This window comes from Schistocerca serialis, chromosome 6 (assembly GCF_023864345.2).
Source record: "Schistocerca serialis cubense isolate TAMUIC-IGC-003099 chromosome 6, iqSchSeri2.2, whole genome shotgun sequence".
Lineage (NCBI taxonomy): Eukaryota > Metazoa > Arthropoda > Insecta > Orthoptera > Acrididae > Schistocerca > Schistocerca serialis.
In genome coordinates this window covers 743533018-743605106 of record NC_064643.1, presented here as the reverse complement: position 1 = coordinate 743605106, position 72089 = coordinate 743533018, and the positions used below count along the sequence as shown (strand labels likewise).

At 44.4% G+C, this 72089-nt stretch overlaps 1 protein-coding gene across 1 annotated transcript; it reads left to right on the top strand.

The window, feature by feature from the left end:
- The first annotated feature begins 16633 nt into the window (after positions 1–16633).
- On the top strand, positions 16634–66003 carry LOC126483892 (odorant receptor Or2-like). Its single transcript, XM_050107159.1, has 5 exons — positions 16634–16809; positions 33411–33513; positions 39837–39938; positions 51960–52115; positions 65889–66003. The coding sequence occupies exons 1-5, from the start codon at positions 16661–16663 to the stop codon at positions 65943–65945; spliced, it is 567 nt and encodes a 188-aa protein (XP_049963116.1). The 5' UTR covers positions 16634–16660; the 3' UTR covers positions 65946–66003.
- The last annotated feature ends 6086 nt before the right edge of the window (positions 66004–72089 follow it).

Sequence of the window (72089 nt, the reverse complement as noted above, 5' to 3'; positions counted from 1 at the left end):
GCAAACACAACCTGTATGAAGCGAAAATGAGCGTAAGGAGAGCAACGCATGATTAGTTCAATGAGTTATTATGTACAATTTTGCCACTTGATTCGACCAGCAGAAAGTAACTCCTCTTGAGAAGTACAATTTCTTAAAATAAAATGAGGTTAAAACAAAATATAGAAAAAACGAAAAATATACAGACGATAAATCTAAAAATGGTTAATTTAGATGTAAGGATTACTATTTTGTATGGGACAGATGTGGTGTCGATTATTAGCTGCATGGTACTTCTATAGGCTACCCGAGCCGTAAGATGAGATTTGGAAGCTGTATGGCTAACTCGTGATAGGCGGTCTTTAGGGGATAGCATCAAAAGTAGGAAAAATGCAACATAAATGCGTAGCAGATTTAGAAAGTTATAGATGAGAATTTGGAAGGTTCTGTTCGGAGAATTGGAGTAATGGGAGAAATCAGGCTATGCTTGCAATTAAGGTTGCAGTAGGATTAGATAAGCTTCACGTAGTAGGGTTGGAGCAGGAGCAGACAAGGATATCTAGGCGGGAGAATGTGAAATGTGAGTGGTTTTGGTAGTATGTTTCTGTGAAATTTGGGTGGAACATGCAACGTGGAGGCAGTGTAAAATTTAGGGGGTAGTGCGAAGGGATGAATGTCCTCGAGGACACTTTCGATAAGTTATATGTTCCTTATGGGAGTGGGAGCTGGAAGACGCTAGGACGTTTGGAGTTTTTAGGTCGAGGGATGTCTTTGGGGAAAATTAGGGCAGTCATTTCAGGTTTTAGTACGAGAGATTAAGCATTGCAAGATAATATGTTTTGCCAGCCCTAAGACATATAGACATTTAACATAATTTGCAGTAAAAAACCTAGGAAATGTAGATGTTATATACTTTTATCGTCGAACGCAGTAATAACTTACTATAACAGATGATAAGTTCAAAAATAAAATGAAAACGGATTGCAATCGATATGGAGTTTGAGATATACAATATAATAACAGCTCAGCGAAACTTTTAGAACTGGAAACAACCAAGGATGGTGTGGTCAATATCGTAAAATGAAACAGGATGCACGTCAACTAACATAGGAACAGAAAAGTATCATCAAAGACATAAAAATTCATGTATATGAAAGAACCACAAACGTGATCAAAGACATGGTGTGGTCATACCAAAACAACCTTAGGGTTGAAGGCAGCCTTCCACCACTGTTCACTCCCTGGCACCTTCTTCTGTGGCCTTGCAGCAGTACGGGCGGCAGCTGGAGGCCGAGAAGCGGGCGGTGTTCGCGGCCTGCGCGCGCCGCGGGCTGCGCGTCTCCGGCGCCCGCCTCGCCCTGGCCGCCGTCTTCTACGTGAGCTGGGTGGCGCAGCCAGCGCTCAGGGCCCGCGCGTGCGAGACCGCCGCCTGCCGCAAGCAGGGCGGCTTCCCGGCGCTCATCTGGCTGCCCTTCGACTACGCCGAGCAGCCGGCCTACGAGGTAGGCGCTACTCGCGGTAAATCTGGAGTGCTTCGTGCCGACAAAACCTACACTACTGGCTATTAAAACTGCTACACCGAGAAGAGATGCAGATGATAAACCTGTATTCATTGGACAACTATATTATACTAGAACTGACATTTGATTACGTTTTCACGCAATTTGGGTGCAGAGATCCTGAGAAATCAGTACCCAGAACAACCTCCTCTGGCCGTAATAACGGCCTTGATACGCCTGGGCATCGAGTCAAACAGAGCTTGGATGGCGTGTATAGGTACAGCTGCCCATGCAACTTCAACACGACAACACAGTTCATCAAGAGTAGTGACGCGTATTGTGACGAGCTAGTGGCTCCGCCACCATTGACCACACGTTTTCAATTGGTGAGACATCTGGAGAATGTGCTGGCCAGGGCAGCAGTCGAACATTTTCTATATCCAGAAAGGCCTGTACAGGACCTGCAACATGCGGTCGTGCATTATCCTGCTCAAGTGTAGGGTTTCGCAGGGATCGAATAATGGGTAGAGCCACGGGTCGTAACACATCTGAAATGTAACGTCCACTGTTCAAAGTGCAGTCAATGCGAACAAGAGGTGACCGAGACGTGTAATCAGTGGCACCACATACCATCACGCCGGCTGATACGCCAGTATGCCGATGACGAATACCCGCTTCCAATGTGCGTTCACCGCGATGTCGCCAAACACGTATGCGACCGTCATTATCCTGTAAACAGAGCCGGGATTCATCCGAAAAAATGACGTTTTGCCAATGCTGCATCCAGGTTCGTCGTTGAGTACACCATTGCAGGCGCCCTTGTCTGTGATGCAGCGTCAAGGGTAACCGCAGCCACGGTGTCCGAGCTGATAGTTCATGCTGCTGCAAACGTCGTCGAACTGTTCGTGCAGATGGTTGTTGTCTTGCAAACGTCCCCATCTGTTGACTCAGGCATCGAGACGTGGCTGCACGATCCGTTACCGCCATACGGACTACATGCCTGTCATCTCGACTGCTAGTGATACGAGGCCGTTGGGATCCTCCACGGCGTTCCATATTACCCTCCTGAATCCACCGATTCCATATTCTGCTAACAGTCGTTGGATCTCGACCAACGTGAGCAGCAATGTCGCGATACGATAAACCGCGATGGGCTACAATCCGACCTTTATCAAAGTCGGAAACATGATGGTACGCATTTCTCCTCCTTACACGAGGCATCACAACAACGTTTCACCAGGCAACGCCGGTCAACTGCTGTTTGTGTATGAGAAATCGATTGGAAACTTTTATGTCAGCACGTTGTAGGTGTCGCCACCGGCGCCAACCTTGTGTGAATGCTCTGAAAAGATAATCATTTGCGTATCACAGCATCTTCTTCCTGTCGGTTTAATTTCACGTCTGTAGCACATCATCTTCGTGGCGTAGCAATTTTAATGGCCAGTAGTGTACATGTACACTATCCGACCAATGGTATTCGGAAACCTTTTGGTGGACATTAATACAAGGTCTGATTCACAAGTTTCAAGACTGATTCATTTCTGAGTAGGCGAGCGCACGCTGACCGGTCCCGCCGGGTGGAGAAAGTAGTGGGGGTCTCAGGGAATGAACTGACGATGCGGCACGTGCCTCCGAAACCATGGAGAGCGCGCATTGCTTGCAGCGTGAGTGCGTCTCATTGACCTTGGTCGAAAAGTGGGGGAGGCGAAAATGGAGCAGCGTTGTGTGATTAAGTTTTGCGTGCGACTGAAGAAAACCGCCACGGAGACTCTCGGTGTGATTCAAGAGGCCTTTAAGGAAGAAGCCATGCCCCTTCCAATGGTTTTCATGTTGCATTAACGTTTCAAAGATGGCCACAGGCATGTTGAAGACAACGACTGCTCTGGGAGGCCATCATCAAGCCGAACGGATCAAAATGTGTAGGGAGAGCAGGATCTTCTAAACACTCAGAGTATGGTGTGGAGGATTGTGACAGATAATTTGATGATGTGAAAAGTGTGTGCCAAACTGGTGCCAAAAGTTTTGTCCGTGGATCAGAAGAAACGGCCCATGATTGTTTCCCACGAAATGATCCAGTGGTAGAATGTTGATCCGAACCTTCTGGAGAAAGTGGTTTCTGGTGATGAGACCTGGGTCTACAAGTACGATCCTGAGTCGAAGCGTCAAAGCTCAGAATGTGTATGTGAAATCTTATGGGGACTTAATTCCTAAGGTCATCAGTCCCTAAGCTTACACACTACTTAACCTAAATTATCCTGAGGACAAACACACACCCATACCCGAGGGAGGACTCGAACCTCCGCCGGGACCAGCCGCACAGTCCATGACTGCAACGCCTCAGACCGCTAGGCTAGTCCCGCGCTGCAAAGCTCAGAATGGCACACTGCTTCGTCGCCGAAGCCCAAGAAAGCCCGCATGAGCAGGTCATGTGTGAAGTGTAGGCTGATTGTTTTTTTATGGTAAAGGAGTGATACACAAGGTGTTTGTTGCTCGTGGTCAGGCTGTCACAGGTGACTTTTACCCTGGAGTGCTCCGCAGCTTGAGGAATCGAGTTTGCCGCGTCCGCCCGGCGATCAAGGGCGATTGGATTTTCCACCACGACAATGCGCCCGTTCACACGTCCCGCACCGGCGCCGAAGTTTTGCTCAAGTTCAAGGTGACAACACTGCCGCAGCCAGCCGATAGCCCCGACTTGGCTCTAAGTGAATTTTTCCTCTTCCCCCGAATCAAGACAGACCAAAAAGGGCAGCAATTCGACTCCATCGACGGCATCCATCAGGCTTAGACGAGAGCCCTTGACAGCACGACGCCCGAGGCCTTCCAGAAGGGCTACAAACAGTGGAAGACGTGCTGGCAGCGCTGTGTTGATGTTCAAGGATCATATTTTGAAGAATTTTAGTCCACTGTACTTAAATGTTCAATAAGTTTCTAGTTCTCACTTAAGTCTTGAAACTTTTGAACCACACCCTGTGTGGGGTGTCTCGACCCTTTGCCTTTACGATGGCTTCAATTCTGGTGGGGACACTTTCAATGAGATGTCTCATTGTCTGTGGGGAAATGACAAGTCAGCCCATTCTTCCTCAAGAGGGTAGAGATGTAAGACGCTGGGTATAGAACTAAATCAACGTTCTAACTCATCCCAGAGTAGTTCCATTGAGTTGAAATCGGCACTGCAGTCAGACGAGTTCATTTCAGCCATGTTCTTGCCCATAAACCATTCTTTCGCTGATGCTGCTTTATGGCAGGGTGCATTATTATGCTGCTACAATCATCGCCTCTGATGCTTTCATATTCTTCAGTATTCGGCATTTTTTAAGCGCAATGAGGGGACCACGCACTAACCAAGTAAAACTCTTCTATACTGTAACACCAGCTCCTCCGTACTTCACGTTTGACAAAGAAATAAACAAATAACACGATGTTTTGCATCAAGGCGGACTCAATTTGTGATATTACTGTTTCACGTTTGACACTATACAGGGCTGTCCATTGACAGTGACTGGGCCAAATATCTCATGAAATAAGCTTCAAACGAAAAAACTACAAAGAACGAAACTCGTCTAGCTTGAAGGGGAAAACCAGATGGCGCTATGATTGGCCCGCTAGATGGCGCTGCCATAGATCAAACGGATATCAACTGCGTTTTTTGAAATAGGAACCTCCATTTTTATTATATGTTCGTGTAGTACGTAAAGAAAGATGAATGTTTTAGTTGGACTACTTTTTTTGCTTTGTGATAGATGGCACTGTAATAATCACAAACGTATACGTACGTGGTATGACGTAACATTCCGCCAGAGCGGACGGTATTTGCTTCGTGATACATTCCCGTGTTAAAATGGACCGTTTACCAATTGTGGAAAAGGTCGATATCGTGTTGATGTATGGCTATTGTGATCAAAATGCCCAACGGGCCTGTGCTATGTATGCTGCTCGGTATCCTGGACGACATCATCCAAGTGTCCGGACCGTTTGCCGGATAGTTACGTTATTTTAGGAAACAGGAAGTGTTCAGCCACATGTGAAACGTCAACCACGACCTGCGACAAATGATGATGCCCAAGTAAGTGTTTTAGCTGCTGTCGCGGCTAATCCGCACATCAGTAGCAGACAAATTGTGCGAGAATCGAGAATCTCAAAAACGGCGTTGAGAATGCTACATCAACATCGATTGCACCCGTACCATATTTCTATGCACCAGGAATTGCATGGCGACGACTTTGAACGTCGTGTACAGTTCTGCCACTGGGCACAAGAGAAATTACGGGACGATGACAGATTTTTTGCACGCGTTCAATTTAGCGACGAAGCGTCATTCACCAACAGCGGTAACGTAAACCGGCATAATATGCACCATTGGGCAACGGAAAATCCACGATGACTGCGACAAGTGGAACATCAGCGACCTTGGCGGGTTAATGTATGGTGCGGCATTATGGGAGGAAGGATAATTGGCCCCCATTTTATCGATGGTAATCTAAATGGTGCAATGTATGCTGATTTCCTACGTAATTTTCTACCGATGTTACTACAAGATGTTTCACTGCATGACAGAATGGCGATGTACTTCCAACAAGATAGATGTCCGGCACACAGCTCGCGTGCGGTTGAAGTGGTATTGAATAGCATATTTCATGACAGGTGGATTGGTCGTCGAAGGACCATACCATGGCCTGCACGTTCACCGGATCTGACGTCCCCCGATTTCTTTTTGTGGGGAAAGTTGAAGGATATCTGCTATCGTGATCCATCGACAACGCATGACAACAGGCGTCAGCGCATTGTCAATGCATGTGCGAAGATTAAGGAAGGCGAACTACTCGCTGTTGAGAGGAATGTCGTTACACGTATTGCCAAATGCATTGAGGGTGACGGACATCATTTATTGCATTAATATGGTATTTGCAGGTAATCACGCTGTAACAGCACGCTTTCTCAGAAATGATAAGTTCACAAAGGTACATGTATCACATTGGAACAACCGAAATAAAATGTTCGAACGTACCTACGTTCTGTATTTTAATTTAAAAAGCCTACCTGTTACCAATTGTTAGTCTAAAATTGTGAGCCATATGTTTGTGACATTACAGCGCCATCTATCACAAAGCGAAAGAAGTGGTCCAACCAAAACATTCACTTTTCTTTACGTACTACACGAATATGTAATAAAAATGGAGGTTCTTATTTAAAAACAACTAGGATTTTTTATTTATTCATTCTTTTAATATTTCTGCTTCTGAATGTAAACTAGCTTCCTATTCGGCAAATAGTCCGTTTTCGAACAAATGGCAGACGGAATAACGTATCGAGATCACTAGAAACGCCGCGACTTCTCTCGTAGGTATGTGTTAGCTATCTATGGGTCGCTGTGTTGTCCTCAGCTGATAAGCGTCACTGGATGCGGATATGGAGGGGCGTGTGGTCAGCACACCGCTCTCCCGACCGTTGTCAGTTTTCTTGACCGGACGCGCTACTTCTCAGGCAAGTAGCTCCTCAATTGACCTCACAAGGGCTGAGTGCACCATGCCGAAATGTGGTTGGATAAATGATATGGGCATGTAGTTCCATGCTCCTTCAAACCTACGCTAGAGGCCATCAATCGTAGTGGCCAGGGAGCAGAGGTATGCCCATCTCTCGGCCACCTACAGGGTGAGTCACTAACTATTTCCACGAAGAATAACTCCGAAAGTATGATGGTAACTGTTGTGACTGACAAATCGCAGTTTTTCACAACACAACTTTTATTTATGTAAGTTTACAAGGTTGATGACTGAACAACAAAAGAAAGATAACAATAACGATGCCAGAAAAGTCTCCTTACTGCGGGAAACAAAAGTTCACTTCTAATTTTCCACAAAGGTTCGTGGTAACACACACACACACACACCAGTAAAAGTCCAATTCAGAGACGAAGACGTAATCTTCAGCGGTCGAAGTCCACGAAGTCGGCATCCGGAGTGAAATGAACTTCAGGGCCGGTTCTAGCCCCTAAATAGCTGAGTCCGGCCAGTCAGGTTTTGGCGAAGTGATACTTCCTGCAGGCTGTGGCTCGAGCTCCTACTGCAGGAAGTAGTACTCGGAATGTCTGTTTGCTTTATCTTGTATGTAAATAGCTGGTGTTTACCATGGTGCCTTTAGTACGCCTTGGACACAGACAATCCGTCCCCTGTGGTGTAATATGGGTTATCGGCTCTCAGGCGCTACCTTGGGTCCGGCAAGCGCCAAACTTTGTGGGACCAAAGTTGCATGGGACAACGGGGGCCATAATATGACATTGGATTTTTGTTGATAGGGGGGTCGCTTCAGAGATATGAAGGTCAACATCGTTTTTTTTTTAATGGAATGCTATAGTTTAGTACTTATTTTCTGATAGCGGCCATCGAGACGAATCCAATGATGTCTAACAGAAAGGTCTTTGAACGTCAACGAAGGTCATACAGATGGCATGAACGTCCATTTACAGAAGGTGTTCGAAGGTATCAATGCAGTGCTCCAATCTTCTTATCAGAGGCTGAGTGGTATTCCTTATTACATCGGCACTTATCGAAGCACATGCTCTGACAATTCTCTCTCGCATATCTTCAGGTGTAGTTGGAACGTCTTCATATATATATATATTAGGAATCCAGACAAGAAAAAATCCAGAGGCGTCAAGTCTGGCGAACGAGCCGGCCACGACACGTCTCCTCCGCGTCCAATCCAACGATCTGGGAATTGTCTCTGCAACTCGTTTCTAGCCACCAGTGAAAAATGTGTCGGACACCCATCTTGTTCATAAATCGTTCTGTTCCTTGCTCCTAAAGGTATTTCTTCCAATAACAGACCTAATGTTTCTTGCAGGAATGTGGTGTACTTCCTACCATTAAGATTTCCCTCGATGAAATAGGGGCCTATAATTCTGTCCTCCAGAATCCAACACCGTACATTCACTGACCACGGTTATTGGAGTGCAACTTGGCGCAGCCAAAAAAGGATTTTCAGTTGCCCAGTAATGGATGTTACGCAAATTAACATTTCCAGGATTCGTCAATGTAGCCTCGTCAGTAAATAAAATCAAATTAATAAATGTGTCATCCCTTGAATCTGAAGTTGAGCCCATCGGCAGAATTCAGTGCGACGCATACAATCCGCACCAGTTATTTCTTGGTGGAGACTGATATGGTAAGGATGATGTTTATGGCGATGCAGAACACGAACAACACTACTTTGGTTCATGCCAGATTCCCTTGCAATTTGACGCGAACTAACACAAGGATCTCGAACCAAAATGGCAAGAGTACCAATTTCCGTTTCCTCGTTAGTAACTGTCCTTTGTCGGGTATGTTTTCGATGCGTTAAAGATCAAGTTGTTCTCAATTTATCATACGCATATTTAAATGTACGACGTGTAGGGTGAGTGCGTTGAAAATATCTTTCAGCTCTCACTGAATTTTATTGGCATTCTCCGTAAATGAGAAGCATATCGACTTGATCTTCGAAGAATACATCATTCACATTCGCTTGATTCGGCGATACTACTCTCTCCGTTCCTATTAGTGTCGCATTGCGAAACCGTCGAATGTTGTTTACATGTCAGTGGCACGTTAGATGGATACGCCATATTCGACGAATATTTACTATTTGCACGATGTACGACAGAGAATTGTTAGAGCACGTGCTTCGATAAGTACCGCAGTGATAAGGAATACCACTCAGTCCATGATAAGAAGATTACAGCACTGCATTGATACCAATGGTCATCACTTCGAACACCTTCTGTGAATGGACGTTCGTGCCACCCTTGTGACCTTCGTTGACCTTCAAAGACCTTACTGTTACACATCACTGGATACGTCTCGATAGCCGCTGTCAGAAAATAAGTACCAAACTATAGCATCCAATTAAAAAAAAAGTTTATCTTCATATCTCTGACGCGACCCCACCCAGCAGCAAAAAACTAACGTCGCATTATGGCCCCTGTTGTCCCATGCAACATTTGTCCCACAAACGTTTCAGCTACTATCACGCTTTCGGAATTATTCTAGGCGGCAATAGTTAGTGACTCACCCTGTATAACCAGGTGTTTTCAATGGGTGAGAGAGCTCGAGAACCTTCTGTCCATGTCACACGGCTATGCGAACCAGAAGTGATCTTGTTGTATACTCAATAGCACTGCATACTACCACGCCAGATACTTGGCTTTATGACGATTTCGAATGCGATATGGAACTGTTCGTTCTTCTCGGAGCCTCCACATACGGATACACAAATCGTGATGCTGTGTGCAGATCCGAAAATTGACAACACATTGTTGTCGTTGAGCGCACGCTATGGTCTCTCCTCTCTTTGCTGCCGTCTCAAGGGAAGTTACAAGAGTGGTCGCCATGTTGGCGTTGAGTATGGCCCTGCTGAAGTCACAGATTCCGTATTCGATTGGCAGTCGTCGGATCGCGACCAATGCGAGCAGAGATATCGCAAAACGATAAACCGCAGTCTCGACAGTCCACGTCCTGACGCTGTCGAATTTCGACACGTGCCGACGAACGTTCCTCCTTCTTACAAGGGCATAACACGATCTTCTCACAAACAATACTCAAATGAGATTTCTTAATCAGATACCCGCTGCGTAATTTTTCCTTATACACACAACAAACACAGCGTTAACCCCCCTACAGGAGATGGACAAACATATGGAAACACCAGCAGAAATGCATGCTTGAACTTAAACGCAGAAGCAAGCCAAACCTGCAGGTTGCGCTGTTGCACTTGACCACGGACGACGCCTGTGCAGTGTCCTCAATACGTTGCAAGTGTCAGTCGCTGTCAGAACAGTGTTCTGTGAAGTTGGGAGTGCGTTATGTCGGAGCTAAGTGAAATCGAACGCGGGCAGATTGATACTCCTCGTATGACGGGTGCCTCTGTAACTGAGGTCGCCAAAGTGTTCGTGTGTTGAGTACCCGTGACAGAGAGTCGCTGAAGAGGGCTGCGAAGAAAAAAAAAGAAGGACGACAGCTGCTAAAGTCACTGCAGAGCTGAACGCCACGTTCCCGAACCATGTCAGCATCAAAAAAACACGAAAGGAACTGCATAAGTAGGTAATTTCTGGGTAAGTGGAATTCCAAAATCACTCATCAGTGATCCAAATGGCCGTAACAGGGAAACGAGGCACCGAAGTCACAGAACCTGATTTATGGAGAAATAGGAGACAGTCATCTGGTCCCATCAGTCTTGTGTCACTCTGTTTCAAACTTCTGGAGGAGTTTTACGTCACAAGAGTGAAACACGGCAGCGGTTCGTTGATTATTTGGGCAGCCGCATCGTAGTGTTCCACGAGTCCCATGATTAGTGTAGAACCTCGCATTATTGGCAAGGGTTGTGTGACCATTTTGACAGCTCAGCTCCATCACGGGGAACAATGTCTGTTACGCAATGACGATGCTGTGTTCCAAAACGACAGGGGTCCTGCTCACGCAACTCGCATCGTCCAGGACTGATTTTGTCAGCACGGGAATGAAATGTCGCATCTGCTCTGACCACCAGGCACCAGATCTCACTACTACTGAAACTTTGTGATGTACTTTGGAGAGAACGGTCCGCGAATTCTGTCCACCTCCTTCATCGTTACCGGAATTTGCCATTGTTTGCAGCAAGAATCTGCATCTACATGGATACTCTCCAAATCAAATTCAAGTGCCTGGTAGAGGGTTCATCGAACCACCTTCACAATTCTCTGTTATTCCAATGTCGTATAGCGCATGGAAAGAAGGAACACCTATACCTTTGCGTACGAGCTCTGATTTCCCTTATTTTATCGTGGTGATGGTTTCTCCTATGCACATTGGTGTCAAAAAAATATTTTCGCATTCGGAGGAGAAAGTTGGTGATTGAAATTTCGTGAGAAGATTCGGTCGCAACGAAAAACGCCTTTCTTTTAATGATGTTCTGCCCAAATCCTGTATCATTTCAGTGACACTCTCTCCCATATTTCGCGATAATACAAAACATGTTGCCCTGCTTCGTAGGTTTTCGATGTACCCCGCCAGTCCCATCTGATAAGGATCCCACACCGCACAGCAGCATTCTAAAAGAGGACGGACAAGCGTAGTGTAGACAGTCTCCTTAGTAGATCTGTTACATTTTCCAAGTGTCCTGCCAATAAAACGCAGTCTTTGGTTAGCCTTCCCCACAACATTTTCTATGTGTTCCAATTTAACTTGTTCCTAATTGTAATACCTAGGTATTTAGTTGAATCTACGACCTTTATATTTGATTGATTTATCGTGTAACCGAAGTTTAACGGATTCCTTTTAGCACTCATGTGGATGACCTCACACTTTTCGTTTTTTAAGGTTAACTGCCAATTTTCGCCGGTCGAGGTGGCCGAGCGGTTCTAGGCGCCACCATCTAGAACCGCGCGACCGCTACGGTCGCAGGTTCGAATCCTGCCTCTGGCATGGATGTGTGTGATGTCCTTAGGTTAGTTAGGTTTAAGTAGTTCCAAGTTCTAGGGGACTGATGACCTCAGAAGTTAAGTCCCATAGTGCTCAGAGCCATTTGAACCATTTGCCAATTTTAGCACCATTCAGATATCTTTTCTAAATCGTTTTGCAGTTTGTTTTGATCTTCTGATGACTTTATTAGTCGATAAGTGACATCTGCAAACAACCTAAGAAGGCTGCTCAGATTGTCTCCCAGATCGTCTATATAGATAAGGAACAGGAAAGGGCCTATAACACTACCTTGGGTAACGCCAGAAATCACTTCTGTTTTACTGGATGACTTTCGGTCAGTTACAACGAACTGTGAACTCTGACAGGAAGCCACAAATCCAGTCACATAACTGAGACGATTTTTCCCGCAATTTCACTATAAGCCGCTTTAGAGGTGCAGAGTGAAAAGCCTTCTGGAAATCCAGTCATATGGAATATATCTGAAATCACTTGTCAATAGCACTCAACACTTCATGTGAATAACTAGCTAGTTGTGTTTCACAAGAATGATGTTTTCTAAACACCCGTTGACTGTGTGTCAATAGATAGTTTTCTTCGAGGTTATTCATAATGTTCGAACACAATATATGTTCCAGAATCCTGCTGCAAATCGACGTGAATGATATGGGCCTTTAATTAAGTGGATTACTCCTACTACCTCTCTTGAGTATTGGCGTGACATGTGCAACTTTCCAGTCTTTGGGTACGGATCTTACAGCGAACGGTTGTATATGATTGTCAAGTATGGAGCTAATGCATCAGCATACTCTGAAAAAGAATGGTATAAGATTCTCCTGGAAACCGTACACGAACTGTGTTTATCCATTCCGAAACGACAGGAAGCTGTTTTGAAGGCCAAAGGTTTTCCTACACCTTCTACGCACCTGCAACATCTTTGATGTTAGGGATGATATTTCTTACGATGAGAGAGGATGCATATTATTCGATATTACTGGTGAATAATTATTCTGATATATAGCAAACTATAGCTATTGAACACGCATATTCATACATTCCGTTGATCATTATGAATTTTCTAAGTTAACAGTGTTGGGCTAAATTATTGAAGACATCCGGCGTGTCATTCAGAATCTCATGTTTGCGCTTTTGGCCATGGATTATTACTTCCATTTCCTCTAATATGTCCTTTCTCCAGCTTTTTTGTGAAGCATGTACTACTTGAAGATCGTAATGCGTTATAACACTGACCTGTATCCTTGAAGAGTTTAGCTATAGCAGATTTGTTGCACTTGTGAAGTCCAGTCAACGTGCTCTTGAAAACGGGCTTTTAAATTTTTCGCCCTTTTGGCCTGTGTAGTAGTTCTTCCACTGAGTGCACATCACGTTGCACATGCATGATTTGCTAATTTTCTGAGTTAATTGGGAGAAGTCATGCGCTAGGAGACAGTTCATGTGTGTATTTATTGATCAGCTTTCATTGTCCAATAAGGCAGAGCAGGACGGACGAACAAAAGTTCAAGATGGTGATACGAAGGCGATGTTGACGTTCTGGAGCCTTTTTCGGAGCCTCCACGCGGTGATACAAGCTAGAGAGAAAGATACTGTATAATTTCTCTGCGAAGACACTCTTAGGAAGGACGAAGCCACCCTGTGGCCAGAAATAGTAAAACCTATCTCGTTTTGTGGTCGCAGGATGTCTTGGAAGATTAATTCTTGCTCAACTGGATCAGATGGCTCTGAGCACTATGGGACTTAACATCTGAGGTCATCAGTCCCCTAGAACTTACAACTACTTAAACCTAAGGACGTCACACACATCTATGCCCGAGGCAGGATTCGAATCTGCGACCGTAGCAGTCACGCGGTTCCGGACTGAAGCACCTTGAACCGCTAGGCCACAGCGGCCGGCTCTTACTCAACTAAGAGCAGATTTTGGACATCAAAATAGTAAACATCGTATTCCAATCCCTTCCTTATGCCACCCATGGATGGTTGAGGGGAAAACACAACGCCAACCGAGCAAAGTTGTGGATGAGCCACACCTCACCAGTGAAACACGCCATTCAAACCTGGCATCGTGTCTCTGTTCGCTGCTCATCTCGAGATTCCAGTAACTGGCGTCTTTTGGAAACTTCATCTCTCAACAGACTCAAGCGACCAGTGGTTGCGTTTGCCAAAAGGGATCCGGCATATCCCCCACATTTCTCAACTCTTCATAATTAATTTTTGTATAAACTGGCGTTTGTACGAGGAAAAGAACCTTACCAGATGACATACTGGGCTGGCCGCAGTGGCCGTGCGGCTCTAGGCGCTTCAGTCTGGAACCGCGAGACCGCTACGGTCGCAGGTTCGAATCGTGCCTCGCGCATGGATATGTGTGATGTCCTTAGGTTAGTTAGGTTTAAATAGTTCTCGGTTCTAGGGGACTCATGACCTCAGAAGTTGAGTCCCATAGTGCTCAGAGCCATTTGAACCATTTTTTTGACATACTGGAACAAGGCCTCTCGTTACGTAGCTTCAGTGAAGTTAACTGACCATTTTATGGTAAAGAGAATATCTACAATTCAAGTGCCGGCCAGAGATTGTTCCATTTGTATGGAGGCGGCAAGGGAGGGCAGGCTCTGATACCAGTCGTTGTGGCTGACTCTGCAGGATTTGGGTGCCTTAACGGCTGAGGCACTTACGTCTCCAAGTCCCTTCTGAGGCCAGCTTTCACGTGACCAGGCAAGCGCCGGCGGCGAGTTTTCCCTCCCAAGACGTGACTCGGCTATTTCTCTTCACTAAACGGGCATTTAACATTCAAACCTACCTCTACTTCTGCGTACCGACTTGACAGAAAATCCTAGGAAGTTCTGGTCTTACGTTAAGTCAGTAAGTCGCTCGAAACAGCATATCCAGACACTCCGGGATGATAATGGCAGTGAAACAAAGGATGACACGCGTAAAGCTGAAATACTAAACACCTTTTTCCAAAGCTGTTTCACAGAGGAAGACCGCACTGCAGTTCCTTCTCTAAATCTTCGCACAAACGAAAAAATGGCTGACATCGAAATAAGTGTCCAAGCAATAGAAAAGCAACTGAAATCACTCAACAGAGGAAAGTCCACTGGACCTGACTGGATACCGATTCGATTGTACACAGAGTACGCGAAAGAACTTGCCCCCCTTCTAACAGCCGTGTACCGCAAGTCTCTAGAGGAACGGAAGGTTCCAAATGATTGGAAAAGAGCACAGGTAATCCCAGTCTTCAAGAAGAGTCGTCGAGCAGATGCGCAAAACTATAGACCTATATCTCTGACATCGATCTGTTTTAGAATTTTAGAACATGTTTTCTGCTCGCGTATCATGTCATTTCTGGAAACCCAGAATCTACTCTGTAGGAATCTACATGGATTCCGGAAACAGCGATCGTGTGAGACCCAACTCGCTTTATTTGATCATGAGACCCAGAAAATATTAGATGCAGGATTCCAGGTAGATGCCATTTACCTTGACTTCCGGAAGGCGTTCGATACAATTCCGCACTGTCGCCTGATAAACAAAGTAAGAGCCTACGGAATATCAGACCAGCTGTGTGGCTGGATTCAAGAGTTATTAGCAAACAGAACACAGCATGTTGTTATCAATGGAGAGACGGCTACAGACGTTTAAGTAACCTCTGGCGTTCCACAGGGGAGTGTTATGGGACCATTGCTTTTCACAATATATATAAATGACCGAGTGGATAGTGTCGGAAGGTCCATGCGGCTTTTCGCGGATGATGCTGTATTATACAGAGAAATTGCAGCATTAGAAAATTGCAGCGAAATGCAGGAAGATCTGCGACGGATAGGCACGTGGTGCAGGGAGTGGCAACTGACCCTTAACATAGACAAATGTAATGTATTGCGGATACATAGAAAGAAGGATCCTTTATTGTATGATTATATGATAGCGGAACAAACACTGGTAGCAGTTACTTCTGTAAAATATCTGGGAGTATGCGTGCGGAACGATTTGAAGTGGAATGATCATATAAAATTAATTGTTGGTAAGGCGGGTACCAGGTTGAGATTCATTGGGAGAGAAAATGTACTCCATTAACAAGGGAGGTGGCTCACAAAACACTCGTTCGATCTATACTTGAGCATTGCTCATCAGTGTGGGATCCGTACTAGGTCGGGTTGATAGAGGAGATAGAGAAGATCCAAAGAAGAGCGGCGCGTTTCGTCACAGGGTTCTTGGTAAGCGTGATAGCGTTACGGAGATGTTTAGCAAACTCAAGTGGCAGAATCTGCAAGAGAGGCACTCTGCATCGCGGTGTAGCTTGCTCGCCAGGTTTCGAGAGGGTGCGTTTCTGGATGAGGTATCGAATATATTGCTTCCCCATGCTTATACCTCCCGAGGAGATCACGAATGTAAAATTAGAGAGATTCTAGCGCGCACGGAGGCTTTCCGGCAGTCGTTCTTCCCGCGAACCATACGCGACTGGAACAGGAAAGGGAGATAATGACAGTGGCACGTAAAGTGCCCTCCGCCACACACCGTTGTGTGGCTTGCGGAGTATAAATGTAGATGTAGATGTACTGAGTTGCCAACAGTGCCACACTGATCTTCTCAACGCCTGAGTGTGCGACTGACTGAAATATCTTCCAGATGGTGTACACGGTGCTCTCGCTGGGGCTGTTCTACGGCAGCCACGTGTCCACCGGCCTGGACGGATTCTTCTGCACGCTCATCATCTACTTGGCGGGTCACCTGCGCTTCCTCAACATGATGCTCGCAAACACTTGCTCAGGCGTCGTTCGAGAGGATGAGGTCAGCGGCTACAAGCGGAAGAAGGCGGAAGCGTCGCCAGACCCGGACAACCTGATGAGGTCCCGCCTTCGAGAGTGCATCCGCTACCACAACGACATCGACAGGTTCGGAACTGCGAGGCCGTCTCGTGCATGAGACACAAGCCTACATCTGCATCTACTGCTTGTCTACCGTAACCTTTTCAGGGGGCATGACGGATGCTTCCGTCTATGTTCTGCTCGTTCTCGGTGGATCCGACAGATGTTTCCGTACGTAGCCTTCTGTGGCTTGCAGCTAATGGGATGACTAATTTTAGGCCACCAGGTGTTACAGTACTTTTACTTAATGCTTTGTGCACTAGATGCTAGATCTTGTCACTCAATACAATGTATTCTCAGCCAGTTATGTTTTCATTATGCTAGTAAAGACACAAATTATGGCATTCGTTATTCTCATTACCACAGCCTAGTAATACTGCTTCGGTCCAAATATCTCTCCAGACAGTTCAAGATTCGACTGTACAAAATCCTGATGCAGCCTGTTGTTCTATATGGCTGTGAGACGTGGAGTATCCGGAAACAGGACTTCCATGAGCTCCTTGTTTTTGAGAGAAAAGTGCTGCGGAAGATCTTCGGTCCGGTTCTGGATGCAGATACAGGGGAATTGAGGATCAGATACAACCGAGAGCTTGAGGAACTATACCAGCAGCCCAACATAGAAGGAACTGTCAAAACCAAACGAATGCAGTGGGCCGGCCATGTGGCCCGGATGGAGGATCACAGATGGCCTCGGAAGCTCCTGGATTTCACACCTACAGGGAAAATCTCAGGGAGACCCAAGAAGCGTTGGAGGGATGGACTCCATGAAGATTTAAACCAAGTGTCAATAGATGTGAACGGATGGCGGGTAGCATCAATGGACAGAATACAGTGGAGGAGGAAACTTGTAGATGCGTGCGGTCCACTGGGCCTGATCACCTAGTAGTAGTAGTAGTAGTAGTAGTAGTAGTAGTAGTATCTATCTTGTCAACTGATACTCTAGTCCAACCAATTAGTAAGAACACCAACGTTGTCGGCACTGTGCAGCAAAACAGATAAGAATTCTCTGACCTCACGAAATATTACAAACAGAAAAAGCACGAATACGTAAAGGCGTACAGAAACAAGTAGACGTTGAGAGTATGAAAGGACAAGGGAGACACTTTGATGGACAGCGCGTCCTATTACCACACACTTGAGGAAGTAATGACGTCGTGCAAAAGCAAGTGTTCTTATTGATTACAACAAGAATAAAGCAGGAGTGGATATGGGCGATTCCAAGTTGCAAAGCTACCAAACGTCCACCAGCAGAGATTTACACTATTTATTGGACGTTGCATTCTTCAGTGCTTACGTTCTGTACAAAAAACTTGCCGGCGAAGAAAAAAAGGTTGGAATTGATGGTTAGGCTCGGGGAAAATTGGCAGCATCCTCTCTACAACAGGGGTCATTATTCGGACGCCGATGTCGAACACCGAAAGCGACTCGCCTTATAGCTACGTATTTTCCAGAATTTCTGCAAAGCACAACCAACAAATGGCCATCAAGGAAGTGTTGAGTATGCAAGTGAAGAGGCCTCTGCAAAGAGACATCTTATTGGTATGTGGAGCGTGAATTTCCTTTCTGTGCAGCGCCATACTTTAAAGCATTACACAAAGAAAACGACCAGCAATTATATGAAAATAAAATTACATTCTCTTCTTTAATACGTTCTGATCGATCTTAATTAACTATCGTTTGCTCCGCAAAGTAAAGTTACCAAAGTTTAAATGAGTGAGCGAGGCAAGTGGCGCCATTGTGCCAACCAACGCTCGGAGGAGTATTTGCACTGAAAAACTGGTCAAAATTATTTCACGCATTTTTTCGCATTGGGGTAAAGTGATATTATTTGAACTTAATTATGTATTTATTTAACAAATATACGAACTTGACATGCAAACTACCACAAATATCTTTATTAAGTGTGAAACTGTTGGCCATCGTCCTCTTAGTAACCTTTGCCTTCCTCTATAGTTTCGTTCCTACCATTTTCATCTAGAGGTAAAGACGGTGCGCTTGCGACCATTAGGCTGATTGCCTCTTGCGAAAAAAAGATACTTTTCTTATGACACTCTTGTCTGGGTCTGAACTTAGTAACAATCTGCGTACTACATCTATGTTACAACGCACACGTAAAAATTTACTAGCAAAATTTATTCTGTATTGCCACATGTGCTTGTTTGGGCCTCAGCTGCTTCCTCTGACAATTGGCCTATAGGTAAAATTGATGTAGATGTAACTTCAGTACCATGCATTAAAATTTTGTGAACAGTTGGTCACACACAAATCTGTGTACGCATCAAATTTCTCAGCACCAGTGCAGTTGCCACCCGAAATCACTCCCAGGATTACTTTGAATCGTTGGATTAAATGCTCACTGAGGCCAGTGATCCGAGCATTCTGAGTCGGCAAATGATCTTCTGGGTGTGTCATCTCAACGAACAGCTACAGTCGTACATCTATTTTTCGACGCTTGCTGCGTCACTTAATTCTTGGGATGCTTTCGGAGGTCGTCAATGATTTCGTGCATGTTCCGCAGACCAGTAACGTAGTTCCATCGAAGAATTAAGACATTGTTCATTTATCTGCACGAGACGCTCATATTTGCAATATGCAATATGGCAATCTGTACAAAATAGTTTTTTGCCACTGAAAGTCTCGTCTGCAGAGAAAAAAAGGTGGATAGTGCTTCCACACCGGCAACATCAGTGATATGGGGGTAAATTCTGTAAGAGCCAATCAGAATGCTCCATTCATTCACAAGACATCCTTTGTGCTGGGGCATAGGAGCCTCTATATAACGGTGAACACGTATGTGTTTCGGAGATGTTTGTTGAAAGCAGGACTTAATGATTTCCAGGAAGGGTAACACGTGATGGACGGGATGTCTCATTGGGACCATCATGAAGAAGGCAATCGTTATTCTGGGCTATTTTCATGCGCCACGTGAACATTTCGCAGTGATGTGTCAGCCAAATTAGGGAGGTAAACAGGTGCACGGCTAGATAGTTAGGTTAGGTTAGTGTTGTTTAACGTCCCGTCGACAACGAGGTCATTAGAGACGGAGCGCAAGCTCGGGTTAGGGAAGGATGGGGAAGGAATTCGGCCGTGCCCTTTCAAAGGAACCATCCCGGCATTTGCCTGAAACGATTTAGGGAAATCACAGAAAACCTAAATCAGGATGGCCGGAGACGGGATTGAACCGTCGTCCTCCCGAATGCGTGTCCAGTGTGCTTAACCACTGCGCCACCTCGCTCGGTTGCACGGCTAGATGCAGCTCACATGTCCCATTAGGGTCACTAGGAACGTTGCACCCTGTGCTATTCTGGGAAGCATTGGAATGGATTTCTACAGCGCGACCTGTGACGTCAGTATCCATAGGTAGAGAGGTATCGCGCCAGCAATGGTAACACGTCCGTGCGACCCAGAGGTGTCACGCATATGGGAGCGGTGCGAACGCACCGCCTGGTGGGCGCATCCAGAGGGTGACTTAGCTCTTATTTACATAGACACATGTGATGCCAGTATAACACTCGAACTGTATACCCGAAAATAGACACAGCTTTCACCTGCTGGCTGTGTGCTGCAAAGCACCTGTGCGGTGTCAGTGGCGTTGATATATGTGCACGTTGGAAAAGTTCCCTGATACGTCGTGGTTGACACTAGTTCAAAAGCGTTTTTTACCTGCATTGAGTGTTTGTGCACAGCATTATTTCCTTCTGTTTAAGAATTGTGAGTGTTTTTGCAGATCCTTTTACTTACACTATTTTGACAATTTACCAGTTTTTTGCGTGTCTGCTGCATTATTTTGCCAGCAGTTTTGTAAGCTGTGCTATACATTATTTCAGTAATTTACAGTCCGCAGCTCGTGGTCGTGCGGTAGCGTTCTCGTTTCCCGCGCCCGGGTTCCTGGGTTCGATTCCCGGCGGAGTCAGGGATTTTCTCTGCCTCGTATTGACTGGGTGCCGTGTGATGTCCTTAGGTTAGTTAGGTTTAAGTAGTTCTAAGTTCTAGGGGACTGATGACCGTAGATGTTAAGTCCCATAGTGCTCAGAGCCATTTGAGCCATTTGAATCAGAAATTTACAAGTTGTTTGCGTGTCTGTACATCATTGTACTGCGTTATTTAAACAGTTTATAATTAGTGATCGTGTCTTCAGAGCGTTTTCCATGTAGTATTTTGACAATTTACGAGTTGTTTCCATGTTTGCACTTCAGTGTACTCCATTATTTCGGTAATTTACGAGTTGTTTGTGTGTCTCTATGCTGTGTATAGTGACCCCCAAGCACATCAGGGCGAGTGTTTTGTATCAGTGTAACAAATATACTATGGCAAATGATCCCTAATAAATTGCTCGAAAATAAATAAAATACACTCCTTCCTCTCTCTAGGAGCTCATCACAAGCTGACTCATTTTCCCGCCATTTTTCCCCGAGACCGCCATGAAATGAAATTGCACTCTGGTGGCAGTACTGTGTGCTAGGTCAGTTGGACTCCGGACCTCATGGAGGACACAGTAGATGGAGCTACTGTCTCAAATAGTTTAAATAAAGTCTGCCTGCAAAATAGAGACTTACATCCATCCTATCCAGCAACCCAGCACAGGTTGAGTCCTTTTCCTACTATTTTTCCCCCCAGATAGCCTACTTCGATTACATCATGGGATGGATGAAGGCAGTACTGTGGCAGTACTGTGTACTAGGTCAGTTGAACTTTGGACCTCAAGGTGAACACACTGGATCGAGGTACTGTCTCTAATTGTTTGAATAAAGACTGCCTGAAAAATAAAGACTTATGTCCATCCTATCCAGCACAGGCTGAGTCCTTTTCCCGCCAGTTCCTAGGAAGAGGTGGCAGTCAGATGACTTGGATTAGTGGAGGTAGCCATGGTGTGTTGCCTTGTCCTGCTGGACTTCGAAATTCTCATCATTTTCTGGGGAAGGGGATGGGAGAGGATGAGGGGAGGGTGTTAGGTTAGTGGAGGTAGCCCGGTTGACCAACTTTCCCCCCCAGAATTTGATGGCGACGTTGCCATATCTACCGCCGCCATATTGGATCCTCCATCTTGAATAAATTTGGCAGCAATGGAGAGTGGGGTGGCGCCGCCCTTTTTCTACTGCTCCTGAGTACAAATGACAGCCCCGCCAATGCATTGCACTCTTGTATCTTGACTGAATGAGGTAGTGCTGTGGTTAGCACACGGGACTTGAATTCAGGAGGACGACTGTTGAATCCCACGTCCGGCCATCCTGATTCAGGTTTTCTGGGGCAAATGCAGAGATGGTTTCTTTGAAAGGGTATGTCCGAATTCTTCCCTAATGTGATGACCTTCTGTTTGCTCTACTCCTCCAAACAACCCAACCCCTCTTATATCTAGGGTATGCGATACTACCACCATTCGTATATGTGCTTATTACTACCCCATGACTTTTGTTATCTCAGTCTACAACTCCATGATAACTTTCGGAATAAGTCATTCGCACATGCCACCTAGCGGAAAGCTCAGGCACTAACTGTGTTAGGTGGGCATAAAATTTGAAGATATACTGCATTCAGTGCTGTACCAAACATTTGTGCAAGTTATTTACCCTTTCACAACTAAAGGTTACTTTTGTACAGCTAATTTATTAACACCCTGTATTTAATTTCGAAGGCTGTAGGTTCTTCTTCATCTCCAAGTACCTAATGCAACCTACATCCTTCTGAACCTGCTTAGTGTATTCATCTCTTGGTCTCCCTCTACGGTTTTTTCCTTCCATGCTGCCCTCCAATACTAAATTGGTGATCCCTTGATGCCTCAGAACATGTCCTACCAACCGATCCCTTCTTCTAGTCAAGTTGTCCCACAAACTCCACTTCTCCCCAGTTCTATTCAACACCTTCTCATTAGTTATGTGATCTACACATCTAATCTTCAGCATTCTTCTGTAGCACCACATTTCGAAAGCTTCTATTCTCTTCTTGTCCACACTATTTATCGTCCATGTTTCACTTCCATATATGGCTACACTCCATACAAATACTTTCAGAAACGACTTCCTGACACTTAAATCTATACTCGATGTTAACGAATTTCTATTCTTCAGAAACGCTTTCCTTGCCATTGCCAGTCTACATTTTATATCCTCTCTACTGCGACCATCATCAGTTATTTTGCTCCCCAAATAGCAAAACTCCTTTACTACTTTAAGTGTCTCATTTCTTAATATAATTCCATCAACACCCGCCCCAATTTAATTCGACTGCATTCCATTATCCTCGTTTTGCTTTTGTTGATGTTCATCTTGTATACTCCTTTCAAGACACTGTCCATTGCATTCAACTGCTCTTCCAAGTCCTTTGCTGTCTCTGACAGAATTACAATGTCATCAGCGAATCTCAAAGTTTTTATTTCTTCTCCATGGATTTTAATACCTACTCCGAATTTTTCTTTTGTTTCCTTTAATGCTTGGTCAATATACAGATTGAACAACATCGGGGAGAGGCTACAACCCTGTCTCACTCCCTGGCCAACCACTGCTTCCCTTTCATGTGCCTCGACTCTTATAACTGCCATCTGCTTTCTGTACAAATTGTAAATAGCCTTTACCCCTGCCACCTTCAGAATTTGAAAGAGAGTATTCCAGTCAACATTGTCAAAAGCTTTCTCTAAGTCTACAAATGCTAGAAACGTAGGTTTGCCTTTCCTTAATCTTTCTTCTAAGGTAAGTCGTAAGGTCAGTATTGCCTCACGTGTTCCAACATTTCTACGGAATCCAAACTGATCTTCCCCATGGTCGGCTTCTACCAGTTTTTCCATTCGTCTGTAAAGAATTCGCGTTAGTATTTTGCAGCTGTGACTTATTAAACTGATAGTTCGGTAATTTGAAATCTGTCAACACCTGCTTTCTTTGGGATTGGAATTATTATATTCTTCTTGAAGTCTGAGGGTATTTCGCCTGTCTCATACATCTTGCTCACCAGATGGTAGAGTTTTGTCAGGACTGGCTCTCCCAAGGCTGTCAGTAGTTCTAAAGGAGTGTTGTCTACTCCTGGGGTCTTATTTCGACTTAGGTCTTTCAGTGCTCTGTCAAACTCTTCACGCAGTATCATATCTCCCATTTCATCTTCATCTACATCCTCTTCCATTTCCATAATACTGTCCTCAAGTACATCGCTCATGTATAGACCCTCTGTATACTACTTTGACCTTTCTGCTTTTCAAAAGTGGCTCTGAGCACTATGGGACTTAACATCTAAGGTCATCAGTCCCCAAGAACTTGGAACTACTTAAACCTAACTAACCTAAGGACAACACACAACACCCAGTCATCTTTCTGCTTTTCCTTATTTCCTTAGAACTGGGTTTCCATCTGAGCTCTTGATATTCATACAGGTGGTTCTCTTTTCTCCAAAGGTCTCTTTAATCTTCCTGTAGGCAGTATCTATCTTACCCTTAGTGAGATAAGTCTCTACATCCTCACATTTGTCCAAAAGCCATCCCTGCTTAGCCATTTTGCACTTCCTGTCGATCTCATTTTTGAGGCTTTTGTATTCCTTTTTGCCTGCTTCATTTACTGCATTTTTATAGTTTTTCCTTTCATCGGTTAAATTCAATATTTCTTCTCTTACCCAAGGATTTCTACTAGCCCTCGTCCTTTCATCAATTAAATTAAGTATTTCTTCTCTTACCCAAGGATTTCTACTAGCCCTCGTCTTTTTACCTACTTGATCCTCTGCTGCATCACTACTTCATCCCTCAAAGCTTCCCCCTCCTTCTACTGTATTTCTTTCCCCCATTCCTGTCAATTGTTCCCTTATGCTCCCCCTGAAAGTCTGTACAACCTCTGGTTTAGTCATTTTATCCAGGTCCCATCTCCTTAAATTCCCACCTTTTTGCCTTTATATATATATATATATATATATATATATATATATATATATATATATATATATATATAGTGTGCTTATGTGCTAAGTTTATTTATCATAATACCAGAAAGTTATTTGCACATTTCCATTCATGAGTGTCATACGGATTAATATTTTGGAGCAAGTGTACATTTACATAAAACATACGAGGGTGCCTCAAAACGCAACATTCCCCACGCTACCTTGAAGAGGGTCTGACATGTATGTGGGTTCTCGATTTTGATCAAGTTTTTCAAGGAGGTTCCACACTGAAAATAAAGATACGTTTTTCGACATTTTGCTACACGCTCCACAGTTTGTCAAAAGATCGGGGTAAAAGTTGATGACTGTATATAGCCTTTTCAATGCTATACGTCGAGAGATCGTCTGAAAGCTAACATTTTAACTAATACAATAGGGGGTCCAAAGTTAACAATGTCATAGTTATTAACGTTTTTTGCGTTTTCATGCTGTAGGTAAGGTACCTGTAATTCTAGGTGTTTAGCAGAGTGAGATCGGCAGTCCAGCGGTCATGACATTAAAATACAAAACTGCTGGTCCGTGTTCGATTCTTGGCCGTGACTTTTCTTCAGTCGATGTATTTTTCGGTGTATCTGATTTTGTGATAATCTGAATACCCGTCTTTCCGTTTTTCTGAAGTATAACATCGGGAGGTTTGATTAATAATCAAATAAGTATACACAGGGTGTTCATTTTAACTTATACATTGAAATGTCTCGGATCAAAACGAGCTATAATTCCAATTTGTTTATCTCCGAGGGGGACATCCAATGATACCGCACTCGATTCTCCACCCCACTCTGTGCGTGGGCTGCGGGGGACAATTTTGAAATCTTCAATGGGAACCCCCGTTTTTTTTTACTGCAGATTACGATTCTGCAGAAAAATCTACATGTGTTTTGTCTGAAGCATTTTTTTTTCGTTTCACCACAGATCGCGCTGTAATCGGCGGAACAGAAATGGTTACTCAATGCCCTTGAATATCCAATGGCACGTGGGACCCCATCTCTATGCTGCGAGGGTGGGACAGGCCAGTATTTCATAACTTCTAATTGGAAACCCTATCCGCAACGTTGAATTTCTCCGACATATCGAACAAGGGACTGCTCGACGCACCACTGTGACCGTGGCTCGAGGCGAACGCTACTCTACTTTCTCAGTTACAGTAAGTGATCAAACGTAGTACCGCTAACTTCAGTACAGTTAGTGATCCATTTTTCAAATGATCGTTCACAGGCGCTTCTGATGCGGTCGTCCATGTGTTCACGGCCTGTTGGCACTCGCTGGTACACCTTATCTTTTAAATATCCCAACAGAAAGAAATCCGGCGACGTCAAATCCGGCGGCGTAGCAGGCCAATTAGTGGGACCACCTCTGCCGAACAAACACGGCCCAACACCTCCCGTGTAATGCGCTGGACTACAGTCATGCTGAAACCACATACGTTGTCGAACGTCCAGGGCAACATCCTGTGGTAGTGGCGGTAGTTCCTGGTGCAAAAACGTTCGATATTTGCGTTCATTCAACACGCCGTCGATAAAATACAGACCAATGAGTTTGTTACCCATGATGTCACACCATACGTTAAGCGACTAGGGACGTTGATGGTCAACTTACCGTGACCAGTAGGGATTGTCCCCACTCCAATAATGCATGGTATTCCGGTTGACGCTACCATTGTATGTGGATGTAGACTCATCGGAAAATAGTCGCTCGGCGAAGACCGTGAGGCTGACGCCCCTATTCACAAAACACTACCCAGTTATGGAAATGTGCGTCATTAAGTTCTTGGTGCAGTGACACGTGATATGGATGATACTTGCGACGATGCAGTATTTTGACAATACTATCTACGGACATACCGCAATAGTGGTGTGATTGCCGGGAGCTCACACGTGGGTTGTGGCGCACTGTAGCTAGTACAGCTACTTCGTTGGCTTCTCCTGTAACACGTTTGCTCCGTTTTCTTTTGCCGGCCTGTATGCTGCCCTCAGACATCATGGCGTTCACATCCTTGTAAAAGAACGAACGAGAGCTAGCTTTCTCTGAAAACGCTCTGCATACAAGGCAACAGCAGCCTCAAGATTTCTCCTACATTATCCGTAAATCAGGATTATTTCAACTTTGTCTTCTGTGGTTGCAACATTCATCGTCCAGTATCACGTCTATTCTTCACATGACAGGTAAGTGTGCAGGCAATAAACACTGCGCAAGTATTATTATGCTTATAGTCGCTATCTGTTCTACGTCGGCACTGTATGTGATCTCCGTTCGCAATGTACTGCCTGTTATGATACGTCGTAATTCGCTGCATGGCCACGGTTGCGCATCGAGTAGTCCTTTCTTCGATATGTCGGAAGAGTACAACGTTGCGGATTGGGTTTCTAAGTAGAAGTTGTGAAATACTGCCCTGTCCTACCCTCGCACCATGGAGGTTGGGTCCCATATGCCATTGGATAGATAAGGGCCATTGAGTAGCATGTCGTGAATTACGATTGCGTACCCATATCTATTCCTCCGATTACAGCGCCATCTGTGGTGAAACGAAGAAAATGCTTCAGGAAAAACTTGTGTAGATTTTCCGTAGATTCGTAATCTGCAATAACACACGGAGGTTTCCACTGAAAATTTCAAAGTTGCCACCGCCACCCACGCACGGGATGGTATCGTCGGATGTGCCCCTCCGAAACAAACAAAGTGGTACTATAACTTTTTTCATCTGATGCGTAGTTTTCGAGATATTTCAATGTCTTCACTTAAAATGTACACCTTCTATAGTGTATTGACAGTTCTGTAGGGAGCACATTGTGCTCATGTGGGAGCAATCTAGATGAGTGTAACACAATAAACTGGCAGCCAAGTACCTAGCTTACACTTGTAGGTGATGGAGACACTTAACATTTATAATGTCATCTCTCTTGGACCCATATGTGCTACTTACGACAATTTTGTAAGGCCTGCGTGTTATAGGCAACTATTAATATCACCATTGTTTGCCTTGATGTTGTAACCTGTATGTGTCAAATGGCTCTGAGCACTATGGGACTTAACATCTATGGTCATCAGTCCCCTAGAACTTAGAACTACTTAAACCTAACTAACCTTAGGACAGCACACAACACCCAGCCATCACGAGGCAGAGAAAATCCCTGACCCCGCCGGGAATCGAACCCGGGAACCCGGGCGTGGGAAGCGAGAACGCTACCGCACGTAACCTGTATGTGTCCTAAGATCCGATGATGGCGGCTTTAGTTTCGCCGACACCGGTAATCATGGAATGAAAAGAATTCTTGCGATCTTGGCTACCAGTTTATTGTACTGACAGTTCATCGTGATACGCAGTATAAAAATACACCTAAGTATATTATTGCGTAATCCTAACTGATCGTCTATTCGTGAGAGTTCTCGTAATTTGTGGGGTGAAACTTATAGAAACAGGCAAAACATAAATACTTATCGCACCATGAGCAACACACGAACTAAATTTCGACAGAGATGTTTCCTGGTACATTGTTCGTTGAAAACATATCTGATTCACTCTGCTAAAAAATGAATCGATCAGATATCAATATCGATGCGTACCAAGCATATAAAAGAATACCTTGAAAGACAGGCGTAGACAACTAGTTACGGACCAATGGATTAATTTTGATAGTCATCCCTACCTTCCTTGCAATTCTCTGCCCCGCTGTAATGTCACACTACTTTGAAGTCGTGCGGTAAAAGTCTTTACCTGTTTGAGGAAGTACACATCACAAGGATGACAAAGAGAGGTACATTTCAGTGGTATCACTTTCACGCTGCAAGTCGGTTGAGCATCTTCTTCTACAGAAGTCCTATCGTAGCGTGTCATGTATCATGACGAAAATAACTGTCAGTACTTTATATATACTTGTTTGCTTACCAATAATACCTGCCGATGTTTTACTTCAAACAAAGGAAAGAAAGAAAGAAAAGCATTCCCATTATCAAAACATTATGAGACACACCAAAAAAATATCGAATGGAAATAAGCGAAGACCAGGAATCGAACAGGGACCAGTAGTTTGGTAGTCTATTGCTTCGATCGCTGGATCGACGACCACACTCTGCTAGTTGCATAGATTGGCGGGTACCCAATAAGACACAAAAACGCTAATAACTCGAACAGTATTGACTTTCGATCCGATGTTATACTGTAAGCTTTCCTACACTTGTTACGTACCCTCAGCTCACAAAAATTATTATATTTCAACTGCTCGGGATGAATAGGCACTGAAATGAAATAATGCTCTTTGCAACGTAGTTTATTATCAATCCAGCACGTACATTCTCAGAATCACCATAGAGATCAAATTTAAAAAAAAAAAGAATACGAAACAAAACACACGGTGACAGATGCTGCCTATCCCGGACAACATTATTTAAGCGGAAGGTGGGTCAACCTGAAACGATGCCTCCCTTGGGGTAATAGCGACGACGCTTTCTGACTAAGTGAGGTGCAGACAGAGATCGTGAACCGCTAGCTGAACGTCAATATGACATAGTTTGGTTGGAATACAGGGCCGGCCGAAGTGGCCGTGCGGTTAAAGGTGCTGCAGTCTGGAACCGCAAGACCGCTACGGTCGCAGGTTCGAATCCTGCCTCGGGCATGGATGTTTGTGATGTCCTTAGGTTAGTTAGGTTTAACTAGTTCTAAGTTCTAGGGGACTAATGACCTCAGCAGTTGAGTCCCATAGTGCTCAGAGTTATTTGAACCATTTTTGGAATACAGGGCTGCAGGTCAGATGGACTCGCTGCAGTGAAGACGAAGTCCTCAGGTAGAGATTGCTAATAGACCAGGGCTGTCGATATACTCATCACTGAACTGCCCAACGGGTCATGTGGAGACTGTAGGTGCGCAGCTGCAAACTCCGCGGCCGGCGTACACTCGCGCCGGGATGAGCGGAGAATCACGGCTAGCGCTCCGAAAGAACGAAGACTGTCCTCTGTGAAGACTGTCCTCTGTGGAGACTGTCCTCTGTGAAGACTGTCCTCTGTGGAGACTGTCCTCTGTGCCGAACGTACAACGTACCTCGCCCGAACTGTCCAGACCGTCCTCTCCGGTGGACAGCCACCGAATGCCTCGAAAATCCCTCCCCTCTTCTGTCCACGACACAAAATCTTCGTGAAAAAAATTGTCCACTCTAATGACCAAGCCGCGACTATAGCGTACTTACGACACCGGAATACTCTTTTTCAAATTCTGAAGGTGGCAGGGGTAAAATACAGGGACCGAAAGGCTATTTACAATTTGTACAGAAAGCAGATGGCAGTTATAAGAGTCGACGGACATGAAAGGGAAGCAATGGTTGGGAAGGGAGTGAGACAGGGTTGTAGCCTCTCCCCGATGTTATTCAATCTGTATATTGAGCAAGCAGTAAAGGAAACAAACGAAAAATTCGGAGTAGGTATTAAAATCCATGGAGAAGAAATAAAAACTTTGAGGTTCGCCGATGACATTGTAATTCTGTCAGAGACAGCAAAGGACTTGGAAGAGCAGTTGAACGGAATGGACAGTGTCATGAAAGGAGAGTATAAGATGAACATCAACAAAAGCAAAACGAGGATAATGGAATGTAGTCGAATTAAGTCGGGTGCCGCTGAGGGAATTAGATTAGGAAATGAGACACAGTAGTAAAGGAGTTTTGCTATTTGGGGAGCAAAATAACTGATGATGGTCGAAGTAGAGAGGATATAAAATGTAGACTGACAATGGCAAGGAAAGAGTTTCTGAAGAAGAGAAATTTGTTAACGTCGAGTATTGATTTAAGTGTCAGAAAGTCGTTTCTGAAAGTATTTGTACGGAGTGTAGCCATGTATGAAAGTGAAACACGGACGATAAATAGTTTGGACAAGAAGAGAATAGAAGCTTTCGAAATGTGGTGCTACAGAAGAATGCTGAAGATTAGATGGGTAGATCACATAACTAATGAGGAGGTATTGAATAGAATTGGGGAGAGGAGGAGTTTGTGGCACAACTTGACTAGAAGAAGGGATCGGTGGGTAGGACATATTCTGAGGCATCAAGGGATGAACAATTTAGTACTGGAGGGCAGCGTGGAGGGTAAAAATCGTAGAGGGAGACCAAGTTATGAATACACTAAGCAGATTCAGAAGGATGTAGGCTGCAGTAAATACTGGGAGATGAAGATACGTGCACAGGATAGAGTAGCATGGAGAGCTGCATCAAACCAGTCTCAGGACTGAAGACCACAACAACAACAATGACACCGCGCCAGACCTCCTGCCAAGACACGGCATAGCGGGCTTCCTCCAATGTGAAAGTTTGCCGCCAAAATCGCAGCTCTCTCCCCCCCCCCCCCCCCCTCCCACTAAACTTGGCGACAGAGAAACGCACGTGCTTTTCACCCGCGGCGGACAATATTTTCCTTCCCAGAGCTTTCGTAAAACTTTGTCACTCACACACCTGAGGTGGACAATACGCTTCCAGAATGCAGGCCGCTGGCCGTTGCCTCCTGAAGACGGGGCGGCCGTCATGAGGCGTCTTGATGGCTATGCCACCGTGTGCACTCACAAACAAAGCGGTCACGCTTTTGTCAGGAGCCCGGATGCTCTCGTAGAAAAGCCTACGGCTCTTTCTTTCACTGCTGGCACCCTTGCCACATCTCCCTGCCGTCTTCACCGGCACAGAAAAAAATCTAATGCTACAACTATTATTGCTAGCGCCAAACAAACTCTGTCATTCCCTGTCATACCTATAAATTACTCGTTCTGACGGCTCGCTACGTAGCTGAGATGGCTGCAGTGCCTCTCCACGGACTACATAAAAACAAGGGGTGAAAGATGGTGTGCTCAGAGGTTCACCACCTGTCAATATTAGCAAAACAATGGCTCGTTTTAGACGATCTTTCGATGTAAAGCAATGAAAATACGATTTTTCATCATCAACTTTAACATCGATTTTTTAAAAAAAAACTACGAAGTGTCTCTTTATTTTTACTATAGAATGTCACTGCAAAACTTGATGAAAATCGGCCATACAGATGTTAGACCCTCTCCTTGTAAGACAAGAGTGATGCATTGTCGGAAAAGAATACGAGTACATGTTCTGTGGTGCGCGTAACAGATGCATCACAGTGTCGTCGTCTTTCTTGCAAAAATTAGGCTATTGCCTGCTCCAGCATTACAGTGGGGGAGTGGTATGCTGCGGAACTGGAAACGTACTCCAAAGTTGATATTCACAGGATAGTGAGATTCTTGTAACTCTTCAGGCTTTCACGGCGAGATCTTGACATGTGGAATAATCGGGTCTACTGCCGGATGTTTGTGTCGTTCCGGCACAATATTTCGGCCACATAACTCGTTGCCTTCTTCAGGTGCTACCTGACACTGCCGTATTGGAGGATCTTGTCCAGTATTTATGCTCAGAGGGCGCTGGGTGCTCTCTCTGCCGGCCGTGCCCGCCTGGTGCTGCCTGTAATGTGTTGTCTCTTCCCCAAGGGAAGAGACAACCTGGACGGCAGTCTCAGGTAGCACCTGAAGAAGGCAACGAGTTGCGTGGCCGAAATATTGTGCCAGAGCGACACAAACATCTGGCAGTAGACCCGATTATTCCACATGTCAGTGAGATTCTTGTTGGCAAAAAGTCTAAATTGCAAATTCTGGTGAAATGTGAACCAAATGCAATGTCTCATCCAACTGTAGTGGAATGGTGCCAGCAATTTGACCGAGGCCGCACAGATATGGATGAGGCTGACTGGGAAAGAAGCCCATCAACGTCGACCGTAGATGACGTTGTTCAGGCGGTTGAGGAACTGATTCGTAGAGTCGCGGATTTTCCATCGTTGAGAACATTCATACAGCAGTCCTAGAATGACTCTACCATCAAGGAGAGGATTTGTATCGTTGAGGAATTGAATGATTTGTAGAACGTTCCGGTCGTTTTCTGCAGAAATTTGGTGACTATGTTGAAAAATAGTGTCATATATATGTGTCACTTTGAAGACACGTGCAGCATTCAAAAAATGTTTCTCTGACTGGCATAATAATATGCAACTTACACCAAGTCCCCTCGAAAGATATTCATTGTACAAAGATGTGCAAGAAGTATTATGTGTAGAGTATATCCTCAGACGTCTCATACACAACTGTACAATTATAGGTATCAACTGTGGCTTCGTAGCCAAGTTTTCTTCTTTGTGAATAGTTCAGAATTCAAAAATAACTGCACTGTTTACGATTTAAACGACCTTCACTACTCAAGGATTAGCCTGTTTCTGCCACAGAGAGGAGAAAAGTATATGTCCATTAAGGTATTCAGCGACCTCCCCAGTAGATTGAAGATGCTGATATACTTAATAAGAAAATATTATAAGCGAACTGAAACATTATTACTTGACAACAACAACTTCATAAAAGAGTTTATGAATGGATAAAATCTCTCTCTTTCTCTCTTTTTGGTGTGTATGTTTAAATAATCAACTATAGCCAATTTTCATTGAGAAAACATATCACTTTTGCAGGCCAGTTGACGCTTAGCACTTCTTGGTGAGATATCGTGAACATGATCTATGTAACATGAAAATATTTACCTAGCAAACAAATGGAAACCAACTTCCTTGTGCAGACGAATAAAATACAGTTTTTGAAAATGTGAGGTGTAAATACAATACGAAAATAAGAATTTGTTAGAAGCGTGTAGAGGAACGAAACAGACGCCCAGAATGGTTGATGACTTACTAACTATAATGTTGCAGGTGCGTGCAGCTCCTAAGTGGTATGTTGGGACCCATCCTGCTGGGACAGTTCATCGTCAATATTATCACCATTAGCGCCACCGCTTTCATCGCCATAACGCTGGTAAGAGGCAATACCGCCATACGATGTTCAGCTCCTCTTTCAACGTCAAATTAATCCTAACTGAGCGTAAGAAGCACTGACATGATAAAAAAGCCTAATGTTACACTCACATATATTAAGCAAGAACTCATGGCTGCCTTGAGTTCTCAGAATTTGTGCCGTTATGAATGATGTCACTGTAGTATAGATTTAACAAGGCTAGCGACTCGACTGGTTTTTGTTTTATTTTAGGTGGAAATATTTTCCTAAATTTCTGAGTATCATTTAAGTAAGAGACAAATTGCTTGCATGCCGTTATATTCTGCCCTTCCTCATTTTACTAAGATTTGAATCTCCTCTTTTCGTTCTTCCGTGTTTGCAATTTAAAAACTGCGTTGGTTTGGAAATTAGCCTTATGCAAACACTATTAGTTTATTTTTATATTTACCCAGACGTGTTTAGACACCAATGTGTCATCTTCTGTGGATCAAATTTTTATTTCTGTAAAGTACAATGTCACATTTGTAATAATTTAACTGCTGTAGGCCTATGAAATACAATATTTGCAATTTGCTTCGTTTGGTTCAGACACTCACCTTAAAATTACATCGCTAACTGAATTGTATTATTATACATCGATTTTAGTGCTCGTTTGCGGTGTGGTTTTTAATTTTTTTTAATTTTTTGACAGCATGTCATTTGCAAATTAGCCATGGAGAAAATTATTGCGTATTTGTGGAGAGCTGTTTCGAGGTTAGGGGTTATGTACATCTCTGTAGTTATACTTTTCGTCCTGTTTCAAATGGTTCAAATGGTTCTGAGCACTATGGGACTTATCATCTGAGGTCATCAGTCCCCTAGAACTTAGAACTACTTAAACCTAACTAACCTAAGGACATCACACACATCCATGCCCGAGGCAGGATTCGAACCTGCGACCGTAGCGGTCCCGCGGTTACAGACTGAAGCGCCTAGAACCGCTCGGCCACACTGGCCGGCCGTCCTGTTTCGTCTCCTTGTATGTTGTATCAATCAACTGCTATTTAGTGCATTGTTTACACTCAGTTTTTCACAAATTTCCGCTCACTGCTTCACCTTTCATACACTTACACAAAATGTGGTGAAATGTGACCTGAGCAGACACTTGTGACAACACACTCATTAAGAGGTCTTATGTTATTGTCGTTGTCACTTGTTTGTCGTTGATCTGGTATTTGTTATGGTGCTGATTTTGAATATGTGTGTGTGTGTGTGTGTGTGTGTGTGTGTGTGTGTGTGTGTGTGTGTATGTGTGAGAGAGAGAGAGTGAGAGGGATAGAGAGAGAGGGGGAGAGGGAGAACGAGAGGGAGAGGGAGAGGGGGAGGGGAGAGGGGGAGGGGAGAGGGGGAGGGGGAGAGGGGGAGGGGAGAGGGGGAGGGGAGGGGGAGAGGGGGAGGAGGGGAGGGTGAGGAGGGGAGGGGGAGAGGGGGAGGGGGAGGGGAGTTGGGAGGGGAGGGGAAGGGGGAGAGGGTGATGGGAGATGGGGAGGAGGAGGGGAGGGGGAGGGGCAGGGGGAGAGGGAGAGGGAGGGGGATGGGGAGGGGGAGGGGGAGGGAGAGGGAGAGGGAATTGTATTTTCATTCAGGACTCTCTTTCCCTGTAGTATTGCTTTTTGTATGTGGTAGTTCTAGTTTTTGATAGAGACTGGAGCTGTCTCTGAGTATCTTAAGTTCAGCCTCCATGTTTTTTGGCTGGTGGTTTTCATGTATTAGACAGTCTGCAAAAGTGGAGTGTGTACTATCACTTCTTAGGACTCTGAGATGTTCGGAGTACCTCGTTTTGAAATTTCTGCTTTTTTGGCGTATGTAGATCGACTGGCATGAACTGCAGGGTAACTGATATATTCCAGCGTTGGAGAATTTGTCTGCGTAGGTGTTCTTAGATCTTACATTCTCCTGTACTGTCTTATTTATGCGGAATGATATTTGTAGCCCTTGTTTCTTCAATATGTTTCACACCCAGTGGTCGTTATTGTTACTGTATGTTAGTATGTCATGCTGTACTCTTTGTAGGGTGTTCCTCGTATCCTGTGTTTCACTGGATCTTGTGTTCTTGGTTCTCTGTTGTGGCTAGTGGTTTTCTTTTAATTTTTTTTAAATTTTGGTGTTTAGTTTGTTTATCATTTGTGTGTTGTACCTATTCTCTCTGGCTATTAGGTGTATTGTATTTAGTTCCTATGTGTAGTTGAGTTTGTCCAATGGAGTTCTGTTGAGCTTGTGTAGCATGTGTCTGAAACTTGAGAGTTTGTGTGCTTGGGGGTGGTTGGAGTTGATGTGAATGGTTGTGCTTGTGGCTGCAGGTTTCCTGAAAATACCAAAATTATATTTGTTGTTGATTCCGTGTGTGGTAATGTCTAAGAAATTAAGCTTTATTTCCTCTTCTGTCTCAATGGTGAATTTTATTTTTGGGTGAACTGTATTTGTGTCACTGTGTAATTGTTTTGTTCAGGTATCAGTTTCATCAATGAAGCAAATGATGTCATCTACACATTGGTACCAGTATATAATCTTGTACTGTTTTGGATGTACGATTTCATTGATTTTTTTGTTTTCATTGTGGTTTAGAAATATGTTTTCAAGTAGAGTGCTGATGGGTGAGCCCACTGGTAGGCCATCTATTTGCAGGTAGAACTATTTCTTGAAAGTGAATTAGTTCTGTTCTGTTATAATCTTCAGGGTGGCTTCTATTTCATCTACCTGTGTACTTGTTATGTCCCCTTGATACTGCAGCTGTTTTTTTAAAAATGCTGATTGTTTCTTCTACTGGCACATTTCTGTGTATGGATGTGATGTCAAAAGATAGCAGGGTTGCTGTTGATTGTATGTTTATACCTTTTATCTTTTCTAACAGTTCACCAGTATTTTTTAGGTTTCTGTTACCTGTGAAAGTGTATAATTTCTGTTGTAATGTATGTAAGTCTCTAGCTAGGTGGTAAGATGGTGCATTTTTGAAATTGATCATGGGCCTGATTGTACAGTTATTTTTATGTGTCTTTGGTAAACTGCCCTTCCTAATTTATATGCTCACTTAGGACAATTTCGGATTCTTAGTCTGTTTCTTGACGAGGGCCGTTGATCAACGTTAGGAGCAATACAGCAACAACCTGTGACTCCTTCTGTAATACCTGTGGCTTTAGTTTGAGGCACGGGTATTGTGCCCATCACGATTCTGATCAAAGGTCACGGAAACCCAGGGGAATGGAACGGTATGCACACCTGACAGGGACAACAAGGGAACATCTACATGATTTTCGGTGTGTCCGAATTGGAGCAGTTCAGTGTCAAAAGCCAAAGCAATTACGTTTTGGACATCTCCCTGACGATCTTTTCCATTCCACTGTGTTTTTATCTCTTCATTGAAACTGCACATTTGCACTTCAATGACGAATAAGGGTAGAACGTGCGATAACACAGCAACTTTTATTTTGGTAAATAGAAATTGTTAGCTCTGCATGTGCCTACATATATTTCTTCAATCGAGTGTTAAGCCTTTTGCCAAATAATACGTCACTTATGGCTCTTGCAAATATGGTGACCATAACTGTATGTCACGCGGTATTCTCTCTTCAGCCATTGGTGCCTCTGTAGCCTTTTGGAAAACTCTTGTATGTTTGGTGGTCTGCAGCTGGTAAGTATTTGTAAAAAACATCTTGCTGTTCACCATGATCTGCATGTAAAATATTTTATTGCCAGACCTGAATTCGGATATAGAACCCATCATCAGTGCCACCTAAAACAAACAAATAACTTTATGTACATCGATATGTTTCAGATATCTATATGTAATCAACGTACATCAGTATGTTGTAAGTATGATATGCATACATCTGTTTATTTGCCCTCTGTGTCGGATGCCATTCACGAGGGGCTCTGTATCCGAAAGCTGATCTGGTAGATATTTTACATGCAGCTCATGGTGCACAGCATTGTGTGTTTTAAAATATCTGTAGCCTTTTGACTGCCTGACCTGCAACCATCGAGTGTAAACAGATACAGAGCTTCATTTTGGTTGGTGGTAAAACAGATATGTCTTCGTATTTTAAAATCATTTTTATTGTGTTTTAGCTGTTAGAGCTGGGGTGCTTCCCTCGTTGGAACACCTTTCTTTAATTTACCACTCTACGCCCAGTTATGTAGTTACGTAAAATTATTACGAGGGGCGTTCCAAATTGATTTACACTTTATTTTTTTCGATCACTCATGGTGCACGATCTGACTTGTCGTTTCAGTTGCGAGTTTGTACGAGTAGTACTTTGGTCTAAGCGTAGGTGACAGGACAACCACTAGAAGCGTAATCTCCGCACAGTACAGCCCATTTTCCTAAGTGAGCGGACAACATGGAGTGTGTTCATCAAGGACAGCGTTGGACGAAATGGTTTCTGTGGAAGGACGTCGCGAGCAGTGTGATTGTTGGCAGTGTGTGGGGAGAGTGCACTGTCACGAAAAGTCCTCTCGCAATACTATAACGCTCGTCGCCATAGGAGTCGGAAAGCCAACGTCTGCCATCGCTGAGACAGAATTCCAGCTACTGCCACACCCACCGTTATTCTCCTGTCTTGGCCCCTTTAACTTCCGTAGGCCCTCCTCGAACCACTTTTCTGCAGCCTTTCGCACCCTCCGCAGGACAGCTGCTTGTAATTCTTGGAAGTTAACTAATTTATGCCCGAGCAGAGGTTTCTTCATAGCTGCAAACAGGTGGTAATCGGAAGGGACCAAGTCAGGAGAATCTACATCTACATCTACATCTACATTGATACTCCGCAAGCCACCCAACGGTGTGTGGCGGAGGGCACTTTACGTGCCACTGTCATTACCTCCCTTTCCTGTTCCAGTCGCGTATGGTTCGCGGGAAGAACGACTGTCTGAAAGCCTCCGTGCACGCTCTAATCTCTCTAATTTTACATTCGTGATCTCCTCGGGAGGTATAAGTAGGGGGAAGAAATATATTCGATACCTCATCCAGAAACGCACCCTCTCGAAACCTGACGAGCAAGCTACACCGCGATGCAGAGCGCCTCTCTTGCAGAGTCTGCCACTTGAGTTTATTAAACATCTCCGTAACGCTATCACGGTTACCAAATAACCCGGTGACGAAACGCGCCGCTCTTCTTTGGATCTTCTCTATCTCCTCCGTCAACCCGACCTGGTACGGATCCCACACTGATGAGCAATACTCAAGTATAGGTCGAACGAGTGTTTTGTAAGCCACCTCCTTTGTTGATGGACTACATTTTCTAAGCACTCTCCCAATGAATCTCAACCTGGTACCCGCCTTACCAACAATTAATTTTATATGATCATTCCACTTCAAATCGTTCCGTATGCATACTCCCAGATATTTTACAGAAGTAACTGCTACCAGTGTTTGTTCCGCTATCATATAATCATACAATAAAGGATCCTTCTTTCTATGTATTCGCAATACATTACATTTGTCTATGTTAAGGGTCAGTTGCCACTCCCTGCACCAAGTGCCTATCCGCTGCAGATCTTCCTGTATTTCGCTACAATTTTCTAATGCAGCAACTTCTCTGTATACTACAGCATCATCCGCAAAAAGCCGCATGGAACTTCCGACACTATCTACTAAGTCATTTATATATATTGTGAAAAGCAATGGTCCCATAACACTCCCCTGTGGCACGCCAGAGGTCACCCCAACGTCTGTAGACGTCTCTCCATTGAGAGAATACGGTTGATAAGGCAGTACCAGGAACTCCGTGTCTGCGATGGAAACCATGGTTTTCCGAATCGCTGATGTGTTTCAAGAGCACTTTTATTAATGGTGCAGACTCTTCACACACTGCCACCAACCGCCCATGAATATCCGCAGTGCTTACACTCTTCTTACACAATCTACCTCATCCAACATTGTTCTTGATGACCAGAATACATGTTGTCCGCTAAGCTGGGAAAATGGGCTTTGCTGTGTAGGGTTTACGCTTGTAGTGATTATCCTGCACCTAAAGTTAGACCAGAGTACTAAGTACTTCCAGCTATAGTGATGGGTGAAATGGCGCACCGGGAATGGTGGGAAAAAAAGTGTAAGTCAATACTGAACGACACTCGCAGTAAAATGTTTCCACTTTTGTATTTACTTGAAATTTGTGTCTTTTCGATAATAAATTTCCATCGTTTCCGGACAAGAGTTCTCCATCTCAAACGGAAGTACTTTCACTTCTCAATTTTTCATGTAATTTCGTATAATCGTCATAGAAACACCCTGAAATGATTAATTAGCTCTTCTAATAAATTAGATGAAGCGTGCACAGCTGTGGAGCATAACAGTAACTTATTGCTTTCAGAAAGCGGACTCTGCGTGGATCTTCAAGTACGGCTCCTACCTGTTCGCCATCGCAGTGCAGCTGTTGCTGTACTGCTGGTTCGGAAATGACATCGTTACAGAGGTGCGTGCCGTCTGCTGGCTTTCGCCGTTGCGTGTTTTCATTCTTTTTGCTTTCCCTATCAACTCAGATTCTCCATTCCTTGGACTGGGGTATGTTGCTACCATAGGGTTTCAGATGCACCGTCGAAGAGGCTCGAAATATTGGATATTCTTTATGTTAGTTACGTCTTTCTAGCACTAGTAGCAACTACTACTGCGCTAACCAAATATTGTCATCGTTATCTTTAATGTTTCCCAAGTAGAAAAACACACTTTGGATATAGTAGTCCTCCTTCAGGCCACAAGTGACCAGTCGGGACCATCCGACCGCCATGTCATCCTCAGTGAGGATGCAGATACGAGGGGTGTGTGGTCAGCACATCGTTCTCCCAGTCGTTATGATGGTTTTCTTTGACCGGAGCCGCTACTATTCGGTCGAGTAGCTCCTCAGTTGGCATCACGAGGCTGAGTGCACAGCGCATGGCGGCCCGGACGGTCACCTATGCAAGTGCTGGCCAAGCCCAACAGCACTTAACTTCGCTGATCTGACGGGAACCGATGTAACCACCGCGACAAGGCTGTTGCGCTTTGGATATAGCCCATGAGTAAATGAATTATCTGAGATAGATGATGAAAAGTATTCAGACACCTTTTAGTAGATGTCAATAGGACATGTGTTCATTTCAAATGGTTCAAATGGCTCTGAGCACTATGCGACTTAACTTCTGAGGTCATCAGTCGCCTAGAACTTAGAACTACTTAAACCTAACTAACCTAAGGACATCACACACATCCATGCCCGAGGCAGGATTCGAACCTGCGACCGTAGCGGTCGCTCGGTTCCAGACTGCAGCGCCTAGAACCGCACGGCCACTCCTGCTGGCCATGTGTTCACTCTTCGCCTTGATGAAGTCTTTAACTCGGCACGGGATACTTTCAATGAAAGGCCTGTGGGGGGAACGGCACCCATCCTTTATCTAAAACTGAAACTGGAAGGGGTAATGATGTTGAAGACTAAGGTCTGCAACGAAGTCGACGTTCTAACTCATCCCAAAAGTGTTCGATGGGCTTCAGGTCGAGAGTCTGGGCAGGCCAGGCCGTTTTAGTAATGTTGTTGACCACAAACCATTGCCTCACAGATACAAACATCGTCCCTGCGCTGTTCTTCCATTATACACAGTACACAATGCTCTAATCTACGTTCATATCCTCCTGCATTTAGTATTTCCTTGAATGCTGTACGAGGACCACACCCTGAGCACGAAACAATACCCCATGCCGTAAGACCAGCTCCTCCATACTTCACTGTTGGCACTAAACATGATGGCGGGAACGATCTCCGGGCAAGCCCTTCCATTGGATTGTCACAGGGTACAGAGTTATCCATGACTCCAAATCACTTGTTTCCAGTCATCCACTGTGCAATGGCGTCGCTCCTTCCACCATCTCGATGATCACTTAGCACTGGCTACAGAAATGTGTGGCTTACGAGGAGCTTCTCGGCCTTTGTACCACAGTCTTTTCAACTACCTGTGTGAGACACCCTGCTAAACCCGCAGGGCAGGACAAATAGTTTAAGTAGTGGAAAGGGGCCAAAATAAGAGGCTGTCAAATACACTCGAACTTTTAAAAAAAACACAGCTTTAGTTTTGGAACTTAATTAGCGGCTGAATGCATCGTACCATCTCATGCCTTAAGGGCAAGACCACTTTAATTTAAAAACGGCTGAAAGCCAATAACTTAAAGCTCAACCAAAATCAGAAAGTTAAAAGGCAAAGCCTTATCTTAAAACAGTTCCTTAATTAGGCTGAAGGCCCGAAGAATCTAACACTTTAAGAGCAAACAACTTAAATTGAAAATCGGCTGAAGACCTAACACTTAAGACTCAATAACATTATTTTTAAAAAATCCCAAAAGCTTTACGCAAAACAGTTCCTAAATTAGGCTGAAGGCCCAAACCATCTGACGCCTTAAGGGCAAAACAACCTTAATCAAAAAAATCGGCTAGAAGCCATACAAGTACAAACAACAAGAAAAGTCAGTACACCCAAGGGCGCTCAGAAGTTCCGAGTGTCGGCCTGTTATTCAAACACTAACGCTCGCTTAGGTGAGACAGGCAGTCGGCCCAACCATTGTCGATCCGACGACAACCCAACAGACAGACAGTCAACGGACCCACCGACCAGCACACAACAGGGAGTTCAATGGATCAACGTAGAAGGTATTGGCGCCCACAACCAAATTATACATTGAGGTGTCAAACTACACACCATGCTGGACAGCGACAACACGAGGAGGAAAATACACTGCCTGAATTTACGCCAACGGCCAGAGCATGTAACCGGAACGTTAACGGCCACAAGGCAGTAGATTCCGCTCGTGCACTTCAATTCAAATAACCAAATACAGTTAAATTCCACCAGAGGGTGGCTAAAATTTGCCAACTTGAAAACACACGTTGTTGCTCACAGGAATATTCCAACAGCCGACAACGAACTCCAGACGACACAATGACTTGCTGGTAGATTAAGTCAAAACTCAACTTTCATGTCCAGGATCGGAAAGCCACGAACCTCATAGCAAAGGGAACAGCACCACACACTCAGTAACAGCATAGAGGCCGCCAGCAGGTCCGGCCAAACCACGCACCACGGAGATTTCCTCGCTGCTCCACGCCAACAGATCAACTGCAGACCCAGAAATGGTGAAAGGATCAAATATACGTCGGGCGATGAGACGACCAACCGAACGACCAACCAACGGTCATCCCGCTCCAATCCCCCTCCGTCGGACAGTTCATGTGCGTCGCCAGCGGTCGGCGAGCACTGGCTGTCCGCGCCTCACCAGCGCTCTGTCACCAACTTCACTGCTGCTGTGTCCCGACTGCACTGCTGGCCCAACTGACTGCCAGACGCACGACGAACCTGATATACTATCGGTCGCTCCAGAGAGGGTACAACAGTGCACTTATCGATACGCACAGCTGCTGCCACATATGGGCAAGTAAGGCAGGAAGTTACTGATGCCAGTAAATGGAATACGAAAACGAGGCTGCAGTACCGAAATAGAAGATGACAAACAATAAATGGGATAAACGTGAGCTATTCACGGCTCACTGTGCACAATCATTGTGATAGCATTTTGGAACTCAAGAGTGATTTCTTCCTCTGATTTCGTGCAAATTTTTTTACAAACATCTGCATTGCTTGACGATCCCTGCTTCATCTACATCTACATTTATACTCCGCAAGCCACCCAACGGTGTGTGGCGGAGGGCACTTTACGTGCCACTGTCATTACCTCCATTTCCTGTTCCAGTCGCGTATGGTTCGCGGGAAGAACGACTGCCGGAAAGCCTCCGTGCGCGCTCTAATCTCTCTAATTTTACATTCGTGATCTCCTCGGGAGGTATAAGTAGGAGGAAGCAATATATTCGATACCTCATCCAGAAACGCACCCTCTCGAAACCTGGCGAGCAAGCTACACCGCGATGCAGAGCGCCTCTCTTGCAGAGTCTGCCACTTGAGTTTATTAAACATCTCCGTAACACTATCACGGTTACCAAATAACCCTGTGACGAAACGCGCCGCTCTTCTTTGGATCTTCTCTATCTCCTCCGTCAACCCGATCTGGTACGGATCCCACACTGATGAGCAATACTCAAGTATAGGTCGAACGAGTGTTTTGTAAGCCACATCCTTTGTTGATGGACTACATTTTCTAAGCACTCTCCCAATGAATCTCAACCTGGTACCCGCCTTACCAACAATTAATTTTATATGATCATTCCACTTCAAATCGTTCCGCACGCATACTCCCAGATATTTTACAGAAGTAACTGCTACCGGTGTTTGTTCCGCTATCATATAATCATACAATAAAGGATCCTTCTTTCTATGTATTCGCAATACATTACATTTGTCTATGTTAAGGGTCAGTTGCCACTCCCTGCACCAAGTGCCTATCCGCTGCAGATCTTCCTGCATTTCGCTACAATTTTCTAATGCTGCAACTTCTCTGTATACTACAGTATCATCCGCGAAAAGCCGCATGGAACTTCCGACACTATCTACTAGGTCATTTATATATATATTGTGAAAAGCAATGGTCCCATAACACTCCCCTGTGGCACGCCAGAGGTTACTTTAACGTCTGTAGACGTCTCTCCATTGATAACAACATGCTGTGTTCTGTTTGCTAAAAACTCTTCAATCCAGCCACACAGCTGGTCTGATATTCCGCAGGCTCTTACTTTGTTTATCAGGCGACAGTGCGGAACTGTATCGAACGCCTTCCGGAAGTCAAGAAAAATAGCATCTACCTGGGAGCCTGTATCTAATATTTTCTGGGTCTCATGAACAAATAAAGTGAGTTGGGTCTCACACGATCGCTGTTTCCGGAATCCATGTTGATTCCTACATAGTAGATTCTGGGTTTCCAAAAACGACATGATACTCGAGCAAAAAACATGTTCTAAAATTCTGCAACAGATCGACGTCAGAGATATAGGTCTATAGTTTTGCGCATCTGCTCGACGACCCTTCTTGAAGACTGGGACTATCAGTGCTCTTTTCCAATCATTTGGAACCCTCCGTTCCTCTAGAGACTTGCGGTACACGGCTGTTAGAAGGGGGGCAAGTTCTTTCGCGTACTCTGTGTAGAATCGAATTGGTATCCCGTCACGTCCATTGGACTTTCCTCTATTGAGTGATTCCAGTTGCTTTTCTGTTCCTTGGACACTTATTTCGATGTCAGCCATTTTTTTTCGTTTGTGCGAGGATTTAGAGAAGGAACTGCAGTGCGGTCTTCCTCTGTGAAACAGCTTTGGAAAAAGGTGTTTAGTATTTCAGCTTTACGCGTGTCATCCTCTGTTTCAATGCCATCATCGTCCCGTAGTGTCTGGATATGCTGTTTCGAGCCACTTACTGATTTAACGTAAGACCAGAACTTCCTAGGATTTTCTGTCAAGTCGGTACATAGAATTTTACTTTCGAATTCACTGAACGCTTCACGCATAGCCCTTCTTACGTTAACTTTGACATCGTTTAGCTTCTGTTTGTCTGAGAGGTTTTGGCTGCGTTTAAACTTGGAGTGAAGCTCTCTTTGCTTTCGCAGTAGTTTCCTAACTTTGTTGTTGTACCACGGTGGGTTTTTCCCGTCCCTCACAGTTTTACTCGGCACGTACCCTCTAAAACGCATTTTACGATTGCCTTGAACTTTTTCCATAAACACTCAACATTGTCAGTGTTGGAACAGAAATTTTCGTTTTGATCTGTTAGGTAGTCTGAAATCTGCCTTCTATTACTCTTGCTAAACAGATAAACCTTCCTCCCTTTTTTTATATTCCTATTAACTTCCATATTCAGGGATGCTGCAATGGCTTTATGATCACTGATTCCCTGTTCTGTACATACAGAGTCGAAAAGTTCGGGTCTGTTTGTTATCAGTAGGTCCAAGATGTTATCTCCACGAGTCGGTTCTCTGTTTAATTGCTCGAGGTAATTTTCGGATAGTGCACCCAGTATAATGTCACTCGATGCTCTGTCCCTACCACCCGTCCTAAACATCTGAGTGTCCCAGTCTATATCTGGTAAATTGAAATCTCCACCTAAGACTATAACATGCTGAGAAAATTTATGTGAAATGTATTCCAGATTTTCTCTCAGTTGTTCTGCCACTAATGCTGCTGAGTCGGGAGGTCGGTAAAAGGAGCCAATTATTAACCTAGTTCGGTTGTTGAGTGTAACCTCCACCCATAATAATTCACAGGAACTATCCACTTCTACTTCACTACAGGATAAACTACTACTAACAGCGACGAACACTCCACCACCGGTTGCATGCAATCTATCCTTTCTAAACACCGTCTGTACCTTTGTAAAAATTTCGGCAGAATTTATCTCTGGCTTAAGCCAGCTTTCTGTACCTATAACGATTTCAGCTTCGGTGCTTTCTATCAGCGCTTGAAGTTCTGGTACTTTACCAACGCAGCTTCGACAGTTGACAATTACAATACCGATTGCTGCTTGGTCCCCGCATGTCCTGACTTTGCCCCGCACCCGTTGAGGCTGTTGCCCTTTCTGTACTTGCCCAAGGCCATCTAACCTAAAAAACCGCCCAGCCCACGCCACACAACCCCTGCTACCCGTGTAGCCACTTGTTGCGTGTAGTGGACTCCTGACCTATCCAGCGGAACCCGAAACCCCACCACCCTATGACGCAAGTCGAGGAATCTGCAGCTCACACGGTCGCAGAACCGTCTCAGCCTCTGATTCAGACCCTCCACTCGGCTCTGTACCAAAGGTCCGCAGTCAGTCCTGTCGACGATGCTGCAGATGGTGAGCTCTGCTTTCATCCCGCTAGCGAGACTGGCAGTCTTCACCAAATCAGATAGCCGCCGGAAGCCAGAGAGGATTTCCTCCGATCCATAGCGACACACATCATTGGTGCCGACATGAGCGACCATCTGCAGATGGGTGCACCCTGTACCCTTCATTGCATCCGGAAGGACCCTTTCCACATCTGGAATGACTCCCCCCGGTATGCACACGGGGTGCACATTGGTTTTCTTCCCCTCTATTGCTGCCATTTCCCTAAGGGGCCCCATTACGCGCCTGACGTTGGAGCTCCCAACTACCAGTAAGCCCACCCTCTGCGACTGCCCGGATCTTGCAGACTGAGGGGCAACCTCTGGAACAGGACAAGTAGCCATATCAGGCCGAAGATCAGTATCAGCCTGAGACAGAGCCTGAAACCGGTTCGTCAGACAAACTGGAGAGGCTGTCCGTTCAGCCCTCCGGAATGTCTTTCGCCCCTGCCAACCTTGAGACGACCTCCCACTCTACCACAGGTGAGGGATCAGCCTCAATGCGGGCAGTATCCCGGGCAACCACAGTCGTAGTCCGATCAGGGGATGCGTGGGACGAGCTGGCCGTCCCCGACAAACCCCCATCCGGACCCCCACAGTGATGCCCATTGGCAACAGCCTCAAGCTGTGTTACCGAAGCCAACACTGCCTGAAGCTGGGAGCGAAGGGATGCCAACTCAGCCTGCATCCGAACACAGCAGTTGCAGTCCCTATCCATGCTAAAAACTGTTTTGCAAAGAACGTCTGAACTAATCTACAGAGAGCGCAAACAAATCAACAAAATTTAAACGGTTATTAAAATACAAGACTGCCTAGTAAATGCAGTAACGCTGCTACTTGCGCACTGCTGACACTGCTCGGCGGCGGAAGGAGACTACGCGATTTTACACTATTCAGGTACTAAAACGCGATGCTACACTCTCAAATACTATAATACGCCCGAAATTTATGAATTAAACAATGCAAGTACCAAAAACACGCAAAGAAATTAAGAATTAAACTATGTAACAAATGAGTGAGCTAGGAGTATACGACTTGCTGCTCAGCTGCTTATCCAACGACGGCAGGGAGCACACTGACTGTGACCAACCGACACTGGCCGTTCAAAACAAAAACAGAAGACAAACGACTACGCGAATTTACACTATTCAGGTACTAAAACGCGATGCTACAACTCTCAAATACTATAATACGTCCGAAATTTATGAATTAAACAATGCAAGTACCAAAAACACGCAAAGAAATTAAGAATTAAACTATGTAACAAATGAGTGAGCTAGGAGTATACGACTTGCTGCTCAGCTGCTTATCCAACGGCGGCAGGGAGCACACGAGGCCTACATGGTCTTGTTCTAGCTGAGGGGCTGCTCCGTGTATCCACTTCACCGTCACATCACCATAAGTCAGCTTGGAATGCCTTAGAAGGGCAGAAATGTCCCTGTTGGATTTGATATCCAGTGACTAGTCCAGCCTCAAAGTCACTGAGCTCTCCTAGCCGATCCATTCCGCCTTTACTGCTTCTCTATTGAGAACACAGTAATCCTCGCCTCCTTATATGCTGGCGGGTCCAATTCTTGTGACTTATAGGTCTCAATGTCGGACTGCAAAGCAGTGCTGGGATACTTTTCATCAGATGCTGTGGGATGAAGTGAAATGCTGGTGTAGCCGCGAAAGAATGGACTAATAAACCATGTCCAATAGCCACCAAGAAAAATCTTTCACTTGAGAATCAGCAAAATATCACAGGAGGGAGGTTGTAACTGTCCATCCTTTATATGAATGCTTGGTGTCTGTTCTTTCGGACATCCACAGCTGTGATATGTATTATGTAAATGGAAAGTGGAGGGGGAGAAAGGAAAGGAAAGGGAAGAAACTAAGGATACCAGTTGCATCAGGACTTCACCAGAATCATCTACATCCACATCTACATGATTACTCTGCAATTCACATTTGACAGAGGGTTCATCGAACCACAATCATACTATCTCTCTACCATTCCACTCCCGAACAGCGCGCGGGAAAAACGAACACCTAAACCTTTCTGCTCGAGCTCTGATTTCTCTTATTTTGATGATCATTCCTACCTATGTAGGTTTGGCTCAACAAAATATTTTCGCATTCGGAAGAGAAAGTGAGTGAATGAAATTTCGTAAATAGAACTCACCGCGACGAAAAATGTCTTTGCTTTAATGACTTCCATCCCAACTCGCGTATCATATCTGCCACACTCTCTCCCCTATTACGTGATAATACAAAACGAGCTGCCCTTTTTTGCACCCTTTCGATGTCCTCCGTCAATCCAACCTGGTAAGGATCCCACACCGTGCAGCAATATTCTAACAGAGGACGAACGAGTGTAGTGTAAGCTGTCTCTTTGGTGGACTTGTTGCATCTTCTAAGTGTCCTGCCAGTGAAACGCAACCTTTGGCTCGCCTTCCCCACAATATTATCTATGTGGTCTTTCCAACTGAAGTTTTTCGTAATTTTTACACCCAGGTACTTAGTTGAATTGACAGCATTGAGAATTGTACTATTTATCGAGTAATCGAATTCCAACGGATTTCTTTTGGAACTCATGTGGATCACCTCATACTTTTCATTATTTAGCGTCAACTCCACCTGCCACACCATACAGCAATCTTTCCTAAATCGCTTTGCAACTGATACTGGTCTTCGGACGACGAATGAAAATATGTGTCGGACCGGCCTTCGAACCCAGGATCTCTCATTTACTAGGCAGTTGCGTTAACCACTGTACCACCCAGATATAGTGTTTGTCACAATTGCGCGAACTATCTCTGCACGTTGCCCGGATGACCCACATTCCCACTGCAGTCTCAGTTGATGTGTTCCATGCTTGCTGATTTTAGATTCCCACTGGAGATCGAACATAAATATTCATCAGCACTTAAGGTTGTGGATTGACTGACCATCGAGGTCAATCAGTTCACCTCGATGGGCAATGGATCAGCAAGCTTCAGTACAGATGCACATTTATGTTCGACCTCCAGCAGGAATTTAAAATTAACGAGAATATAGGACATGAAAAGGGACTGCTGATAGATGGCGCTAGATGGAATGTGGGTCAGCCGGGCAACGTGCCAAGATAGTTCGTGCAATTGTGGCAAACACTATCTCTGAGTGGTACAGTGTTCAGCGCAACTCCCTAGCAAGTGAGAGATCCCAGGTTCGAGTCCTACATCTACATACATACTCCGCAATCCACCTTACGGTGCGTGGCGGAGGGTACCTCGTACCACAACTAGCATCTTCTCTCCCTGTTCAACTCCCAAACAGAACGAGGGAAAAATGACTGCCTATATGCCTCTGTACGAGCCCTAATCTCTCTTATCTTATCTTTGGGGTCTTTCCGCGAAATGTAAGTTGGTGGCAGTAAAATTTTACTGCAGTCAGCCTCAAATGCTGGTTCTCTAATTTTCCTCAGTAGCGATTCACGAAAAAAACGCCTCCTTTCCTCTAGAGACTCCCACACGAGTTCCTGAAACATTTCCGTAACACTCGCGTGATGATCAAACCTACCAGTAACAAATCTAGCAGCCCGCCTCTGAATTGCTTCTATGTCCTCCCTCAATCCGACCTGATAGGGATCCCAAACGCTCGAGGAGTACTCAAGAATAGGTCGTATTAGTTTTTTATAAGCGGTCTCCTTTACAGATGGACCACATCTTCCCAAAATTCTACCAATGAACCGAAGACGACTATCCGCCTTCCCCACAACTGCCATTACATGCTTGTCCCACTTCATATCGCTCTGCAATGTTACGCCCAAATGTTTAATCGACGTGACTGTGTCGAGCGCTACACTACTAATGGAGTATTCAAACATTACGGAATTCTTTTTCCTGTTGTTGCTGTTGTGGTCTTCAGTCCTGAGACTGGTTTGATGCAGCTCTCCATGCTACTCTATCCTGTGCAAGCGTTTTCATCTCCCAGTACCTACTGCAACCTACATCCTTCTGAATCTGCTTAGTGTATTCATATCTTGGTCTCCCTCTACGATTTTTACCCTCCACGCTGCCCTCCAGTACTAAATTGGTGATCCCTTGATGCCTCAGAACATGTCCTACCAACCGATCCCTTCTTCTGGTCAAGTTGTCCCACAAACTTCTCTTCTCCCCAATCCTCTTCAATACTTCCTCATTAGTTATGTGATCTACCCATCTAATCTTCAGCATTCTTCTGTAGCATCACATTTCGAAAGCTTCTATTCTCTTCTTGTCCAAACTATTTATCGTCCATGTTTCACTTCCATACATGGCTACACTCCATACAAATACTTTCAGAAATGACTTCCTGACACTTAAATCTATACCCGATGTTAACAAATTTCTCTTCTTCAGATATACTTTCCTTGCCATTGCCAGTCTACATTTTATATCCTCTCTACTTCGACCATCATCAGTTATTTTGCTCCCGAAATAGCAAAACTCCTTTACTACTTTAAGTGGCTCATTTCCTAATCTAATTCCCTCAGCATCACCCGACTTAATTAGACTACATTCCATTATCCTCGTTTTGCTTTTGTTGATGTTCATCTTATCTCCTCCTTTCAAGACACTGTCCATTCCATTCAACTGCTCTTCCAAGTCCTTTGCTGTCTCGGACAGAATTACAATGTCATCGGCGAACCTCAAAGTTTTTATTTCTTCTCCATGAATTTTAATACCTACTCCGAATTTTTCTTTTGTTTCCTTTACTTCTTGCTCAATATACAGATTGAACAACATCGGGGGGAGGCTACAACCCTGTCTTACTCCCTTCCCAACCACTGCTTCCCTTTCATGTCCCTCGACTCTTATAACTGCCATCTGGTTTCTGTACAAATTGTAAATAGCCTTTCGCTCCCTGTATTTTACCCCTGCCACCTTTAGAATTTGAAAGAGAGTATTCCTATTCATCTGCATTAATTTACATATATCTATATTTAGAGTTAGCTGCCATTCTTTACACCAGTCACAAATCCTGTCCAAGTCATCTTGTATCCTCCTACAGTCACTCGACGACGACACCTTCCCGTACACCACAGCATCATCAGCAAACAGCCGCACATTGCTATCCACCCTATCCAAAAGATCATTTATGTAGATAGAAAACAACAGCGGACCTACCACACTTCCCTGGGGCACTCCAGATGATACCCTCACCTCCAATGAACACTCGCAGTCGAGGACAACGTACTGGTCCGATACACATTTTCTCTCGCCACCGCTGGCTCCGCATAAACTCCCGATGCATCTAATGTCGTTAGTTCCTTTCCTTTCTCTCCCCCTCCACCTTCCATTTACATAATTTCCATTTCTTTCCCTTTCCGCCTCCTCAATTTCCCGATTATGATTATTACGTTGTGGATCAGTTTGTAGACAGCCTGTATGGTGCAGCAGTGGTTCAAATGGCTCTGAGCACTATGCGACTTAACTTCTGAGGTCATCAGTCGCCTAGAACTTAGAACTAATTAAACCTAACTAACCTAAGGACATCACACACATCCATGCCCGAGGCAGGATTCGAACCTGCCACCGTAGCGGTCGCTCGGTTCCAGACTGCAGCGCCTAGAACCGCACGGCCACTCCGGCCGGCTGTGCAGCAGTGTCTAATACAAAAGCAGAGGGTGCGCAGTGCGACACGTTAGGTGTGTATGCGTGTGTGTGCCGACAGAGCGAGCGCCTGCAGGTGTCTGCGTACAGCAGCGACTGGACGTCGGCGTCGCCGCGCTTCCGCAAGGAGCTGCGGCTTCTGCTGTGCCGCGCCCACCGGCCGCTCAGGCTCACCGCCAGCAAGTTCTACACCATCTCCAGGGAGACCTTCCTCGCGGTGCGTAGCGCTCTCCCACCTCGCCAGCGGCCAGCGGCACAGCCGCGATAGAACACGTTCTTTTGTTTCTATTTAGTGACAGTTGTGGCTAATATCCAGTACACAAAGGAATTAGAAACATTAGCTGCCAGTGGAGATTGATTTATCAAGTTGAAAATCTGTGCCGGACCGGGAATCGAACACGCGTCTCCCACTTAGCAAAAAAATGGTTCAAATGGCTCTGAGCACTATGGGACTCAACTGCTGAGGTCATTAGTCCCCTAGAACTTAGAACTAGTTAAACCTAACTAACCTAAGGACATCACACACATCCATGCCCGAGGCAGGATTCGAACCTGCGACCGTAGCGGCTCCAGTCTGCAGCGCCAGAACCGCGCGGCCACTTCGGCCGGCTCCCACTTAGCAGGCAGATGCTCTGACCACTACGCAGTCCAGACACGATGGTCACCCCAAATGCGCGGACTACCCTAGCACAGCTCCCCTCAGATCCAAATTCTCAGCTCACCCTCAGACTTCAAGAAGAATACAATAATTCCAATCCCAAAGAAAGCAGGTGTTGACAGATGTGAAAATTACCGAACTATCAGTTTAATAAGTCACGGCTGCAAAATACTAACGCGAATTCTTTACAGACGAATGGAAAAACTGGTAGAAACCGATCTCGGGGAAGATCAGTTTGGATTCCGTAGAAATGTTGGAACACGTGAGGCAATACTGACCTTACGACTTATCTCGGAAGAGAGATTAAGGAAAGGCAAACCTACGTTTCTAGCATTTGTAGACTTAGAGAAAGCTTTTGACAATGTTGACTGGAATACTCTCTTTCAAATTCTGAAGGTGGCAGGGGTAAAGTACAGGGAGCGAAAGGCTATTTACAATTTGTACAGAAACCAGATGGCAGTTATAAGAGTCGAGGGACATGAAAGGGAAGCAGTGGTTGGGAAGGGAGTAAGACAGGGTTGTAGCCTCTCCCCGATGTTATTCAATCCGTATATTGAGCAAGCAGTGAAGGAAACAAAAGAAAAATTCGGAGTAGGTATTAAATTCCATGGAGAAGAAATAAAAACTTTGAGGTACGCCGATGACATTGTAATTCTGTCAGAGACAGCAAAGGACTTGGAAGAGCAATTGAACGGAATGGGCAATGTCTTGAAAGGAGGATATAAGATGAACATCAACAAAACGAGGATAATGGAACGTAGTCGAATTATATCGGGTGATGCTGAGGGAATTAGATTAGGAAAAAAATGGCTCTGAGCACTATGGGACTTAACATCTATGGTCATCAGTCCCCTAGAACTTAGAACTACTTAAACCTAACTAACTTACGGACATCACACAACACCCAGTCATCACGAGGCAGAGAAAATCCCTGACCCAGCCGGGAATCGAGCCCGGGAACCCGCTACCGCACGACCACGAGCTACGGACTGATTAGGAATTGAGACACTTAAAGTAATAAAGGAGTTTTGCTATTTGGGGAGCAAAATAACTGACGATGGTCGAAGTAGAGAGGATATAAAATGTAGACTGGCAATGGCAAGGAAAGCGTTTCTGAAGAAGAGAAATTTCTTAACATAGAGTATAGATTTAAGTGTCAGGAAGTCATTTCTGAAAGTATTTGTATGGAGTGTAGCCATGTATGGAAGTGAAACATGGACGATAAATAGTTTGGACAAGAAGAGAATAGAAGCTTTCGAAATGTGGTGCTACAGAAGAATGCTGAAGATTAGATGGGTAGATCACATAACTAATGAGGAGGTATTGAATAGAATTGGGGAGAAGAGGAGTTTGTGGCACAACTTGTCTAGAAGAAGGGATCGGTTGGTAGGACATGTTGTGAGGCATCAAGGGATCACCAATTTGTTACTGGAGGCCAGCGTGGAGGGTAAAAAATCGTAGAAGGAGACCAAGAGATGAATACACTAAGCAGATTCAGAAGGATGTAGGTTGCAGTAGGTACTGGGAGATGAAGAAGGTCGCACAGGATAGAGTAGCATGGAGAGCTGCATCAGATCAGCCTCAGGACTCAAGACCACAAGAACAACAACAACAACCACAACATCAACAACCGCACACCACTGATGTACTGCCCCTGCATATCAGCCTCATTACTCGCGGCGTCTCGTCAATTTCTGTAAAAGTGTGAGCTTGATGCGCATCTGCACTGAAGGGATCATTGGCCTCATCAAATCAAATGGTTCAAATGGCTCTAAGCACTATGGGACATAACATCTGAGGTCATCAGTCCCCTAGACTTACAACTACTTAAACCTAGCTAACCTAAGGACATCACACACATCCATGCCCGAGGCAGGATTCGAACCTGCGAGCGTAGCAGTAGCGCGGTCCCGGACTGAAGCGCCTAGAACCGCTCGGCTATGGCGGCCGCCTGGCCGTCATCACCTTAATTATATACTGCGTAATGAGGCTCATCATTAGGGGGTACTACATCAGCAGCGCGTTTTATAAGTTGAGAATTTGTATCTGACGGGAGCCACGCCAGGGTAGCTGCAGTTACAGTGAGCATTGTATGCTGGTGGAGCAGAGGGTAGCGCATCTGCCTAGTAAGCAGGAGACCCGGGTTCGAAACAGGGTCTAGCACAAATGTGCAACTTGTCCCAGTCATATAAATCAAAGTACACTGGCAGGCATTTTTGAATACGTCTTTAGGAGAGGAAATGAATTGCCGAATAAACATACAGGGTGTGCCATTTAAAAAAGCCATATTACTGTTCATATATTTTTGAAAAACAAAGCTACAACTAATGGCAATCATGCTGATTGTTGTCCCCCTGACGGCTAAAGAACATTTGCTTGAAACATTTTGTAATTTGCATCTGGACAAACAGTTATTTTGGGTGGTCAAGATAAATGGGATACCCTGATAATGACGTATACAGGGTGTAAATTTTAAGTTGACAACCAGAATAACTCGAAAAATAGGCTTCACACGAAAAAAGTGTGGAATCCAAAGTTGATTATTTTCGAGGGGGATATCTGCAGGTGCTAAAATTAGCTCGTTACCCCAGACCCCTGGGGCTGGGGCGGGAGGCAACTTTAAAGTTTCAAATGGGAACCCCCATTTTTTATTGCAGAATCAGATTCTACATAAGAAAACTACGTACATTTTGTCTTAAACATTTGTTTTGATTATTGGTAGTTCGCACTGTAGTTCAAGAATATTCTTGCGTGGAAAATGGTTACGGATAAATAAAAAATACTCATTTACTTCGTAAATTTTGAATCGCTAAAACTAAAACTCTTCCTCTCTCCCCATAGGGTGGGGTATGAGCAAGTTTTACAAATGTTGACCCAAATATTAATTTTTTTCCGCAAATTCGGATAATTTTTGTTTGTTTCGTGGTCATGAGGCCACACAACTTTTAATTATCAGACAAATCATCTGACTAGCTAACTAACTAACCCAACATCTTACGAAGTTAATAAATATTTTTTATTTATCCGTAACCATTTTCCACGCAAAAGTGAGAACATGGATTTTCTTGAATTACAGCACCAACTACCAAGAATGAAAACAAATGTTTAAGACAAAATGTACACCGCGCGGGATTAGCCGAGCGGTCTAGGGCGCTGCAGTCATGTGCGGCTGATCCCGGCGGAGGTTCGAGTCCTCTCTCAGGCATGGGTGTGTGTGCGTTTGTCCTTAGGATAATTTTGGTTAAATAATGTGTAAGCTCAGGGACTGATGACCTTAGCAGTTAAGTCCCATAAGATTTCACACACATTTGAACAAAAGATATACAAAGTTTATTATGTAGAATCTGATACTGTAATAAAAAATGGGGGTTCCATTTGAAATTTTAAAGTTTCCTCCCGCCCCACCCCCAGGGGGCTGTGGTGGCGGGCTAATTTTAGCACCAGCAGGTGTTTCACTCGAAAATAATCAAGTTTGGATTTTACGTATTTATCGTGTGAAGCTTATTTTTCGAGTTATTCTGGTTTGTCCACTTAAAATTTACGCCCTGAATATTTAAGTGAGGTCCACCAATGATCTCTTCAGTGTGGATGCATACCAAGCCTTGACCCTTACGGGAACTAGCGAAATGCCGCGAGTAATGAGCGTAGTGGGCAAGGGGCACTACACCAGCAGTGTGTGGACAAGATTATAATGTGGGTCTGACGCGAGGTGTATCAGGGTAACCAGTGCAGTTACGATGACCACTGTGTCTGGAGGCCATAGTGGTCAGTGCATCCGCCCACTAATCAGCAGACCCGGCTTCGAATCCTGGTCCAGCACAAATTTTCAATTTTCCCCTTTGTTTTAAATCAATGGCTACCGGCAACTAATGCCGTTAATTCCATTATGTCTTGATTCATAGTGGCTGCAGAATCAAACACAGTGTCTCTTCTTTCGGACATGTCCGAAAGAACACACACACCGCTTATTTAACCTTCAGTATGTCACACTAGCCTTTATAATATTTAATCATGTGTATTTTGTAAAATGTGGTACCTTATAAGCTCTGGGGGAGGAATATGATCGTAGCCAGTTGAAATTACGGTTTTCTAAGAACCTTAAAGTCCACCGTTTTTAAACTTACAAACCCGCGTGTGATAATTGCTAAGTGCCTCTGCGATAAATCATCCGGATATTTATCATTTATCTGACGAGACAAGCCGAGTGCAGTCAACACCACCTAGAGACAAGGCCCATCAACCGTCCCGTGACGTCATAACCAATAGCGATAAAAAGAACGCCACAACAGGAAGGAATTATCCTAATGGGACGGAAATCGGTAGATGTGACATACATGTACAGACAAACAAATGATCACAGTTTCTGGAAAACTGGGTGATATATTCAAGAGAAAGAGCTTCACAAACTGAGCAAGGCAATAACGCGTTGATCCACCTCTGGCTCTTATGCAAGCAATTGTTCGCCTTAACATAGGACTCCCTGTTCTGCGCTCATAGGCAGCACACCGGACCTGGTACACGCCTCGCACGGGGACCACAGCACAGCTACGACACCTGTGGATGGGCTTGTAACAGTCCGAAACCGGTCGTGTGAAACAAAGAAATTTACAACTGAAGCGGTATTTTCAACCTCTTTTGGACATCAGATAATTCGCTCCCCTTCCACGAAACGCTTTGTGGACCCTCCACTGCTATTGCTGCCACCTGCCGTCTGTGAGTGGTTATTCACCTTGACGTGGAACGTAGGTGGTAATCTCATTAGTGTGACTGGACCGTGTAATATGGAGTTGAAACTATGGTGGCGGTCGTTGGACAGTTTAATATATGCATGGCGACGAAACCTGCCGATCTGAAAGAACAGAACAAAAATAAATGTGTTCATCGTTTAAATTTCTTTTATTGTTTCTACGTAATCGGTAACTGGTACTTACACGTTTTGGAAAATGGTATTCACAAACGACGCCCCTTATTTTCAATACACCGATTAACTCGGATTCTGAAGTACTAGTCAATTTTTCCTGCGTAGCAGTGGGTAGGCGGATTATTGCTTGGTAAACATTTTCACTCAAATGTGCAAGAATAAACAATGGATTTTATATATCCCCATGAAAAAAGCCACATGAGGCAGAAGTAGGTCAGGATGGCGGCAACGGAACATACCCTCTTAAGAAGATCGGACTCCCGGGGAATTTTTCCCGAAAAACACGCAACGATCATCAGCGCGTCGTGAGGCAATTCTTCAAGCAGCTTGTCGAACAACAAAATCGTGTTCACTGAGTTGTTGCATCACAGCCAGCTTGTATGGATGCAAATGGAGGCCATGGTGAAGAATTTGTCCCACAGAGTGATCAGAAATTCGAAAGGTAGGTGCTTGTTAGAGTAAGAATTTTTAGCATATTGCAGCCCCGTCACCAACAGTGATAGACTAATATTTTGAAGAATCAGCCTCAGTTGCACAAATTTTCTGGTCTTTACGAGGTTTCGGCTAAATTAATCTAGCCTTCTTCAGAAGCATAAAATCACTGTAACATGCCAGATTAAGGCACAGTCAACATTAAAATTAAAACCTACAGTACCGTGGTACCATGACGAATTAAAACTACTTAGGTGAAGTCCAGCCCCGGAATCTCTTCACCCCGCCGTCGGTTGGCAGCGGCAACTACGTTGGTTATGCTTCTGAAGAAGGCTAGATTAATTTAGCCGAAACCTGGTAAAGACCAGAAAATTTGTGCAACTGAGGATGATTCTCCAAAATATTAGCTTGTTAGCGTCTTGAGCGCCGAGGAACTCACCAAAATTACTGTCTTACAGTTTCGGTGTTTTGTAGTGATCTCACGGACCGTGATTGCCCCACTCTTCTTCTTTGTAAATCCCCAATTGCCCCGAAAGTGTACACATTGAAACAATTGACTGCGCGGCGACAACCAACCGGACGTTGGGAAAAGTAGGTCTCCACGACAAACCCGCATTGCCCCTTCATCCGAAGCATTGTCTCTTCTGAGGAGGATGATAAAAAAAGACTTTCCCGCCTAGAACGACGCCGTCCCTTCATAGCGTCCGTCCACCGCATAACGCATTCAGATCAATTAGTTCGCCGCACTCTATATATAACTTTGAGTTACCACTGTGACCAGTTGTTTGGCACATAATCTTTTTGCGCGGGAACTTCACGGATCCAAAGAAAACATTCTGTTACTATCTCTGCACATTACATTGAGCCTAATGAACCTTTCAAAATGGATTAAGAGGAGTCTTGTCCACATAAAAATATTTACTTGTAATCATAACCAGTCTCAGTCGAAATGCGTCCATCTTCAGACCATTTATACACAAATGTAAATACAAGATGGTTTCAGAGGGAAGTCTGATAATAGTAGTAACATGCAAATTACATGGTGTATAACCAAACGGATCAGTTGTTGTGGGTCCACGAACGTCAAATGATGAGAAGAGGAACACAGCTGTTGCTTAAATGTACGGTGCTCCACCCACCGCATACCGCATTACGTCAGCAATAGCGTCAGGCACACAGAACGCAAAACAGTTATTGCAATAAGGTATTTACTGAATAGTTACACGAAAGTTAATGACAAATGGCGAAATAGTTACATTACATTACATAAAATAACAGATGTAGACAGCATTTCGTCAGTACCTGATATACAGGGTGTCCCATTTATCTTGACCACCCTAAATAAGTGTTTGTCGAGATGCAAATTACAAAATGTTTCAAGAAAATGTTCTTTAGCCGTCAGGGGGACATCAAACAGCATGATTGCCTTCGTTGTAGCTTTGTTTTTTTACAAAGATATGAACAGCGGTATGACTTTTGTAAATGGCACCCTGTATTTTTTATTTGGTAATCCATTTCCTCTCCTAAAGACCTACTCAAAAATGTATCACAGTGTACCATTCACTGGAACTCAATGTTATTAATTACCTAACACAACACTGACTTTGAGCCCGGGATCACTAACTCGTCCACTTGCTGGAGTTGTCAGAAAACAAATGAAAACCAAGTAAAGACGTTACACAAAATTGACTTTGACTCTCCTGTACCACTGCCCAGGAGTAGAACATTCAAAGGTACTCAAAGTGCTGACCGTGGACACCGATACACTGGTGCACTCGTTGAATGAAAGAATTATTTACTGCTTCCAGCCTGCTGAAGAGAATTACAAGCAAGCACGATACGTTCCTGCATGTCCTCTGGAGTTGTTGGAATATCGCGATATACGACGTCTTTAATGCACCCCCAACGAAAAAAGTCCAGAGGATTTAAATCAGGAGACCTAGCAAGCCAAGTAACTGTTCCTCCTCGACCAGTCCATCTGGCAGGATACCTTCGGTTCAGAACACGACGTGCACGCAAGGCATTATGTGCTGGACATCCATCGTGTTGATACTACAAAGCATTCTGGTTCTTAGAAGCACTTCATCCAGAAGAGGAGGAAGAATTCGTCTGAGGAAGCTGGCATACGCTGTGCCGTTTAGACTACCATTGATGAAATAAGGGCCAATAATTGTAGTACCAAGCATCCCACACCAGACGTTAACTCTCCATTGACGCTGATGTTCCACCTGTCTAAGCCAGCGAAGGTTGTCGCTAGACCAATAATGCATGTTCCTTGTATTTACCTGTCCTCTGTTTGAGAAGGAACATTCATCGGTAAATCGAACATTGGAGAACGGGTTGGCGAGGATTTGCTGCTGTGCCCACTGACAGAACTGTACACGACTCTGAAAATCATTCCCATGCAATTCTTGATGTAGGTGTACATGGTAACGATGGAAAAGGTGACGTGTAAGAATACGATGTACACTGGTTTTAGGAATGCCAGTCTCGTGTTCAAGCTGTCGTGTGCTAACATGTGGATTCATAGTAACGGAAGCGAGAACAGTAACTTCGGCATCTTCGTCTGTGCGAGTGCTACGACGATTGCGTTGTCGTGAGTTGAAACTTCCCCTTTCCTGAAGCGTCGCAGCAAGACGAGAAAACACCCGTCGGGAAGGTGAGTTCTTGTCAGGATATCGCTCTCTGTACAGTTCCGCTGCCTGCGTAGCATTTCACCTACCTTCAACAACAACAATAAAAGAAATGTTATGTCGACGCAGTTTGTGGGAAGGGCAGCCTTCACTGTATGACTACTCTTGGTTCAAATGGCTCTAAGCACTTTGGGACTTAACATCTGATGCCATCAGACCCCTAGACTTAGAACTACTTGAATCTAACTAACCTAAGGACATCACACACATCCATGCCCGAGGCAGGATTCGAACCTGCAACCATAGCAGCAGCGCGGTTCCGGACTGAAGCCCTAGAACCGCTTGGCCACAGCGGCCGGCTCTGCGGCCGGAAGGAGATCGTGCAAGAACGGGACCAACGACGACTGAAGAGAATCGTTCAACGTGACTCAAGTGCAACCCTTCCGCAAATTGCTGCTGATTTCAATGCTGGCGATCAACAAGTGTCAGCTTGTGAACCATTCAACGAAACATCATCGATATGGGCTTTCGGAACCGAAGTCCTACTAGTGTATACTTGATGCCTGCATGTCACAAAACCTTACGCCTCGCCTGGGCCCGTCAACACCGTCATTGGACTGTTGATGACTGGAAACATGTTGACTGGTCGGACGAGTTTCGTTTCAAACTGTATCGAGCGGTTGGACGTGTACGGGTATGGAGACAACCTCATGAATCCAGGGACTCTGCATATTAGCAGGGGACTGTTCAAGCTGGTGGAGGCTCTGTAACGGTGTGGGGCATGTGCAGTTGGAGTGATATGCGACCCCTGATACGTCTAGACACGACTCTGACAGGTGACATGTACGTAAGCATCCCGTCTGAACACTTGCATCCATTGATGTCCATTGTCCATTGGGCCTGACTTGCGCAATTCCAGCAGGACAATGCGACATCCCACACGTCCAGATTTGCTACAGAGTGGCTCGAGGTACACTCTTATGAGTTTAAACACTTCCGCTGGCCACCAAACTCCCCAGACATGAATATTACTGAGCATATCCTGGTTGCCTTGCAACGTGCTGTTCGGAAGAGATCTCCATCTCGTCGTACTCTTGCGGATTTACGGACAGCCCTGCAGGATTCATGGTGTCAATTCCCTCCAGCACTACTTCAGACATTAGTCGAGTCCATGCCACGTAGTGTTGTGACACTTCTGCGTGCTCGCTGGGGCTCTGCGGGATATTAGGCGGGTGTACAAGTTTCTTTGGCTTTTCAGTGTTCATTACGCGAGTGTTTAAATTAAGAGGCATTTCTGTATACGTAACGGGAATTAAAAATCAACTTTTAGTTCTTAAGAGCGCTAGTTAGCAATCCTGCGCTCATGATTCATCTTGTAGTAATAATACACCAGTAATTGTAGCATGTATACTTGTATTTTAGACTTGTATGTGTGAATTAAAGCTTTAGAGGCGTCAGATTCGAAAAAATACCGTAATGTAAATCCCCGACTGCACAACTTTTCCGGGTTTCAGTATTACTTGTGTCACCAGGCACAAATTCGACCACGTCAGATGTGACGCAGGAAGAGCAACAGCCACTCATTACAACTATATTTGGTGAAACTCTCCAAGATTTTTTTCTGCAGTGAAGTAGCGCATGCGGTGCCACATAGCCTATAGGACTGTACCTTGCTTGCTTTGGCTCTGCTATAAGAAACGAATCAGGGAAGCTCCAAAACAACCAATTGGCTGGAAAACTTGACTTGCGCCATAGGGTGGTGGGGTTTCGGGTTCCGCTGAATAGGTCAGGAATTCATTACACTCAGCTGGCGGCTACACGGGTAGCGGAGGCTGTGTGGCGTGGACTGGGCGGTTTTTTAGGTTAGAAGGCCTCGGGAAAGTACGGGGTGGGCTGCAATCTCAAAGGGTGCATGGCAAATACAGGACGTGCTTGTATCAAGGAACAGCCGGAATTGTAGTTGTAAATTGTTGTAGTTGTGCTGGGAAAGTCCCTGAGCTTCAAGCGCTAATAGAAAGCACAGAAGCTGAAATCGTTATAGGTACAGAAAGCTGGCTAAAGCCTGAATTAAGTTCTGCAGAAATTTTTGCGAAGTCTCAGACGGTGTTCAGGAAAGATAGATTAGGCAGCATTGGTGGGGGAGTATTTGTGTCTGTCAGTAGTTGTTTATCTTGTCGTGAAGTCGAAGTAGATACTCCGTGCGAATTGGTATGGGTGGAGGTTATACTTAACAGTCGAAATAAGTTAATAATTGGCTCCTTCTACCGACCCCCAGACTCCGATGATATAGTTGCTGAACAGTTCAGAGAAAATTTGAGTCTCGTAACAAATAAATACCCTACTCATACGGTTATAGTTGGTGGGGACTTCAACCTTCCCTCGATATGTTGGCAAAAATACTTGTTCAAAACCGGTGGTAGGCAGAAAACATCTTCTGAGATTGTCCTAAATGCTTTCTCCGAAAATTATTTCGAGCAGCTAGTCCACGAACCCACGCGATTGTAAATGGTTGCGAAAACATACTTGACCTCTAAGCCACAAACAATCCAGAGCTAGTAGAGAGCATCATGACTGATACAGGGATTAGTGATCACAAGGTCGTTGTAGCTAGGTTCAATACCGTTTCTACCAAATCCACCAGAAACAAACGCAAAATAATTTTATTTAAAAAAGCGGATAAAGTGTCACTAGAAGCCTTCCTAAAGGACAATCTCTATTCCTTCCGAACTGACTATGCAAATGTAGACGAGATGTGGCTCAAATTCAAAGATATAGTAGCAATTGAGAGATTCATACCTCATAAATTGGTAAGAGATGGAACTGATCCCCCATGGTACACAAAACAGGTCCGAACGCTGTTGCAGAGGGAACGGAAAAAGCGTGCCAAGTTCAGAAGAACGCGAAATCCTGAAGATTGGCTAAAATTTACAGACGCGCGAAATTTGGCACGGAATTCAATGCGAGATGCCTTTAATAGGTTCCACAAAGAAACATTGTCTCGAAATTTCGTAGAAAATCCGAAGAAATTCTGGTCGTATGTAAAGTACACAAGCGGCAAGACGCAGTCAATACCTTCGCTGCGCAGTGCCTATGGTACTGTTACCGACGACTGTGCCGCTAAAGCGGAGTTATTGAACGCAGTTTTTCGAAATTCCTTCACCAGGGAAGACGAATTAATGTTCCAGAATTTGAAACACGAACAGCTGCTAGCATTAGTTTCTTAGAAGTAGATACCTTAGGGGTTGTGAAGCAACTCAAATCGCTTGATACGGGCAAGTCTTCAGGTCCAGACTGTATACCGATTAGGTTCCTTTCAGATTACGCTGATAAAATAGCACCATACTTAGCAATCATATACAACCGCTCGCTCACCGGTAGATCTGTACCTACAGATTGGAGAATTGCGCAGGTCGCACCAGTGTTTAAGAAGGGTAGTAGGAGTAATCTATCGAACTACAGACCTATATCATTGACGTCGGTTTGCAGTAGGGTTTTGGAACATATATTGTATTCAAACATTATGAATCACCTCGAAGGGAACGATCTGTTGATACGTAATCAGCATGGTTTCAGAAAACATCGTTCTTGTGCAACGCAGCTAGCTCTTTATTCGCACGAAGTAATGGCCGCTATCGACAGGGGATCTCAAGTTGATTCCGTATTTCTAGATTTCTGGAAAGCTTTTGACACTGTTCCCCACAAGCGACTTCTAATCAAGCTGCGGGCCTACGAGGTATCGTCTCAGTTGTGCGACTGGATTCGTGATTTCGTGTCAGGAAGATCGCAGTTCGTAGTAATAGACGGCAAATCATCGAGTAAAACTGAAGTGATTTCAGGTGTTCCCCAGGGAAGCGTCCTGGGACCTCTGCTGTTCCCGATCTATATAAATGACCTGGGTGACAATCTGAGCAGTTCTCTTAGGTTGTTCGCAAATGATGCTGTAATTTACCGTCTAGTAAAGTCATCCGAAGACCAGTATCAGTTGCAAAGCGATTTAGAAAAGATTGCTGTATGGTGTGGCAGGTGGCAGTTGGCGCTAAATAACGAAAAGTCTGAGGTGATCCACATGAATTCCAAAAGAAATACGTTGGAATTCGATTACTCCATAAATAGTACAATTCCCAAGGCTGTCAATTCAACTAAGTACCTGGGTGTAAAAATTACGAACAACTTCAGTTGGAAAGACCACATAGATAACATTGTGGGGAAGGCGAGCCAAAGGTTGCGTTTCATTGGCAGGACACTTAGAAGATGCAGCAAGTCCACTAAAGAGACATCTTACACTACACTCGTTCGTCCTCTGTTAGAATATTGCTGCGCGGTGTGGGATCCTTACCAGGTGGGATTGACGGAGGACATCGAAAGGGTGCAAGAAAGGGCAGCTCGTTTTTTATTATCACGTAATAGGGGAGAGAGTGTGGCAGATATGATACCCGAGTTGGGATGGAAGTCATTAAAGCAAAGACGTTTTTCGTCGCGGCGAGATCTATTTACGAAATTTCAGTCACAAACTTTCTCTTCCGAATGCGAAAATATTTTGTTGAGCCCAACCTACATAGGTAGGAATGATCATCAAAATAAAATAAGAGAAATCAGAGCTCGAACAGAAAGGTTTAGGTGTTCGTTTTTCCCGCGCGCTGTTCGGGAGTGGAATGGTAGAGAGATAGTATGATTGTGGTTCGATGAACCCTCTGCCAAGCACTTAAATGTGAATTGCAGAGTAATCATGTAGATGTAGATGTAGATGAACTGGTCTTTACTTTTTCGCTTATTTATTTTATTGGTTGTCTATGCTTTTATTTGTAAATATGAATGCCACAAAGTTGGATATTTGTGATTTTCAGAGAGAAATAACCATTAAATAATAAACAGTAATATGAATACTGGTTTATGACGGTTTGAGCGAATGACACAGGGGCTGTATGAGTGTGTGAGTGTCATAATGTAGGACGTACGGCCTACCTGATGAAGGGCCGGCCGAAGTGGCCGTGCGGTTAAAGGCGCTGCAGTCTGGAACCGCGAGACCGCTACGGTCGCAGGTTCGAATCCTGCCTCGGGCATGGATGTTTGTGATGTCCTTAGGTTAGTTAGGTTTAACTAGTTCTAAGTTCTAGGGGACTAATGACCTCTGCAGTTGAGTCCCATAGTGCTCAGAGCCATTTGAACCAATTACCTGATGAAGGGGGCTTGCAAGAGTGGCAGAAGTGTTAGTTTATTTTGTAACATGAATCTGTCACCAATCCGGATGAAAATGGATGCCGACTCTGGCCTATATTTTGTTGTTGTTGTAAATATTGCAGCATAAGCAGGCGTGTCTAATTAGCTGTGTAATTGTGTTTGTTGCAGCTGATGAACGCTTCCTTCTCGTACTTCATGGTGCTGAGGGAGTTGAACGCCGAATAGTCGTCACTTCCAGAAAGGCACTAGCGCCGCCATGTAGCTCTAGCACAAAGTTCTCCACCTCTGTTTAACCAATAAAGTGCTTATCCAAAAATTAGCGTTATCTTTCTTTCTCATTTAAAATTAAGTATGGCGAAAAATGTAGAAATATATTACGTATCATGAAATAACCAAGTATCTCAAAACAGCTGCCTAAGAATCCTTCACCTAGAGATTACGCAGAAAGAACAGATCCACAGAAAATATTAAAAGCAGCAACAACTCATTTATGAACGGAGGCAGCAGAAAGTTCAATAAAATCATTACTAACATACTTGCACATCGGCGTTATCCATATTTTTAATAAATGAAAAGCACCAGTTTGCTTTTGTTCTACAATATTACTTTTATTGTAAACCGGTTTTCGGCTTACAAGGCCATCTTCAGACATTTACTGAGTATTATCACCAAAGAAGTTAAATGTTAGCAGACAACATTGGAAGAGAAGTAACACATCTAGTCTGATGTAGAAACATACAGTAGGTAACATCTTTGCAATGAAAAAGTAAAAACTGAACTGTACATGAATAACAAGGGAATAACATAGAGAGTGATACACTACAAATTAAAAGAAGAGACAGTTATCAATGTAAATACCATGTTTCATACCTCCTGATGAAGCCTTGTCTAGTTCTAATTTTATTTTATTAGTTTTGTTTATTAATAGAAACTGTTATGTAGGCATGCTATTCCTATTTTGTGCTAAAAGTTTTCCGGTCTACTCCATTGTTATTCATGTACAGTTCAGTTTTTACTTTTTCATTGCAAAGATGTTACTTACTGTATGTTTCTACATCAGTCTAGATGTGTTACTTCTCTTCCAATGTTGTTTGCTAACATTTAACTTCTTTGGTGATAATACTCAGCAACTGTCTGAAGATGGCCTTGTAAGCCGAAACCCGGTTTACAATAAAAGTAATATTGTAGAACAAAAGCAAACTGGTGCTTTTCATTTATTATAATGTTGTTCTACCGAGAACCGACGGAAGATTCTGTTAATATCCATATTTTTAATTACTACACTGTCGCACCATTATGAACAAAGCGCTAGATCGATTAACGCTGAGTTCTCGTGACAGTTCAAACACCAGTAACGCCCTCTATTTAGTTATGCACGGCTAATTCTCGGAAACAAAGACTTTATCACTAAGAACATTGTTCAGAACGACTCAGATATAACTGAAAACAAATGAAAACTACTAATAAATTATTTTGTTGTATTCGGTTGATTACTAGCTGATGTACAGCACAGAAAACGTATACACACATTATTAAACACAACAGTGCTAATTATAACAGTTGGCTTCGAGCTCAACACCATGATGGCAATAAGACGCACAAATAGTCAACTGAGTCTCCCAAGACTTAAGACGAATGTCAAGTATACAACTTTTAATCGTATTAGTAATTTTAATAACGTTTTGTAATACAGCAATCAGGAACATTTCGTCGAAAAATTAGCTGACTTTTTTAAAAATCCCCACACCCTTAAAATGTCCTGTTACGGCAGACAAAATAGCAGGGCCTAAATCTTCGTGCACATACCCAGCAGATCAATATCTGACATGCACTGAGATGACAAAAGTCGTGGGATAGTTATGTGCACATTTACAGATGGCGGTAGTATCGCGTACACAAAATATAAAAGGCCAGTGCATCGGCGAAGTTATTTGTACTCAGGTGATTTCATGTGGAAAGGTGATAATGGCCGAACGACTGAAATTAACAGACTTTGAACGCAGAGTGATAGTTGGAGCAAGAAGCATGGGAGATTCCATTTTTGAAATCGTTAGGGATTTCAGCACTCCAACATCCACAGTGTCAAGACTGTGCCGCGAATTTCAAACTTCAGGCATTGTCTCTCACCACGGACAACGCAGTGGCTGATCGCTTTCTCTTAACGACTGAGGGCAGCGCGTTTGCGTAGAGCTTTCAGTGCTAATAGTCAACGGACACTCAACAGCAGAAATCAAAGCGGGCTTTGTTTACATGGAATGGATTTGGACCTCTAATTCAACTGAATGGCTCATTGACCCTGCTACTGGGAGACCATTTTCAGCCACTCATGGACTTAATTTTTATGGGTGACAATGCGGCATATCACCGGGCCCAATTGTTCGAGAATGGTTTGAAGAAAATTCTGAACAAGTCGAGAGAACCATTTGGCCACACAGATCGGCCGACATGAATAGTATCGAACATTTATGGGACATAATCTAAAGGTCAGTCTGTGCACAAAATGCAGCATCGGTAACACTTTCGCAATTATGGACGGCTATAGAGGCAGTAAGGCGCAATATTTCAGCAGAGGACTCCCAACGATTTGTTTACTCCATGCCACGTCAAGTAGCTGCACTAAGCCGGGCAACAAAAGGAGATCCGACACGATATTATGAGGTATCCCATGACATCTCCAGTCTCATTGTATGAAAACATCTTGCGCGTAGCCGGCCTATCTGGCCGAGCGGTTCTAGGCGCTTCAGTCTGGAACCGCGCGGCCGCTACGGTCGTAGGTTCGAATCCTGCCTCGGGCATGGATATGTGTGATGTCCTTAGGTTAGTTAGGTTTAAGTAGTTCTAAGTTCTAGGGGACTGATGACCGCAGATGTTAAGTCCCATAGTGCTCAGAGCCATTTGGACCATTTTTTCTTGCGCGTCGCTCGATTCATCCATCTGAATTGCAAATTTTGGACTTCCTTCAGTTCTTGCAGTAAATTGCTCACACTGGTCATTAATGATTTCCTAACTACGTCTACCAACTGTGTCCTATGGGAGTGGATTTTTTTACTTGGTCTGCGAACTTCTGGCCCAGATTGGTTTAGCTCGTTCTTACTGCCACTACTAACACATAATATTCGCCTATATTACGAGGGTTGGAACTTAAATAGTGGCAACTAATTATTCACAACCGATACAAAAGAGTTACATGTTTGCACCTCTAACTGTCCTTCAAAGTAGTCACCAGCGTTGTGTAGAACCTGTTCCCAGCGAGGATGTGGAAGGCGTAGTATACTGTCAGCAGAGCCTGTTCTGTTCATGGTGCGAATGGAGCAATCTACTGCCTGTCGAATCTCTGGAACACTTCTGGAGCTCCTGCTCACTTCTGGAGCAAATGCCACGAAGTAGTTCCTTCATCTTCGGAATCAAATCAAAGTCACAAGGACGTAAGTCCGGGGAGTATGGTGGATGGTACAGTACTTCCCAGTCCCATCGACCGAACAGAGCAGCCACAGCTTGCGCTGTATGCGCCCGCGCATTGTCGTGCAAAATGATGTGTGTGTCGCCGCTTCTTTCGCAAAGCATTACGGGTCGCCGCGAAAGTCGAAAGTGCGTCAGAGCCCCAGTATGGTGAAAGTTATGGTGATTCTCGTGTACGACTGTGATGGTGTTATCCTAACGTATTACGTTCCTCCACGGCAGACCGTCAATGCACAGTATTAATGTTCGTTTTTGGAGCATCACCTGCGACCAGCTTTGCGAAAGAAGCAAATGCTACGGGTCCCGCACAATTTTTTTTTTTTTTTTTTGGGGGGGGGGGGGGGGGGTCGCCGCGACTGGGCGCGAAAACCTTGCCAACTTACAGGGTTTTAATATTCTGCCAACTGATTAATAATGATTCTGGCGTCAAGATGAAGAACAGGGTTATCGGTGTTCGGAACTAAGCTCTATGGCCAGCAATAGCTTCTAGGTGACATTTAGTCCATACAGCAAACCCCCTTGCATGCAACGAACGCCACGCAGCACAATTACTTATGTAAAAGTGCGGGAGTGTTGACGTTGGCAACAGCGAGTCAAAAAGGGCAGTCGAAACAAGTGGAAGAGGATATTAGTGTTTAACGTCCCGTCGACAACGAGGTCATTAGAGACGGAGCGCAAGCTCGGGTGAGGGAAGGATTGGGAAGGAAATCGGCCGTGCCCTTTCAAAGGAACCATCCCGGCATTTGCCTGAAGCGATTTAGGGAAATCACGGAAAACCTAAATCAGGATGGCCGGAGACGGGATTGAACCGTCGTCCTCCCGAATGCGAGTCCAGTGTGCTAACCACTGCGCCACCTCGCTCGGTCGACACAAGTCCCGAAAGATACAGATATCTAACAATAGGGGCTTGGAGGTCAATCGTCAATTTCTTTTACAAAGTAGAACATTATTCTGTGCCATCGATTTTATATAGCGATTCCAAAATTGCTGACTGAAAAGAGAGAATCTCTGAAGCATAAAGTAACGTCCTTGTTTGTTCATATACTACCCCGAAGTGTAAACAATAAAAAAGTACGTTGGTTCTCAGTATGTAACTACGTAGGAATCAGATACGTGTTTGATATAATCATAAAACACTGTAGTTTGTATATGGATGATTTCGAATTTTGCAGATATTTATTTAGCGCTTAGAATTTGTTCACCCTTAGTACTGGTATATACTTGAGAGTTTTTAATACCTCAATGCCATATTTTAAAGAGCAAAACAGAACACTGGTGAAATAAAAATCTTGCAATCGATTTTGCGTCAAAATTTGAGCAATAATTTTGATAGTGCGCAGCATTGATCGTCTGTGAGGTACATTTTAAGCATTAGCACGTTGCGTTACCCCAACCCACTGTATCCTCATAACGGTAAAGCGTGAAGTTTGAACACAGCTAATTGGTTAAACAATTATTTTAAGAACAGTTTAATAATTTTCAATTTACAAAGCCGTAGTGCTGAAGAATGGTGTAGGTCTTGAATCTGTACTTCACGTTAATAACGTCAGCATTATAATTGAAAAGAAATGTCCCTTAACCGTACCTATAAAATTTTTCAAAGGATGGTGATCTAGAGGGACGTCCACCCAACTATTCAATACATCGGCAGCAAAAATCGTTCAACATTGGACATAGCTTTGCTACATATAAGCCGTTACTCTTTGAATGATACGCTCAGTTGTTCTCACTGCATTGTGAATTTACGCATGTAATAAAATTGTAACTTGACGATGTCTGTACGTAGGAGATATTTAAGAAAACTGGATATGAGGGTGCTTTTTATATTAGGTATCGAAGCGAAAAAAATTATTTTTAGAATTTTTCTGTGTATGTCTGCACGTGCACCCGCAAAAACTAATTCACCGAATTGGATGTGATTTTCAGATGTATTTTTGCAGGTCTAACTTAAAATATGATTCAGCTTTCATTTCGGCACGCCGGGTAGGACCAAAGTTACCGCAGTTTTGCCATACAAGCATGTGCTGTTACACACCATACGGCACTGTCGCTTGCTGCAGTCAGTTGCACCGGCAGGACGTCAAAGTTTGTGAGACGCCGCCCGCACCGTCGTCTTTTCATGCGCGGACGAAGTCACGGGTAAAAGTTAGTCGCAGTATAAAAATGTGCAAAACAAAGATGTCTCTGGCACCAGTAACAGACTAATAAAGCACGTGAACGCTCTCAAAACTATATTTCGCGGGAAGTGGCGAAAAAAGTACTGGTACGACAGCGGTTAAGTGTGCGTGGTACTGGCTCTTTTTAATGTCTATCGAACGAAATAACGCACACAACTGTCGCCATTTAGTAAAATTTTAGCAAAGAGTGTTTATTACTGCGTTGTTTTCAATCATTCTAACTTTCCCGACAACAAAAACAAGTCCGGGCTTATCTCAGACAGTCCCTCCTCCGCAATGGACAGCCTTGGATGCGGTCAATACGAAGACGAATCCGGGGAAAGCCAGACTTGTGAAACTCCAAACCAGTAGGCAAACTTCTTCCACCTGGTCTTATCGTCATTCTGGAAACGGCAGTCTCTTTAGTTCCACGTTCTTCATTTATTGACAAGGTTTTGTGACCTGAAAACTATTGTTGTTGTTGATGTGGTCTTCAGTTTGGTTTGATGCAGCCCTCCATGCTACTCTATCCTGTGCAAGCTTCTTCATCTCCCAGTACCTACTGTAACTAACATCCTTCTGAATCTGCTTAGTGTATTAGTCTCTTGGTCTCCCTCTACGATTTTTACCCTCCAGGCTGCCCTCCAGTACTAAATTGGTGATCCCTTGATGCTTCAGAACATGTCCTACCAACCGATCCCTTCTTCTGGTCAAATTGTGCCACAAACTCCTCTTCTCCACAATTCTATTCAGT

What these genes read in the sequence shown, in the direction of transcription:
- LOC126483892 (XM_050107159.1), top strand. Translation starts at nt 16,661, where the DNA reads ATGATGCTCGCAAACACTTGCTCAGGCGTCGTTCGAGAGGATGAGGTC. An exon ending in TACCACAACGACATCGACAG is followed by an intron (nt 16,810 to 33,410) that starts GTTCGGAACTGC and finishes ATAATGTTGCAG; the next exon opens with GTGCGTGCAGCTCCTAAGTG. An exon ending in CTTTCATCGCCATAACGCTG is followed by an intron (nt 33,514 to 39,836) that starts GTAAGAGGCAAT and finishes TATTGCTTTCAG; the next exon opens with AAAGCGGACTCTGCGTGGAT.